Raw genomic sequence first — 56,874 nt, 5'->3', positions numbered from 1 at the left:
GTGTTGCCTTGTATAGTATCTCCGTGGCTCATTTGGATTTTCTTCCCCAGAAACTTCACCCTCCTCCTCTTCTTCATCCTTCTTTTCCTTGCCTTCTTTTTCATTAATTCTTTCCAAAAAATGTTGTGCTTTAAAAATGGAATGATCCTATATCTGGTCTCCTGATATGCAAAAAATAGGCCCTGTGGCATTAACCACATACAGGGTATTTCTCTTCTCAAAAAATCTGTTAGCTCTTGGTATTCTCTCCTCTTTGCCTCACAGGCCAGGGAACCTCTCTCAAGATTTTCACCATATTTCCAGCTATCATCATTGGTCTATCTCTTACTTGTTTTAAAATGTCATCTTTAATCCTCTTCCTTGTAAATTTCAAATGTACTTCACTGGGCAGCTTGTTTTGCCTTGTGTAGCTCAAAGGTACCCGTCTAACTTGATCAAATTCCTCTTCCATCCTCTCAGGAGTCAACTGTAAAATTTCAGACAAAGCCTCACTCAAAATTTTCCGTAAATCTTCATTTTTTTCTTCTGGTATGTTTTGGAACCTCAACATATAAGCAGCTCTGTCTACTTCCAGTTGTAAAAGTCTAGAATCTTGTATACACTATATTTTTTCCATGTGCTCTGCCTTCTGGGTGTTCTCTGTCACTTGGCTCTCCAATATTTTTAAGGCCTTGTTAGTCTCAGTTGTCTGTCTAGTATTCTCTGCAAGCTCTTTTTTAATCTCTGTCATCTGCTCGCCTATATTGTCTACGTTACTAGTTAGTTGTACTATAGCAGTCATTAGAGCAGCTTGCATCTCTTTCATATCTCCTTGCATGGGTGTAAATTTACCTGGCCCAGGTGGTGGATTAGGTGAAGGAAACGTTTGTTTTCCTTCTTTGTTGTCTTTTTTTTTTACAGAGTCCTTAGGCCCACTCATTTTTGCTGAAAGTACAAACACGTACTGACAAAAAAAACCCCAATAACACTTCTTCCACTTTTTTTTTTGAACTCCTTGTTCTTGTTTACATCAGATAAACTAAACTGCGTCCTAGAATATGCTTGCTATCAAACAGCTCAAAAATGAAAACAACTTTTTGGTCTCTATCAACAATTTGTGTCAGTCAAAACAATACTAAAAAAAACCCTTTTCAGTTCAGCACAACAGATAGTTAGTAAGATAAACAATTCAGTTCAATTCTCTGAAGATGTAGCCATTGCCTGCTGTGAAAAGCTAGATTAATTCAATTGTAATCCAAGACACCAACCAATCTTCCAGCTAGGTTTCAGGTATAAAAGGTGCAAGATATAAATCTGTAATCCAAGGGCTGAATACCCTATTTCTAATCCAAAGGAGAGACCCAAATTGAACTGTAATAAACCAAACCACATTAAAGAAGAACCAACACCCCCACAAAAAAGGCAAAAAAAGCAGATATATCCAATAGAGATTAGAACATAAGAACATAAGAGAAGCCATGTTGGATTAGGCCAATGGCCCATCCAGTCCAACACTCTGTGTCACACAGTGGCAAAAATTTTTATATATACACACACACTGTGGCTAATAGCCACTGATGGACCTCTGCTCCATATTTTTATCTAAACCCCTCTTGAAGGTGGCTATGCTTGTGGCCGCCACCACCTCCTGTGGCAGTGAATTCCACATGTTAATCACCCTTTGTGTACCCTTTGGGTAATCCAAATACAGAAATCATAAAACTGTAATCCAGGGTTTATTATTCTGCAATATATTATATTAATACTTATTTATTATTAAAAATTCAGTACCAGTACATTGCATTTTCCACCTCCCTCCCCCTTTTTTGTGACCTCCACCAGAACATTTTAATTAAAATACTAAAAAGAAATAAAAGGTAATTTTAACATTTTAAGAATCTTCATAAAAATTTGTGTGGAGGTTGGGTGGGCTGGGAGCTCCTCCCATTTTATGCTTCTTATGAGTCTCCGTTGGGCCGGGAGCCTCATTGACTGCACAGGGTTTGGGCAGGCTGCACTCTACCACCACCAAGTAGGGCTTGGGTGGACTGAGTGCAACCTAATTTCTTCCTCATTCTGGGACCACCTCTCTCACTTTGGGTCATGAGATGCCAGATGTGTGTTCCATTGTCTGCCCACATGGGACCAGGTTCCATCATGCCTCATGTGGGGCCATGCCAAGTGCTACCTCTCTTGCCTGCCTCACACAGGCCTTGGCTGGGCTTATCCCTTCTGTCACAGGTCTGGGAGGTCATTAGCACATTGGGAAGTATTCTGGTGCTCTTAATGGCCATTTGCCTCTGTCTGGGAGGTAAAGTAGGCTGAGAATGTATAACTGACCCAAAGTCATGCAGTGAGTTTCCACAGTGGAACAAGGATTCCAGATTGTAACTAACTGATACACCACATTGGCTTTACTGGAGTAGTTCCTTTTGAACAGTAGCAAGCAGCCAGTCTAGGTAATTCATGCAGGTAACATGCAGGGCCAGTGTGTAGGAGTAGGCCAAGTAGGCAGCCGCCTCAGACGCCACTTGGCCTAGGGGCGCCACGAGGCGCCCCCTCTCCCCATGCCCTGCTGCTGTCCTGATTTTGCGGAGGCTTCCAGAGACTTGGGCAGCCTCCGCAAAGTCGGGAATCATAGGATCACAGAGTTGGAAGGGACCTCTAGGGTCATCTAGTCCAATCCCCTGCACAATGCAGGTGTAATGTACTGAGTTGCGAGATGGGTTGAAGGAAACATGCTTTATTCAGTGGTACATTACAAGAGAGAGAGAGAACACGCAGGCCGGGTCCCACTTATATACATTTCCCGGAACTGCCCCCCCAGTCTGACCAGTCCAATCCTGGTCAGTCAAACTTCCCGCCACAGATCTTGATGGGCGGGGCGTCTGGCGAGCTACATCCGGGGACCCTAGGGGTCGCCTCTGTAGCGATCGCCATGCGGTGCATCAGCTTATGTTTCAAGATATAACACTCCTCCCCCCCCTAGTTCAGGACACATAGTCTTGTAAGTAAGCGGGGGCCTTGCGTTCCCTGGTTGACCTCCTTGGGGTTACTTGTGAAATAGGCGCAGTCACCGGGGCTGCTGGGGCCACGGCTGCCGCAGTGGACGGGGCGGCGGTTTCCCCGCGTGGGAGTAGCACCGGCCTATGGTTGTCTGCGCCCTGATGCTCTTCTGTTGTCCCTACTCTTGGGGTTTCGCTCCCGCTCCGGTGTGGCCCTTCTGCCTGAAGGGCGGTCAGCCGGGGCGGGGTAGCTCTCAACGGAGGTGTGGCTGCTGGTTCCTCCTCGTTCTGTACTGCAGCCGGCTCTTCCGGCAAGGTGCGGCGGCGCATCTGATCTATATGCCTCTGCAGAATTTGGCCCCCCTCTGTTGAGACGTCGTAGTGGCGGGACCCCGTCACGCGCAGCACCCGACCAGCTACCCACTCGGGGCCACTAGCGTAGTTCCTTGCGTATACCGGATCCCCCGGAAAGAACCCCCTAGCCACTTCCCTGATCTCTGGAGAGCTGTGGAGAACGGTGGCCCAGTCAGGATGCAACCGGTCCAACCTTGTGATCAGCTTCCTTCCCATTAACAACTCTGCTGGGCTCACCCCTGTGACTGGGTTGGAGGTGATTCTATTGTCAAATAGGAAGGCAGCCAGGCGGTGGTCCCAGTCCCCCTGTACTATGTGTCCCAGGGCCTCTTTAGTGGTGCGTACCATCCGCTATGCTTGGCCATTGATGGCCGGATGGAATGGGGCAGACCGTATGTGTTTTATTAGGTATCTCTGCAAGAACTCCCAAAATTCCCGGGAGGTGAACGCGGTTCCATTATCTGAGATGATGGTGTCAAGAATCCCGTGTGTGCATAGGACCCTGAGCAACGCTCAGACCACCGCCGCCATTGAGGTGGAGGCTACCGGAATAACTTCCAACCACTTGGTGTAAGCGTCCACCAGAATGAAGAATGTTTGGCCTTGAAATGGCCCCGAAAAGTCAATATGTAACCTAGACCACAGCCTCCTATTGGCTTCCCAGTGGTGGACCGGGGCACTGGGCGGTTTGGGCCGGGACTCCTGGCAGGCTTGGCACCTTCAAACCCACCCCTCGATCTCTTCGTCCATTCCCGGCCACCATACATAACTGCGCGCTAGCGCCTTCATCTGTACAATCCCGGGATGAGTCTCGTGTAGGGCCTCCAGCACTTGTTTCTGCAATGGGTGGGGGGGAACTACCACCCTGCTTCCCCAGAAAAGACACCCCTTGTGCGAGGAGAGTTCTTCCCTGCGAGATGTGAATGCCCTGAATTCTTCGGCCTGTTTTCCCTCAGGCCATCCCCTCCCCACCCAGTCAAGAACCCGCACGAGTATTTTTTCCCGCCCTGTGACCTTCGCTACCTTGGCGATGAGTAGGGGTCTTTCCAGTAGTGTTTCAATGAGCATCACATGGTGGGCTGGGGCCGGATCCATGGCAGGCAGCGGAAGGCGACTGAGGGGTCCGCGTGACCCATCGTCTTGCCCGGGCGGTGGACCAGGGCATATGAGTAAGAATTCAGGAACTGATTCCACCGCAGGACGCGCTGTGACAGAATCTGTGGCGTCTGGCGGTCTGGGGCGAGGAGTCCCAGGAGCGGCTTGTGATCTGTGGCAATCATAAAACGTCTACCGTACAGGTAGTCATTAAATTTATGCACCCCGCCACGATTGCCAAGGCCTCATCAATCTGGGCATAGTTGTGCTCTGCGGGGGTCAGGGTTCTGGAGTAATATGCTATCAGGACCTCCCTCCTGTCCGGGAGTTGGTGGCCCAGGACGGTGCCCACCCCATATGGTGACGCATCGCACACTAAGACCACCGGCAGGGCTTCGTCAAAATGGTGGAGCACGTTATTGGCTACGAGGAGCTCCTTAACCGCCTGAAAAGCGGCTGCCTGTTTCTTTCCCCAGACCCACTGGGCGTTTTTATCTAAGAGCCTATGAAGGGGTTCTGCTAAGGCCGCTTTGTGGGGCAAGAACGAATAATAAAAATTTAATAACCCCAAGAAACTTTGTAGCTCCGGCCTGCATGTGGGGCCGGGGCCTCCACAATGGCCTTGGTTTTGTCCGCCGTCGGGTGGATCCCTGCAGCGTCCTTTCCCGCTTGACTTTCAGTCCGGCCGTCTGGAACCTGCGGAGGACCTCTCGCAGATGGTTGCTGAACTCCTCCGTGTCTGGTGCGGTGATCAGAACGTCGTCGAAAAACGGTTGCACCCCGGGGATCCCTTTGAGGAGAGAATCCATCAGGCTCTGAAAGACCCCCGGAGCCACACTCACCCCAAATTGCAACCGCCGCACCCTGAAAGCCCCGCTGTGGGTCACTATGGTCTGGGCTTCTGCTGTATCGGCATCCACTGGGAGCTGCTGGTACGCCTGGGCCAAGTCCAGCTTCCCAAAATTTTTTGACCCCACTAGTGCTGCCAAAACATGACTGACTACTGGGACGGGGTAGGGGTTATCTTGTAGTGCCTTGTTTATGGTGCACTTGTAGTCGGCGAATATCCGCACGTCCCCATTTGGCTTCACCGGGGTTACTATCGGGGTTTCCCATGTGGCGTAGGAAACCGGTTCTAGCACTCCCTGGGCTGTGAGGCGGTCCTGCTCTGCTTCGATTTTGGGCTTCAGAGTGAACGGAACCCGCCTGGCCTTTAGCTGTATCTGCCGCACGTGGGGGTTGAGGGGAAAGGATATGGAAGGACCCTTGTAGCACCCTAGGGCCCCATCAAACACCTCCGGAATTTCCCTGCACACATGCTCAAACCCTTGCGACCCCAGCTGCTGCACCCCCACGATCTGAATTCCCAACGGTCGAAACCAGGATAGGCCCAGCAGTGTGGTGAGCTGGCGTTTGACCACGAGTATATCCAGTTTCCCCCTAAAGCTCTTAAACTCCACCCCCACCGTGGCCCATCCCAGAATCTGTACGGGGTTCTTTTGGAAGTCCCGCAATATGAAGCCAGCCGATCGCAGCCTGGGCCGACCACGTGGGCACAGTTTTCTTAGGGATTCCTCCTAAATTATGGAGATGGAGGAGCCCAAGTCCAGTTCCATCAGGCAGGGGCTGCCCTCTATCCTGATCGATACCTTGACCTTGTCGGGGGTATTGTTGGGCAAGTTCATTACCTGCAGGCTGGTTGAGGCGGTCGAGTAGTCCTCGGTCAAGTCTTGGTTGGTGGACTGGCGTCTGCGGGCGGCCTTGGCCCGGCAAGCCCGTGCAATGTGGCCCATTTTCCCACAGTTCCTGCAGTCCACGTTGTGATAGGGGCAGTCCTGACGCTCGTGCGGGTCCCCGCAGCTTGTGAACTTGGTTCTGGTTGGTTTCTCCATCGCTCGTGGCCACTGGGTTGCTCTCGGTCCCGTCCCTGGTGGGCGGCGTAGCTGGTGTGTCTCCTCCTCCTCTGGGTGGCTCTGCGCCGTCTCCTCCTGGTGGATGGCTTCTGCCCTCGAGTTGTGGAAAGCCTTAGTGGCTCTCTTGAATGCTGTGGTCTCGTTGAAGGCGCCCTGGAGGGTGAGCTCTTCTTTTGCGAAGAGCTTCTGCTGTAGTCTTTCGTCCCTCAAGCCCCAGGCGAAACGGTCCCTCAAGGCCTCCTCTAGCTTGTCGAAGCTACAGTTTCCCGTTATTTGGCGGAGAGCGGCCAGGTATTCGGCTGCCGTCTCTCCTGTCTCTTGGTCCCTTTTGTGGAAAAAGAATTGGCGGGCGATGATTGAGGGCTGGGGCAAGAAGTGCCCCGTGAGGAGTCGAACTATCTCCTCATACGTCTTCTCCGTGAGTCTTGCAGGGGCCGAGAGACCCTTGGCGATCTCGAATGTGGCCTCTCCACAGACGCTCAGGAGCACATCTCTTTTCCGGCTGTCGCCCATTATCATGTTTGCTTGAAGGTAGCAATTGACCCGCTCCATGTAGGTCTCCCACCCCTCCGGTTTAGCAAGGTTGAACTCTTCGAGGCGACCCATCGCTCCGCTCGGGTTACCCATGGTGGCTGCGGCGGCTGGTGCTTCTGTTTCCCTGGACAGCGTGCCTTCTCCATCTCCAGCCAGCTCCGCGAAGGTCCTCTTCAGGAGTTACCTGGCTAGGATCCCACCTTCGTCGCCACTGTAATGTACTGAGTTGCGAGACGGGTTGAAGGCAACATGCTTTATTCAGTGGTACATTACAAGAGAGAGAGAGCACGTGGTCCGGGTTCCGCTTATATACATTTCCCGGAACTGCCCCCCAGTCTGACCAGTCCAATCCTGGTCAGTCAAACTTCCCGCCACAGATCTTGATGGGCGGGGCGTCTGGCGAGCTACATCCGGGGACCCTAGGGGTCGCCTCTGTAGCGATTGCCATGCGGTGCATCAGCTTATGTTTCAAGACATAACAGCAGGAAACTCACAAATACCTCCCCCTAAATTCACAGGATCTTCATTGCTGTTAGATGACCACCTAGCCTCTGTTTAAAAACCTCCAAGAAAGGAGAGTCCACCACCTCCTGAGAAAGCCTGTTCCACTGAGGATTTGCTCTAATGGTCAGGAAGTTCTTCCTAATGTTGAGCTGGAAACTCTTTTGATTTAATTTCAACCCATTGGTTCTGGTCTTACCTTCCGGGGCCACAGAAAACAATTCCACACCATTCTCTATATGACAGCCCTTCAAGTACTTGAAGATGGTGATCATATCACCTCTCAGCCGCCTCCTCTCTGAGCTAAACACCTCCAGCTCCTTCAACCTTTCCTCATAGGACTCGGTCTCCAGACCCCTCACCATCTTCGTCACCCTCCTCTGGATCTGTTCCAGCTTGTCTATATCCTTCTTAAAATGTGGTGCCCAAAACTGAACACAATACTCCAGATGAGGTCTTACCCGAGCAGAATAAAGCGATACAATCACATCACGTGATCTGGACACTATACTTCTATTGATATAGCCCCAAACTGTATTTGTCTTTTTAGCCACGGCATCACACTGTTGACTCATGTTCAACCTATGATCCACTAAGACCCCTAGATCCTTTTCGCACATACTACTGCTAAGAAAAGTCTCCCCCATTCTATAACCATGCATTGGATTTTTCCAACCTAAATGCAGAACTTTACTACCTAAAATGCACAACTTTCCTACCAAAACACAGAACTTCCCTACCTAAATGCAGAATGGAGACAGCGCCGGCGCTCTAAGTGTGCCTGCTGCCTTCAGGACTTTGCAGAGGCTTCCCGAGACTCCGGCAGCCTTCGCAAGGTCGAGGCGGGGGGGGGGGGGGGAGAGAAGCACTTTGTGGAGGCTTCCCGAGACTCAGGCAGCCTTCGCGAAGTTTGGGGGGGGGGAGTGCTTTGCGGAGGCTTCCTGAGACTCAGGCAGCCTTCGCATAGTGGGGGGAGAGAGCACTTTGCGGAGGCTTCCCAAGACTCGGACAGCCTTCGCAAAGTCGGGAACGGGGGCAACGCCGCCTGCTGTCTTCAGGACTTGTGAAGGCTTCCTGAGGCTCCGGCGGCCTTCGCAAAGTCGGGCGGGGGAGAGCGCTTTACGGAGGCTTCCCGGGGGGTGACAGTGACGTCATCATGTCATTAGTGTGCGCGCGTGCTTTGCTTGTGCAAATCAAGCGGGAGGGGGGTGGAGAGGAGAAACATCTATCCTGGGGCGCTGGAAACTAGCACCAGACCTGGTAACATGGTAACAAATTGCTCAGCTATTGCTGCCAGGTCTGGCACTAATGAAAGGGCAAAGGGCAAAATACCCCTGAAATGGCCCTGACCCTTCCCCTTGCATTTTTCTGAAAAGAACCAAGCCTGGCAATAGAGCTGTGTTTACCTAGCAATGGCCAGTAAAGTCATCTGCTTCTTAAAACTGGAAAAACTATGGCCTAATGTATTTATTTTAGGTTTTTCTGAAACCTAGGGCATTTTTCAGGTTTGTAGAAATCACCACTTCAGTCTCTGGTTTTAAGTATCCTAAGATTTGATTGGGTTGAGATCAGAATGATTTCAATATGGGGAGTCTTCAAAATTTGCAGAAAAATCTGTTTTCTTTCTCAATGGCCCCAATCCACAGAGTTAAGTATCCTCAAATGCGGCATAGTTTACTATTAGAATATATTATATACTCTCCAAAGGATTTGAAGGGAACTATGAAAACTTTCGTTGAAATACATTTTGCTAGTCTTTAAGGTGCTACTGTACTCCTGTTTTACTAGGTGGCAAGTCTACGTCATAAACCGGTAAGATGAAGTACAGCCAAAAATGGCACATCAACACCTAAATATCAGTGATTCATTAAAAGAAACAGAAAAATATTGAGAAGGGAACACACTAAACAAATAGCACCTTCTGCTGACTATCTCATACTGGTGCAACAGTTGGTACAGCAACAGTCCCATGAAGCACCAGACTCCCATTTCATTGCTGCCACACTTATGAGCTGATATATCGATTATTAGAATTGTGAGACCTAGGCTAGTTTAAATCTTATGAAAGCACTTTAATGGTTTTTGATGAGCAATTATTCTTTACTCTGAACTGTTCTGAGCCTTGTTTTAGGTTGCTCAAAGTTTTGCTTTTACGTTCTGAATGAGTTTTAAGGCTAGGTTTTTAGAATTGTTAGCTTTTATGGCATTATATGATTTTATTATGTTTTGCTTATAAGCTGCCTTGAACAGATTCTCTGAATAGACAGTAGAGAAGTTTTTAAAATATTCTCTTAGACCATGCCTACAATATAGTTATAATTAGAAATTGTGTGGCAACCATTACTGAGTGTAAGATGTTTTGAACACCTAAAAGTACACCTCATAAACTGTATTACTTCCTGCTACAAAGTGTACATTTTATTAAACTATTATATAACATAACACTCAAAATGTTGTTAAATAAAATTATGACATGGAATATATGCCATGTTTATACCTTCTTCCATATCTAATGTATTTTATGAAAGGGAAAAACCTAAATCCATGCCAAACCCATCCTCTTAATATGGATACCTACTCCCACCTAAATTAAAATGACTTCAAATAGTTTACCCAGATTTATTTTTGAGAAGAAAATCAGAATTTGTAGTCTGGTATATATACCATTTAAAAAGAAAAAACGTGGGGGAACATTCTTGTGGTCTTGTGACTCCTATCAGAAAAAGTCAGCTTCTTCTTTCATGTTTCAGGTAAGTATATTCACTTAAATAATTTGCTGTTTAGGGAAAAACTAGAATAATCAACATTAGAAGTTAAAACTATCTAGTGAAACATACAAATATTGATCATGTATTGTGTCTTCCATCAAAAATGGTAAATCAGCGGACTGGATGCCATTGGTTACTAGTAGATACATGGATATCATTCTCAGATTTTGACCTGGAAATCCTTAGCTCCTTCACCGGCAACAACACATCACTAGAGGTACTCTGGCCTTGGTTTTTACATGAATGACAAACCACAGAAACTGGTGTCTTTTCTTTTTGGTTGGTGTTGGACCTGGGTTGGTTTGAGAACTCATGTTCCATGATGATTTCCTCTGATGAGGAATGCTGTGTAGAGGAAGCATCACACACATCATCATCACATAGGGATCCCATACTCTCATTGGACCAAGATGGAAATAAGTAAGCTTTGGATCTTACAGTAAAACTTCTTTGTGACCCATTTGAACTGCGGTCTGCATCGGAGCTGGCATACAGTTCTTTTACAGTAACATCAGGTCCCTCTTTGGAACAAGTTTCAGTAGCTGTAAAAAAAAAAAAATTGCTACTGTTCATTACATGTGCATAAATTAACTACAGTCATATATAGCATGTGCACATTTCAAAGCATATAATTAGCAGTGCAATCCTAAACAGTTATATCCTTCTAAAGCTATTTGATTTCAATGGATTTAGAAGGGTGTAACTCTGTTTAGGGTTGGAACAAAGCAGGAGTCAAGTTGCACCTTTAAGATCAACAAAGTTTTATTCAGAATGTAAGCTTTCTGAATAAAACTTTGTTGGTTTTAAAGGTGAAACTTGACTCCTGGTTTGTTCTACTGCTTCAGACCAACATGGCTGCCCACCTGATCTATCTGTTTAGGGTTGACTGTGAAGAACATATTTTAAAATTTCATACATACATCCTGTGATGCAACAACTATATCAGTAAAATATTGGGTTATCAACTGGTGGGTTGTGCCCCAGTCTAAATTGGGCCAAATTAGTAGTATCACAATTTATTTTATTATGCTAAAGAGAAATGGGAGGGATAAAGTAAGAGAAAAGGGGCAAAAAAATGCATAGGATTCAATTTTAAGTTGGTTCCACTGTGCAAGCTTTGATTAAACGTGAAGCTATTGAAGACTGTTGCATTGAACTATTGTGCTTGAGGGTGAGCTTTTTAAAAATCCTACAAAGCATAGGGAGAGGCTGTGGCTCAATGGTAGGGGCAATCTGCTTAGCATGTAAAATATCTCGGGTTCAGTCCCTGACATCAGGTGTCAGGTGATGTGAAAGACCTCTTCCTAAGATCCTGAAGAACTGCTGCTAGTCAGAGTAGATAATACTGACTTTGATGGACCAAGGATATGATTCAGCATAAAGCAGCTTTATCCGTGTGATTGGAAAACCCAGCTGGAAGTTTTCAGAAGACCTAGAATTACAAATATTTCAACTAGTGTAGAATTACAAGTGTTTCAACTTAATGTTTCACTGGCAGGGAGGAATTAGGGAAGATCCTGATAACTAGTGGGCTAGTAACAGCTGAATAATATCTTAAATTTGTTCTTCCCTACTTGAGGGCTGGACAAGGTCCTTTGGCTGTTGTATTTTAGACTGTAGCCTGGACCTTGGTGTAAGATCAGCTAGCAAAAAGTTTGGACACTTAGAAGACTTCCCTCCCCTTCCCTGTTTGCTTCTGCTTTTTTTTCTTCTTCTATATCATTAGGTTACAGCATTACAATATAGTATGCTTATCCAATACTTATATACTGTCCCACACCACAGGTTTGTGAATATTTCAGCTATAAACATTTTATAAACAGAATATAGCAGTAGAGGAGGTTCTTTATGTGAATGAGCTGAATACTAGAGGTTCACCCTGTACTTTTTCATGAGAAGGGGATATTTTATTCCTTTATACACATAAAGATTCTGTGAAGAGATCCAAATGAGCATCTCCTCATTAGGAAGTCCTTGCAACACTATGGTCTCTGTGGCAATAGTCCCTTCTTACAGAGGTCTGAGAGGGGCAGAACAGAGCGGAGCAGCTCTGATAGCTGAGACAGCTGGAGAACTTGCTGAGAATTTCTGAGTTTTGAAAGACTTCATTCTGAGGTTTGTGGGGCTGCCTAAAATTCTGAGTTGTGAAAGCTGGGGAACTGCTCTTTGTTTGTGGGCTAAAGGTGAAAGAGATTGAGAGTGATTGCTGCTGATTGCTTAGGAGTGCCTCTGCTCCACCCTCTTTGCATTTTAAGCTACCACCTTGCCAAAGGCTGAGGACATCTCACAGAGGTCTGAGAGGAGCAGAACAGAGCAGAGCAGCTCTGATAGCTGAGACAGCTGGAGAAGTTGCTCTCTAAGGACCAGGAACCCAGATCCCTGATTTCCTTGTTCTCCCAATAAGGTAAGTTGACCCTCCAGAAGGGGAGCCACTTAAATAAACAGCATTTAAAGAGGACTGTATATTTTTTAAAAAATATTATATATCATGAAGATAGAATGGCAGCAGGGGGTTGGGGGCTTTCCAGTGTTTTGCACTAAGTGTCACATGTACAACTATCTGCCCAAAGGACAGAAGTCTTGGGTGTGTGCTTGATGCAAGGAGCTCCTGGTCCTCAGGGAACGACTTCGTACCCTTGAGGCTGAGGTGACTGCCCTGGAGAAGCAGAGACAGTCAGTTAGGCACTTGGGGAAGACTCTCAGGGGCGTATTAGATGAGCCCCGCTCTGAACATAGCAGCCCCGTTGCTGCCAGAGAGCGTGAGGGTTGAGAGGGAACGGCACTGTGCTGAGGATAAGGGGAATGCGCCCTCAGAAGGGACCTCTTCTTCGGTTGGTGAGAGGGAATCCTTTCGCGCCAAGGAACCATCCCTGGGCAGGGGGAGAGGGGGGGTTTTGGTTGGTGATTTGGTTGGTGATTCGATCCTTAGGCAAGTAAATAGCTGGGTGGCGAAACCATGTATTGATCGTATGGTGACTTGCCTGCCTGGTGCGAAGGTAGCGGACATTACGCGTGTAGTAGATAGGCTGATAGACAGTGCTGGTGAGGAGCCTGTGGTCGTAGTGCATGTTGGCACCAACAATGTGGTCGTGAGGTCCTGGAGGAAAAATTTAGGCTTCTAGGTGGGAGACTTAAGGCCAGGACCTCTAAGGTAGCCTTCTCAGAAGTGCTACCTGTTCCATGTGCAGGGCAGGAGAGACAGGCACAAATTAGAAGTCTCAATGTGTGGATGAGACGATGGTGTAAGGATGGTGTAAGGAGGAAGGGTTTAAGTTTGTTAGGCACTGGGATGCTTTCTGGAACAAGCGGGAGCTGTACAAAAGAGACAGTCTCCACTTGTCCCTGGATAAAACCAGGCTGCTGGCGCTTAAAATCAAAAAGGTGGCAGAGCAGTTTTTAAACTAAATCTTGGGGGAAAGCCGACAGGAGATGAAATGTCTCTGGTTCGGGAGGACTCATCTCAAAGAGATGAAGGGTTAGCTGTTACTTTTCTACTGGGTAATGCATCAGAGTTGTCCACTGAGATGGTGACAAACAGTATGGACTGTCTGCCAAAGTCTTGAGGCAGCAGGAGGAAGGTTGCGGGCCTAACTTGCCTGGGAAATTATAGATGTTTGTATACAAATGCTAGAAGTGTTCGAAGTAAAAATTGGAGACTTGGAATGTTTAGTGTTGGGTGAAAACATAGACATTGTGGGAATTTCAGAAACTTGGTGGAATGAGGAGAATCAGTGGGACACGGTGATTCCTGGATATGTTATATCGGAAGGATAGGGAGGGAAGGGTTGGAGGTGGGGTGGCTCTCTATGTCAGAGAGGGTATACAGTCCAGTATGACTGAGGTCAGAGAATTAGATTCCCTTCTAGAAATGCTTTCGTCAAAATAAAGGACCCAAAAGGAAATTTAACTATAGGAATTTGTTCTTGCCCACCAAATCAAAACATAGAGGACTATTATAATATGATGGAAGGATTAAAGATAGCGGCTAAACGTAAAAACTGTGTCATAATAGGTGATTTTAACTACCCGCAGATTGATTGGGTCAATATGTGTTCTGGTCGAGAGAAAGAGATTGAGTTTCTTGATGCTCTCAATTACTGTGCTATGGAGCAGATGGTCTCAGAACCTACCAGGGGTGGGGCGATCCTGGATTTGGTCCTAAGTAATGCCCAAGACTTGGTGAGAGATGTAAAAGTGATTGAGCCACTTGGGAGCAGTGACCATAATGTTATTGATTTCACCGTTTGTATAAATAGGGAGTTGCCCCAAAAGACCACCACAACCACGTTTAACTTTAAAAGGGGTAAATTCACTGAGATGAGGAGGCATGTGAGGAGGAAACTGAAAGGAAAGGTAAATACGGTCAAAACCCCTGGGGAAGCTTGGAAACTATTTAAAACTATAATCCTAGAAGCTCAGATAAAATACATACCACAAGTTAGGAAAGGCACAAACAGGCATAAGAAAAGGCCTGCATGGTTAACAAACAAAGTAATGGAAGCTGTAAAAGGTAAGAAGGACTCCTTTAAGCGGTGGAAAACCAGTCCAAGTGAGATTAGTAAAAGGGAACACAGGCTGTGGCAAATCAAATGCAAGACTGTAATCAGGCAGGCAAAAAGGGACTATGAGGAGCATATTGCAAAAAACATAAAGACCAACAATAAAAATTTCTTCAAATATATTAGAAGTAGGAAACCAGCCAGGGAGGCAGTGGGGCCCTTGGATGACCATGGGATAAAAGGATTACTGAAGGAAGATAGGGAAATGGCTGAGAAGCTGAATGAATTTTTTGCCCCCGTCTTCACTGTGGAAGATGAGAACTTTTTGCCCGCCCCAGAACCACTAATTTTGGAAGGGGTGTTGAAAAACCTGAGTCAGATTGAGGTGACAAAAGACGAAGTCCTACAACTGATAGACAAATTAAAAACTAACAAGTCATCGGGTCCGGATGGCATACATCCGAGAGTTCTGAAAGAACTCAAAGTTGAACTTGTGGATCTTCTAACAAAAATCTGTAATCTTTCATTGAAATCTGCCTCCGTTCCTGAGGACTGGAAGGTAGCAAATGTCACCCCCATCTTTAAAAAGGGTTCCAGAGGAGATCCGGGAAATTACAGGCCAGTCAGTCTAACTTCAATACTGGGAAAGTTGGTAGAAACCATTATCAAGGACAGAATGAGTAGGCACATTGATGGACACGGGTTATTGAGGAAGACTCAGCATGGGTTCTGTAAGGGAAGATCTTGCCTCACTAACCTGTTACATTTCTTTGAGGGGGTGAACAAACATGTGGACATAGAAGACCCGAAAGATGTTGTTTACCTTGACTTTCAGAAAGCTTCTGATAAAGTTCCTCATCAAAGGCTCCTTAGAAAGCTTGAGAGTCATGGAGTAAAAGAACAGGTCCTCTTGTGGATCAAAAACTGGCTGAGAGTGAGTATAAATGGGCAGTCTTCACAGTGGAGGACGGTAAGCAGTGGGGTGCCGCAGGGCTCGGTACTGGGTCCCATGCTCTTTAACTTGTTCATAAATGATTTAGAGTTGGGAGTGAGCAGTGAAGTGGCCAAGTTTGCGGGTGACACTAAATTGTTCAGGGTGGTGAGAACCAGAGAGGATTGTGAGGAACTTCAAAGGGATCTGTTGAGGCTGGGTGAGTGGGCGTCAACGTGGCAGATGCGGTTCAATGTGGCCAAGTGCAAAGTAATGCACATTGGGGCCAAGAATCCCAGCTACAAATACAAGTTGATGGGGTGTGAACTGGCAGAAACTGACCAAGAGAGAGATCTTGGGGTCGTGGTAGATAACTCACTGAAAATGTCAAGACAGTGTGCGTTTGCAATAAAAAAGGCCAACGCCATGCTGGGAATTATTAGGAAGGGAATTGAAAACAAATTAGCCAGTATCATAATGCCCCTGTATAAATCGATGGTGCAGTCTCATTTGGAGTACTGTGCGAAGTTCTGGTCGCCGCACCTCAAAAAGGATATTATAGCATTGGAGAAAGTCCAGAAAAGGGCAACTAGAATGATTAAAGGGCTGGAACACTTTCCCTATGAAGAAAGGTTGAAACACTTGGGACTCTTTAGCTTGGAGAAACGTCAACTGCGAGGTTTACAAGATAATGCATGGGATGGAGAAAGTAGAGAAAGAAGTACTTTTCTCCCTTTCTCACAATACAAGAACTCGTTATGAAATTGATGAGCAGACAGGTTAAAACGGATAAAAGGAAGTACTTCTTCACCCAAAGGGTGATTAACATGTGGAATTCACTGCCACAGGAGGTGGTGGCGGCCACAAGCATAGCCACCTTCAAGAGGGGTTTAAATAAAAATATGGAGCAGAGATCTATCAGTGGGTATGAGCCACAGTGTGTATATATATGCCAACAAAAAAAAATTATATATATATATAAATTTTGCCACTGTGTGACACAGAGTGTTGGACCGGATGGGCCATTGGCCTGATCTAACATGGCTTCTATTATGTTCTTATGGACAGACACTGTCTGAACTCAAGGAATCTGTGAGTACACTTCCTGCACCTTTAGGGAAAAAGAACCTAGATTCATTTAGAAAATTCTAAAGTGACACAGGTGGCCTTTACAAATTGTTCAAAAAAGTAGTAATAATATACAGATACACAAAATGTATACAGCAGAATGTACTAGAAACAGAAACAAAATGTACGTTTTTTTGATCCAAAAAATACATCCTCTATACAAAACCACTTTTAAAAGGAATATTAAGGACAGAAAGGTCCTTAATTATGGGCTCTCTGATGCAAAAATTGTAAAATATTTGAAAGGATCTCTGAAATAAGCTCTGAGGTGATATAAAAGCTGGCTCAGGCCCTGTACCAGTACTGAATCTAGATACCTCGGGGTAACATATGTAAATCTGCAATACAAAGGACATAATATAAAGATGTGGAGATCTGTGAATGGGGGGGAAATGCATGCTTTTATGCCAACTAAAAAAACAAGCACTATCCCTCGCACCAGCAAACAATATTGAAAAGAACAGACTGTGGGTATTCTGAAAGAGTTCAACTCAAACAAGATACCCAATGCCTTTTTAGTACACATCTTTTCAAAAATGGGAAATAATACCCCCTACATTATGAGCTGAACAGTGCATGCAGATGTTTTGCTTGTGCCTGATCCAGCAGGCAAAGTGTGCATGGAAATTTGTTCCCATGCATGAATCACCCTTGTTCAATCAGCGCAAGATTAGACAGAATTTTGTCATGCTGTATTATTATTTTATGTTATCTGTTATCTGCCTTTCTCACTTGGACTCAAGATGGATTGCAGAGTGAGTTAATACAATCAACAGGATGCAACATTCAATTAACAATATAATAGAAAATAGGATTGTAGGGCCAGCCAGAAATCTATAAACAGAACTGATGCAAAACTTAAATATTAACATGATACATTAAATGATACAAAAAGTACATAGTAAAATCCTAGTTTCAGCAAGATATATGCAGTAGTATTGACTAAATCCCTAAGTTATCCAAGTAATTCTGTGAAACATTTAGTACAGTGCAACTTTATAGCCTGTGTAGAAAAGCCCTCTTGAATAATTCAGTTTTGCATACTTTTGTGGAAAGCCAGGAGGGTAGGAGCCTTCCAAACCTCCTCAGGCAGGATATTCCATAAAGTGAGGGCCACAATAAAGAAACCACACTTACTGGCAGTTGTTGATTCTGCCTATTTGCACCTTGTAGAAAACCCTACTCTGTGAGTGAAGTCTGCTATTTGGTCCACCAGAAACCATCAGTCTTAAAAGTATAATTGTACATAGAAAGTTATTCTATTCCTAGTAATAGACTTTTCAATAAAATGTGCATATCTGTCTCTGACCTTTCTAGTTTTCAAAAATGATATTAGGTTGTATCAGATTCAATTATTTGAAGAAATATATCCTAAATTTCGTTATGTTTACATAAATTAAGAATATGACTGAAATGTTTAGTTTAACAACACAACAATACTGTGGAAATAATCACAGTTACATATACTGTAGAAAAATATAAGCTGAATTTACTCAAAAATACAACGTATATATAGTAAAGACTAATAAACACTCATATAGTGAAAAGTATACATCTCAAAATGGAATGAACATAAGCCTGTCCTCGATGAAAAAATCAAAAGGGAATCCTATCCAGAATCTACAATCCATGAGTTAGAGGTCCACTGAAGTGAAATTCTTCAGAGTATAAAGGATGACTCCCAAGGAACTCCCTGCAAGTAGTAGTTACAGAAGGATTAGAAACCCAACAAGCAATCGAGAATAGCTGTTTCGAACTCTTTGTTAAGAGCTGAAGATCCTTTTAAATGTGGTCCTATATACAATGATGTTTCAAAAGCTAGCTAAACATGCAGAATCCCCGAAAGTACAATGAATGAAATATAGAAATACTTACTTTACACCAAAGTAGGAATAAATATAGACCAAATGCTCAGCCTCCAGAAATTTTTGATCAGATGAGTAGTAGTCAATTATTATCATGCTTATGCAAGATCACCCTTTACACTTTGAAAAGTTTCCTTGTGGTAGACCTCTAACTCATGGATTGTAGACTCCGGACTTTCAATTTTTTCATCAGAATACACTTACATTCACTTGGTTTTGTGATTCTATACTTTACACTATATGCTCGCTGTTCATTAGTCTGTACGTTGTATTTTGAGTAAATTCAACTTGGATTTTTCTACAGAATATGTAATTATGATTATTTCCATGGTATTGTTTTGTTGTTAAGCTTGTTATTTACCATGGTCCCAGTTGTTGTATAGCTGAGATGTTTAGTTGGAAACATTTTCTCTTTATCCCTTAAAATTTAATCACAGTGAAATATGTTTTCTTATTTCTACATTTTTATAATTATATTTTCCACAGGATCGACATTATACTTCTCTTTATCTTGCAGGGGTTGTCAACAGTGTAAGTTCTTTTTTGTTCCCTGGGAAAAGTTTTAGAATCTGTTGCCATTGCTGTCTGATTCTTCCTTGATTCCTACCAGCATAAACAAAATAGTATTAAAATGTTACACTTATACTATAAAAAATTTGTACTGGGAATTTTACTAATCCTAGCTACCGAATTGGCTTGTCCCATATAAAAATTACACTGAGTTGGCCATACCTACCATTCAGTTCAGTGTTGTAGTCACCCTCCCTGGCCCCCCAGCAGAGCTGGTCCAAAGATCCAAGACAGGAACAATGGACATCCAGGGAGCCTTCTTAAGCAGTGTATGGGAGGCCCAAATGGAACTGGCACAGCATCCTAGGAGAGACTTCTATGGGTCTCCATGAGGCTAAGAGTGCCTAGTAAGGAAGGGAGTGCAGCCAGTCCTCTACAAATCCAAGAAAGACCCTCGATAATTAGTATAACATTGTGGTGGAAAGTTGCAGCCAGTTTATGACAACCTGACTGCTCAGCAATTTCATTGAGTGTCCACGAGTTCTTGTATTGTGAGAAAGGGAGAAAAGTACTTCTTTCTCTACCTTCTCTATCCCATGCAGAATCTTGTAACCCCTATCATATCACCCCTCAATTGACATCTCTCCAAGCTAAAGAACCTCAAGCGTTTTAATCTTTCTTCATAGGGAAAGTGTTCCAACCCTTTACATTCTAGTTGTCCTTTTCTGCACTTTTCCAATGCTATAATATTTTTTTTTGAGGTGTGGTGACCAGAATTGTACACAATACTCCAAATGAGGCTGCACCACTGATTTATACAGGGGGCATTATGATACTGGCGGATTTGTTTTCAATTCCCTTCCTAATAATTCCCAGCATAGCATTGGCCTTTTTTATTGCAGTCGCACACTGTCTTGACATTTTAAGTGAGTTATCTACCACAACTTCAAGATCTCTCTCTTGGTCAGTCTCCGTCAGTTCATACCCCATCAACTTGTATTTATAGTTAGGATTTTTGGCCCCAATGTGCATTACTTTGCACTTGGCCACACTGAACCTCATTTGCCACGTTGATGCCCACTCTCCCAGCCTTGACAGATCCCTTTGAAATGTCTCTCTGGTTCTTACCACCTGGCTGGTTTCCTGCTTCTAATGTATTTGAAGAAATTTTTATTGTTTATTTACATTTTTTGCAATATGCTCCTCATAGTCCCTTTTTGCCTGCTTGATCACAGACTTGCATTTTATTTGCCACAGCCTGTGTTCCTTTTTATTAACCTCACTTGGAATAGCTTTCCACCACTTAAAAAAATCCTTCTTACCCTTTACAGGTTCCATTACTTTGTTTGTTAACCATTGAGGTATTTTTCTATACCTAGATAGATCCAAGAGGGCAGCCGTGTTGGTCTGAAGCAGTTGAACAAAGCAGGAGTCAAGTCATACCTTTAAGACCAACCAAGTTTTATTGAGAACGTAAGCTTTCGTGTGCTCTCTAAGCACACTTCATCTTTCATACTTCATATTTCAGCCCACAATACCTGATCCCCTTGTCTGATGAAGTGTGCTTTGAGAGCACACGAAAGCTTACGTTCTCAAAAAAGTTTGGTTGGTCTTAAAGATGCCACTTGACCCCTGCTTTTTCTATACCTATTTGTGCCTTTCCTGGCTTGCGGTATATAAGTTATCTGACCTTCTAGGATCGTAATTTTAAATAGCCTCCAAACTTCCCCAAGGGTTTTGACCCTATTTACCTTTCCTTTCAGTTTTCTCCTCACATGCCTCCTCATCTCAGAGAAGTTACCCCTATTAAAGTTAAAAGTGGTTGTGTTGTTTTTTTTGGACAACTCTCTATTTATACAAATGGTGAACTCAATAACATGGTCACTGCTCCCAAGCGGTGCAATCACTTTTACATCTCTCACCAGATCTTGGGCATTACTTAGAACCAAGTCCAGGATTGCCTCTCCCCTGGTAAATTCCACAATCATCTGCTCCATAGCACAGTTATTGAGAGTTTCTAGAAACTCAATCTCTTTCTCCCGACCTGAACGCATATTGACCCAATCAATGTTGCGGATAGTTAAAATCACCTGTTATGACAGTTTTTATGTCTAGCCACAATCTTAAATTTTTTCATCATTTTATAATCATCTTTTGATCTGGTGGGCAATAACAAACTCCTTGAGCTTCCTTTTGGGCCCATTATTTCGACCCAAAGCATTTCTAGAAGCGAATCTAATTCTCTGACCTTTTCAATCTTACTGTACTGTATACCCTCTCTGACATACAGAGTTACCTCCAACTCTTCCTTCTCTATCCATCCAATATAATTTATATCCAGGAATCACCGTGTCCCACTTATTTTCCTCATTCCACCAAGTTTCTGAAATACCCATGATGTCTATATTTCCCCCCAACACTAAGCATTTCAGCTCCCCAATTTTACCTTGGACATTTCTAGCATTTACATATAATTTGTTACAATTTATTACTAAAATATAGTGCCGAAAGAACTGTACAGTTTATGTTCTGGATAAAATTAAAGTACATTAGTCACCTAATCCAAAAACTAATCCATAATCTTAAACATATTCAACAGTACCAATGCATATGAGTTTAGACTAATTCATTCCTTGTTTTTCTTGCAACAAAATTCAAGAACACTCAGTTGAACCGAACAACTGCTCCATTACTGAAACACTGATACTGCTGCTTTCCAAAACTTTAGCAAAATTTTTGGGCCTGATGTTGTAGAGTTTTACATTTTGATAGACACTCACTGGAAGTAACCTTTAGCACTGTGATACTAAATACATTTATTTTATTTTATCAAATGTATATCTCACCCTCCCCTGACGGGCTCAGGGGAGCTAACAACAACAAATTAAACCACATACCAAGGGTCTGATTCAGTATAAGGCAGCTTCATATGTTCATATGTTCACATAAACATTAAAAACAAAATACACAATAAAATCATTCATACAATTCACAGTCCTAAAACCAAGTTGTGCATTTCTAATTTCTCTGATGTTCTTGTTTCAGTTACAATAATTCAGTTTAAATAATTTGGTCTTACAGGCCCTGTGGAATTGTGGCAGGTCCCGCAGGGCCCTGATGTTTTTGGAGAGGACTTCCACAAAGCAGGGGCTGTTACTGAAAACGCTCTGGCTCTGGTGCTGGACAGTTGAGCCTCTTTTGGTCTGGGGATTTTAAGGAGGTTTTGAGACCCTGAACGGAGTTCTCTCTGGGGCACATAGGGGAGAGGCGGTCCCAAAGGATGGAGGATGCACATTAAAAGGATGGAGTTTGCACATCATGCATTTTCCCCAGCCAGGCTCCAAAGCTAGATGTTCGCCCTGCTGAGATGGAATATGCAGAAATGAGAATGATTGAGTGCAGTCCTAAATAGATACACCCTTACAGGAGAGATGGTTCTGTGGGGGTGGGGAGCCTATCTGGATATTCACTGGGATCTGCATCTGCTTGTCATCTTTACCAATACTGTATTAGTTTATTCCTAATCCAGCTATAGAAATTACATGCCACATATACCAAAGTTCATTTTTTCTCATCACAAAAATACTATAATTTACCTGTGATTGTCCAAAGTGAAAAGCCTGAGAAAGAGAAATAGGAGTACAACAATTTGGATCACTGGATTTAGATCTGTGTAGGGATTCTCCACCTTTCAATACAACATCAAGAAAGGGTTTAAGTTGCCTGAAACACATTTTAACATATAGATAAGATTATGTAAGTGGAAAGAATGATAAATTCTGATCATTTATGATAAATTCTGAATCCAAAAAACTTATCTATGTAATATTAAAGCAAGTAGCTGGTTTTCTGTTTTTTGCTGATTATTATGGATAAAAGCACTTAGTATATTTTTAGATGATGTTAATGCATTGGTTAAAAGCAAGTTTAGACTTCACACAATGATTATATCCATTTAAATTACTATTTTTTGAAATAATGATAGACAAAAATAACTGAAGAAATAAGGTTTTGCTCTGTGGGATTTATATACTCTGACATCATTGAAATTAGTTTAAGCGTAAATAATTTTAAAAATTAATTAAATTCTAATATCTTGTGTACCACACTTGGAAGTACAAGGATTTCAATGGGTCTTCTTTCTATATAAGATTTTTAGTCCTCATGTACTAGTACCATGCAACCCAAGCTAAAATCCTAAACACATTTGTTTAAAGGGAATTCCTACTGGAAGAAAAGGAGTTACCAGCATCCAAACAAGATGTAGTGGCACTACTTCTAGATGGCTAAACATAAAACCCAGTCATAGAAAGGGGGGTTGAAGAGGTCCCACCTTAACACCTGAAGAAGCTTCTGGGAGAGGGATACTAAATGCTTCCTGTGCCCACCAATTACCTGTCTTTAGCCCTTCTATTCAATCACTTTTGGAATAATAGTTCATTTGCAGAGGAAGCCCTTGGAAGAGAGAAGCTTTCATCACAGCTACAGGAATTGCTGTGGTCATACCTATGTAAAAACCCAGTTTAAAAAAATTTCTCTGCATGATTATGGGCAAAACCAAAAGAGGCCATGTCTATTTAAGTGTAGGTATAACTGCTACATAAGCTGGACATGATGTATCTGTTTCCTATCTTGAAAACAACCAAATCCTGATTTTTAAAGAAAGCATTCAACAATTCAGGGTACTTGATATCACTGCTGTTGTTCTGTGTGCTGGAGATTTTAGCGCTGAAAATGACTTCAAGTAGTACACTGTATCTCAGCTTGCCTATTTTAGCTGGTTGTCCTTCATAATTTTTGTATAACCCCTTTAAAATTTGTATACCACTACCACTACCTTTCCATATATAGCACATTTGATTATGAATTTGAATATGAATTCAAACTGCTGTTTATATTAAAGGGAAACATGCAAATAATTGTATGGATAGATGAGTAACTTCCAAAGTGATAAAGCAGGGTTGTATTTACCTATAGCAAATGTTCATTGAGCATCTTCCATGCAGGCACACATTGGAAGTGTGCATGCACAGGCAGGCCATGGAGAAAGAACTTTGTTGCTCTGTAGGTCAGAAAGGTGCCATCCCCTCAGGCATGCAATGTGGCTTTTCCCTCCGAAATCAGCATGCCAAAGAGAAAGGTACTATTTCCCCTCAGTTCCTCATGAGCTGCTTTCCCCTCAGTTTCTCCACCAAGTAAGTGAAGATGATTGAAGCAACAAGCTCACAATGGGGCAAGAGGGAGGGAACATGTGCCTGCATGGAAGATATTCAACAAACAACAGTTACAGGTAACTGCAATCCTGTTTTCGTTGTCAGTCTTCCGTGCAGTCACACACTGGGAGAATAAGAAACACTTACCTGGAAGCAGGAGTGAGCTCCGTAACTGAAGAGGGAATGTAAGACTCCACATCCCATGGTGGCATCTCTCTTCACGTTTATGTCTACAGTATAATAATGGACAAATGTCTCTAAGGACCACATGGCTGCCTTAAAGATGTCCTGCTGGGAGATTCTATGGAGAAAAGCCAATGAGGATACCTGTGACTGAATCAAATGCACTCAAAATGATAATGGGCATGGAACATGAGCATGCAGATAGCAAATTTTAATTGTACTCACAGTCCACTGAGATATAATCTGTGATGAGGATGATCTACCTCTGCATGGGCCAGCATAGCAAAGAGGTTTGAATCTTTATGGAAAGGTTATGCAAATAATACAGTAAAACTCTATGTACATTTATTTATTTATTTAGTCTTATATCCTGCCCTCTCCACAGTGTGTAGGGCTTTTTCAGCTTCTGTGGAAAGGTTGTGTTTTTTTTTTGGGGGGGGGAGGAAATGGGTAGGTTGAGTGTTTGGGATAAGTGAAAATCTGAAACAATCTTTGGGAGGAAACAACACCAGGTCTTAGAAAGACCCTGTTCCCCCAAAATTGGATAAATGGCTTGTCCGATCGAAGTGTAACCAGTTCACTAATCCTCCTTGTAGATGTTATCACAACCAAGAAACAAGCCTGCAACCATGCAGGAGAGCAGGGCTTCAAAGGGAGGGAACATGTTGGGCCAGGACTAACAATAGACTCCACTATGGGACTATGATGGGATGTCATGGGAAAAGGTTAGCCAAGCCTTTGAGGAACTGCTTAGACAAATGTTGAGAGAAAACTGAACAACCATCCACTGGCTCACAGGAGGTAGAAACAGCTGATAGATGAACATTCACAGAGGACAAAGCCAATCCTGACTTGGCAAAAAAAAAAAAAGTAAATAATTGAGAATGAGATGCAGGGGACAATCATATGCTAAGTGACCCCTTTGTAAACACCATATTGTAAACCTCTCCCACTTATTGTGGTAATATTTCTAGGTGGAAGGCTTTTGAACATTTAGTACCACAATAAGAGCATCTTCAGAAAGGCTCATGGGGGGGGGGGGGTTCAGGAGCCACACAGCAGCTAAGTGGAGTCTTGGAACATTATGGCACAGCACAAGCTCTCTGTGTAACAGGTCAAGAGCCAGTGGCAGGGCAAATGGATGCTATACTGTGGATGCATATTGTGCCCTGATTCTTTGGAATGTCCTGAGTAAGAAAGGTGTAGAAAAAGGCATTTTCCCATGGAATTTGGGGTTGTGACCTGCCCTGTTGCAATATAATGAAGCTCTGGCATTGGACCTTGTGGGGAAAAGGTCTATCTGGGGACACCCCTACAGCCAGAAAATAGGTAGAAGATACATGTCCTATTCATGATGAAGGGAATCTATCCTGCTAAGTGTGTCTGCTGTTGTGTTCCAAGCATCAGCAATATAGATGGATTGAAGATGGACATTGTTGTTCACTGCCAGATCTCAAATAGCTGTGGCCTTTGAACAGAAGGAAAGAGACATGGCTCCCCTCATTTGTTGATATATTACATGGCTATGGTGTTGTCTTTTTGAACCTGGACAACCTCATCATGAATATCTGCAAAAGAGGTAAGTACAAAGTGGATTGCTCTCAATTCTAAAATATTAATGTGTGGTGATTGTGCAGGAGGGCGACAGTATGCCGAAAGGAAAACCTCTGAATAAGTTATCATCTGAGATCTACCAGTGTAAGGAATGTACTACAGATCCTGGAATAGTCAAATGCATTACCTGAGAAAGAAGAAGAAGATATTGGATTTATATCCTGCCCTATACACTGAATCTCAGAGCAGTCACAATCTCCTTTACTTCCCCCCCCCCCAACAGACACCCTGTGAAGTAGGTGGGGCTAAGAGAGCTCTTACAACAGCTGCTCTTTCAAGGACAACTCCTACAAAAGCTATGGCTGACCCAAGGCCATTCCAGCAGGTGTGTCACGCTCTGGGTACCTCTCCCGGTCTCCCGGCGCCGCCGGCGCCCCTCCAGGGCACTCTGGGGCATTCCCCGGAGGTCTCAGAAACAGGGGTGGGAGCCAGGTTACTTCACCGCAGGCCCCCGTTCCCCTCCTGGCTGTGCTGCAGCTCCTGTCCCTCTTGCGAGGCAGCCTCAATAAGCACCGGCCAGCTTCCTCCCCGACCTCCTCCTTCCCTCCCTTTATCCCCCCCGTCTCAGTCCTCCCCCCTCCTGGGTTCTGCCCCTCTCTGGCTCCTCCCCCCCTTCAAAGCCCCAGACGCCCGGGAGAGGCGCGCCGGGGCTGGGCTGCCTGGGCGTGCCTCGGGCGTCTCGGACTTCTGCAGCGTGCTGGGGTGTGGCGTCTCTCGCGACCACGGGTCAGGCGGCTCTCCTCCTCTCTGCCCAGCGCTGGGCTCAGCTTCTCCCTCCTGCTCCCCGACGTCTCGCTCTGGCCAGGCTCCTCGGACCCGGAGACGGGCGCGGTGGCTGAGAGGCGCCGTTCGGGCGGCTGTTGGCACTCCGTCAGCCCAGGTGAGGGGTGGGGGCGCCGCGGGGGCTTGGGAAGGTGTGGGAGGCTCTCGGGGCAGTGGTGGGGGCCGGGAGTGGCTGGCAGGCACCGGGGGGTCCCCCTTGCGTAGTCCTCGCCCGGGCTGGGCGGGACAAGGTGCAAGTGGAAGAGTGGGGAATCAAACCCGGTTCTCCCAGATAAGAGTCCGCACACTTAACCACTACACCAAACTGGCTTTTTGGATATATAGCTGATAGGTGAACATTCACAGAGGACAAAGCCAATCCTGATTTGGCAAAAAAAAAAATGTAAATAATTGAGAATGAGATGCAGGGGACAATCATATGCTAAGTTACCCCTTTGTAAACACTGTATTGTAAACCTCTCCCACTGGCTTTCAATATATTCAAGAAGGGCAGATGATTAAACTGCCCCAAATCTAGTCCAGAACATAGATCTGCTGAGGGTCCTTTGAAGACTGTGGCTAGGATGGCCTGTGTGGCCTAAACTGTCTAAGAAACCAGTTTTGCAGTGGTTTCGTATGCAACCTCACTACAGCAGTGGAAGCCATAAGGCCAAGGAGGCTTTGTATTAGCCAGGCAGAACAGAATTGGATGGCCTGAAACCTGGCGACCAGAACCTTTACTGTGATAATCCACCGACAAGGTGCGAAGAACTTGCCCTTTATGGAGTCAAGTACAGAGCCAATAAATTCTGCACATTGGGCAAGAATGAGGTTTGATTTCTCATATGAGTCTAGATAAAGAAATATTGTATAGCCTCTAGAGTGTAGGTTAGCCACCACTACCACCATAGGAAAAAAATCCAAGGTGTCCAAGCGTATGAGAAGGATGTATAGCCACATGAAAGTAAGCATCTTTCAGGTCTAAAACAGCAAACCATAACTTTAATGGGAGAGACTGATGAATAACAGGGAGGGAAACCATCTAAAAAATTTTTAACGTGTAGGAACTAATTTAACTTTTTCACATCCAAGACTGATCTAACATAAACCTTCCTGTGTTATTAGTGATGTTGCATCATTCAGCACAGAAGAGAGTCAATATATCCAAGAAGAAGGGCAGATGATTAGACTGCCCCAAATCTAGTCCAGAACATAGATCTGCTGAGGGTCCTTTGGAGATTGGGACTAGGATGGCCTGGTCTTAAACTTGGAGACTCTGTGCCAAGGCGGTGCTTGAGTCTGAAAAGAACGCTGGACAGCTTAGTGTGATGTAGCTGTGTCACACCCATGTTGAGGGACTTGGCCATGTAGAGTATTTGCTCTGACTAGAGGCACAAGATTTTGTTGGATGTCCCCCACAACCTCATCTGGAGAGAGAACAGATGGGAACTCAAACTTGAGCTCAGATGGAGAAGTCCTGCCATCCCCTGTGTCCAAGGAATATTGATTGGGAATGTCCTAAACAAGTGTGTGGAGTGGAAGGGAGCTGGGGGGATGTTTGGAACCCCAAGGAAGGTATTGCTCACCACAAACAGAGCCATAGGCTGGAGATGGAGCATAGGGATAAGTCTGCCATGGAACCAGTGGGTATGGAACTGTCCATGGCTTGGTCTGCAATGGCTGTGCTGGAACTGTGTGGGGTCTTTTCAGAACCAGGAGAGGGTCAGACTGAGCAGAGGGTATCTCTCCTTCAGAGCAATAGTCCTCTAGTTCTGAAGGGGAGGGGAGAACATGTAAGGCTCAGGTAAGGGAGCAGGGTCCTCCTTCTCTTCAAACATGGTCAGAAGAAGCTGCTGGAACTGAAGGACCAGATTCCAGAACTGTCCTTAGGCATATTTGAAGATTTGTGTGAATGTTTTGATTTGGATTTGGCCTCTTTTGGAGGCAGTTCCAATGCACTCTGTTGGATCAAATACAGAACCAGTGATTAGAACTGACACCAAGGTGGATCAGAAAATGGAACCAATGTTAAAGATGAAACTGATTCCTGCCATGATGACCACTCCTGCATGGTAGACTGCTTCACTGTTGGGGTGTCAGAGACTGTCAAGGGCTGGCTTGAGATGAAAAACCCTGACATTTGGAGATAAAGCACTGGCAATGACAGCAAGACCCCATATTGAGAGAAATTCCCAAGGCACAGAAAACACAATGTGTGTTCATTGGTTGGTGTCATTTTTGTGCCACACTGTGCATATTTTTTAGAGAGAGAGAGAGAGAGGTGGGATGTTTGGGGGGGGGGGGGGAACCCACCAGTAGGCAATCCAACTAATGACAAGTGAATGAAATGAAAGAGCTTTACAGAAAGACATCTCTTCCTGTCAGCGGCTAAAAAGAAACTGAGGGGGAAATGGCACCTCTCTCCCTGATGTGCCAATTTTAGAAGGAAAAGCCAAGTTGTACACCTGAGCGGAGTAGTGCCTTTCCAGACCTATAGAGCTAGAAAGCTCTTTCTCCGTGGCCAGCCAGCACATGTGCAGTTTCATTGTAGGACTGCACAGAAGACCGAAAATGAATACTATCTTTTTGTGATAGCATATGGCAATGACATATATTTGTTCTGCAGAGTTCCTATGGTGGTATACAGCACCAATAGTTACAGACGTTTTTAAAATTATTATTATTTAAAGTTCACACTGTTTAAAAATAAATGGATTTCCAGGATATAAAAACATTACTTTCCCTTAATACTGTATTCATACCAGGAGAAAACTGTTAATTTATTGCCAAGAAAACCACATGCATCACACTAATCATATATGGTGGCACACTAAAGCATGGTAAACATCTATGTACCTGTGACTGCAGACAGCAGTTTGTCAACCAACTGGCTAGCCACAATATATGGACAGTGAAAAGTCTCTAGTAGCGTAATTAATGGATGGTAGCATATTAACTGGCTTCCTTTAAAGCCCTACATGGCTTGTGTAACGTACTCGAAACGGAGACGAGAGTAGGGCAACATGGTTTATTGGGAGCACGTAGCTAGAGAGAGAACACGCGGGCCGGGTCCCGCTTATATACAATCCCGGGTACAGCCTACTGGGTTGGTCGGGCCAATCCTGCCCCGTTGAACTTCCCGCCACAGCTGGAGATAGGCGGGGAACTGGCTCCCGGCGCTGGGGCTCCTGGGACTGCCCAGTTGCCCCCCCCCGTCTGGTCGCATGACATTTCTTGATACACTACACCCCTCCCCCCCTGGTTAATGTACAAAGTCCTGTAAATATGCGGGGGGCTGGCGCTCCCGGGTGGACCGTCTGGGGGTTTCGGGTGGAGGCGGCGCGGCCGCCGGGGATGGTGCTTCGGGGGGTCCTGGAGTGGACGGGGGCGGCCCGTTCGGTTCTGCGGATCCCTCGGGCTCGGTCGGCCCCGGTACCTCTGGCGCCCGCATCCCGGATGTTGGGATCGCGTCTTCTAGGCGGTCTCCGTTTGGCTCCTCGCGGGATATAGCCTCGTCTGTGTCTGCGGGTGCCTCCGGGAGAGTGCGGCGCCTCAACTGGTCAATGTGCCGCCGTAGCACCTGGCCCCCCTCAGTCGATATGTCGTAGTGGCGGGACCCGGTTACCCTCAGTACCCGCCCCGCCACCCAATCGGGGCCCCTTGCATAGTTTCGGGCGTAGACTGGGTCGCCCGCGAAGAAGCCCCGGACGGTGTCTCGGACTTCGGGACTCCCGCGGGTGTCTGAAGCTCGGTCGGGATGCAGCCGGTCCAGCCTGGTTATGAGTTTGCGTCCCATGAGGAGCTCAGCCGGGCTGACTCCTGTGACCGGGTTGGGTGTGATCCGATTATCGAAGAGGAACGCGGCCAGCCTGTGGTCCCAGTCCCCCTGTACAATTCGGCCGAGGGCCTCCTTTGTTGTGCGGACCATCCGCTCTGCCTGGCCGTTGGTGGCCGGGTGGAAGGGAGCCGACCTTATGTGCCTGATCAGATATCTTTGCAGGAACACCTGGAAGTCGGCTGAGGTGAAGGCGGCCCCGTTATCAGAGACTATGGTGTCCGGGATGCCGTGTGTGCATAGGACCCTGCGCAGAGCTCTGACCGCGGCTGTGGACGAGGGGGACCCTACGGGGATGACCTCCAGCCATTTGGTGTAGGAGTCCACTATTATGATGAAGGTTTGCCCCTGGAAGGGGCCCGCAAAGTCGATGTGGAGTCTCGACCATGGTTTCCGGGTGGACTCCCACCTAGTGGCGGGGGCGCTGGGCGGCTCGGGCCGCGATTCCTGGCAGGTCTGGCATCTGCGGACCCAGCCCTCGATCTCCCCGTCCATTCCCGGCCACCAGACGTAGCTCCTGGCCAGAGCCTTCATTCGCACTATGCCGGGGTGAGTCTCGTGTAGGGATTCTAAAACACGCCTTTGGAGCGGGGGCGGAATCACTACCCTACTGCCCCATAGTATGCAGCCCTTGTGTGCGGCTAATTCCTCCCTCCTCGCCTTGTAAGGCCTGAATTCCTCACCCATGTTTCCCTCTGGCCACCCCCTCACCACCCAGTCGAGCACCCGTGCCAGTGTCTTGTGTTTCTGAGTGGCCTTGGCCACCTCCGCGGCGTGGAGTGGCGGCTCCGGGAGGCTCTCTATCATCATGACTTGGTGTGCGGGTGCGGGGTCCGGACCCGTCTCCGGGAGCGGCAAGCGGCTGAGCGCATCCACGTGACCCATAGCCTTGCCGGCCCTATGAACCAGTGTGTACGTGTATGAGTTGAGGAATTGGTTCCACCTCAACACGCGCTGTGAGAGTATTTGGGGGGTCTGTCTGTCTGGGGCTAGTAGACCTAAAAGGGGCTTGTGGTCCGTGGCAATTGTGAATCGTCTCCCATATAGGTACTCATGGAACTTGCGGACCCCCGCTACGATTGCCAAGGCCTCTTTGTCGATCTGCGCGTAGTTGCGCTCGGCTGGGGTGAGCGTGCGGGAGTAGTATGCGACCGGTACCTCCCTCCCATCTGGCAGCTGATGCCCCAGGACTGCCCCCACCCCATACGGCGACGCATCGCATGCCAGGATGACGGGGAGGGCCTCGTCAAAATGGTGGAGCACCGCATTGGACACCAGGACGTCCTTGACCGCCTGAAACGCGGCGGCCTGTCGTTTGCCCCAAACCCAAGGGGCATTCTTGTCCAGCAGCCGGTGAAGGGGCTCCGCGAGGGCAGCCTTGTGGGGGAGGAAGGAATGGTAAAAGTTGAGCACCCCCAAGAAGCTTTGTAGCTCCGCTTTGCTCGTGGGGGCCGGGGCTTGTACGATGGCTCGGGTCTTTTCTTCCGTGGGGTGGATTCCAGTTGCGTCTACGGCGAACCCTAGGAACTCCACCCGTGGAACCCCCAGCAAACATTTCTCCCTCTTGACCTTGAGCCCCGCGGTCTGGAACCGGCGGAGCACCTCTCGGAGGCGGTTGCCAAATTCTTCGGGGTCCGGGGCGGCGACTAAAACGTCATCGAAGAACGGCTGGACTCCGGGAATTCCTTTAAGGAGAGAGTCCATTATGCTCTGGAAAATCCCCGGAGCGACGCTCACCCCGAACTGCAGCCTCTTTACGCGGAAGGCCCCTCTGTGTGTCACGATCGTTTGGGCCTCTGCCGTCTTGCTGTCTACTGGGAGCTGCTGGTAGGCTTGGGCTAGGTCTAGCTTCCCGAATATCCTAGCCCCGCTAGGGCGGCTAGGACGTGGCTCACTACCGGCACCGGATAGGGGTTGTCCTGTAGAGCCTTATTTATGGTGCATTTATAATCGGCACATATCCGCACCTCCCCGGTTGGTTTGATGGGGGTAACGATGGGGGTTTCCCAAGTGGCGTAGTCCACCGGCTCAAGGACGCCTTGTGCCGTGAGGCGGTCTAGCTCTGCCTCAATCTTAGGTTTCAAGGCGAACGGGACCCTCCTGGCCTTGAGCCGAATCGGCCTGACTGTGGGGTCTAGGGGCAGGGAGATGGCCGGCCCCTGGTAGCTTCCTAGGGACCCATCGAATACCTCGGGGAATTCCTTGCAAATCTCCCCGAACCCACGGGGCGTTAAGGTCTGCCCCACCCCCTCCACGCGGATTCCCATGGGTTTGAACCAGGCCAGACCTAGCAGGGTAGCCAGCTGGCGCTTTACCACCAGGATGTCCAGCGGGCCGTGGAAGGGCCCCCGCTCGACTTGTACCCGCGCCCACCCTGCAATTTGCACCGGGTTCTTCTGGAAGTCCCGGAGTATGAAGTCTGCCGGCCGAAGTTGCAGCCGCTGGCGGGGACACAGTTCTCTTAGGGTTTCCTCCGCTATGAGGGAAATGGAGGACCCTGAGTCCACCTCCATTTGGCAGGGGTTCCCCTCGATAAGGACCGTCACTTTGATTTTATCGGGGGAATCGTGGGGCAAGTTCAGTACCTGTAGGGACGTAGAGTCTATCGCGTGGGACTCCGCGGACTCGTGGTACGTGGTCGGCTTCCTGCGGTTGGGCTTGGCTCGGCAAGCCCTGGCGATGTGGCCGGTCTTCCCGCAGCTCCTGCAGTCCCAGGTCCGGTACTGGCAGTCTCTCCTCTCGTGGGGGCCGCCGCAGCTGGCGCACTTGGTGGCCGGGGCTCGCTCCGACGCTGGTGGTCGGTCGGTCGCTCGGGGGCGTTGGGTCGCTCTGTTGGGTGGCCCGGCTGGGCGGCGTAGCTGATGGGCTTCCTCCTCCTCGGGGCCGTCGTGGTCCAGCTCTTCGTGGTGGGCGGCTTCCATCTTGGCCCGGGGAAACGTTCGGGCGGTTCGTTCCCACGCCACCGCCTCGCTGAAGGCGGCCTGGAGGGTAAGCTCTTCTTTGGCGAAGAGCTTTTGCTGGAGCCTTTCGTCGCGGAGGCCCCACGTGAATCTGTCCGCCAGGGCTTCCTCCAGTTGGGGGAGGTTGCAGTTCCCGGCGAGTTTGCGGAGGGCCGCCAGGTAGTCCGCGGCGGACTCGCCCGCGATCTGGTCCCGTTTGTGGAACAGGAACCTGCGAGCCACCCGCGAGGGCTGTGGTGAGAAGTGTCCCGTGAGGAGTCGGATGATCTCGTCATAGGATTTCTCCGCCAGACGGGCGGGTGCCGAGAGACCCTTGGCGATCTCGAACGTGGCAGGCCCGCAGACGCTCATGAGAACGTCCCTCTTTGCTCCGGCGTCAGTGATCTTGTTGGCCCGGAGGTAGAACTCGACCCGCTCCGCGTAGGACTCCCATCCCTCTGGATTTGTAGGGTCGAAGGGCTCGAGGTAGCCGGTGATTCCTCCTTGGTTGGCCATGATGGCGGCGGCGGTCGCTTGTTGCCCAGATCTCCGTCGTAGCCGCTGAGGCTAGTATCCCATCCTCGTCGCCAGTGTAACGTACTCGAAACGGAGACGAGAGTAGGGCAACATGGTTTATTGGGAGCACGTAGCTAGAGAGAGAACACGCGGGCCGGGTCCCGCTTATATACAATCCCGGGTACAGCCTACTGGGTTGGTCGGGCCAATCCTGCCCCGTTGAACTTCCCGCCACAGCTGGAGATAGGCGGGGAACTGGCTCCCGGCGCTGGGGCTCCTGGGACTGCCCAGTTGCCCCCCCCCGTCTGGTCGCATGACATTTCTTGATACACTACAGCTTGGGACTGGGGTATTTGAAGAACTGTTTTCTTGCACATGTTCCTGCCCTGGATTGATTGAAGGGAGATGCCCTCCTGACTTTTCCAACAATTACATACACTCATTTGGTGGGTACATGAGAGAGGGCCTTTTCTATGACAACCCCACAATTATGGGACCTCCTTCCCAGGGATGGGTGCCCAGTCCCCTTGAAAAAGAATGGATCATAGGCTTGTAAAGATGAAGCGGGATGAAATAAGAAGTCTTAAAATTTGAAAGTTTTGTAAAGCAGATATCTGAAGATGCAAAGCAAATTAAAGAGAAAGTGGAAATTTTTAAAGAATAAGACAGAAGTCATAAATAGAGAGATGGAAAAATAATTAGATCATTTGGTGTCCCAACTGTTCCTGGTCGGAACTTGAAAGATCTGCCCCTCCCACCTCCGAGGCTAGTGAGCCCACCTCCCGAGCCCTAGCCAAGGAACTCGGCATCCCAGCTTCTCCCCTCCCCGCCCCCCACCCCATGATCAGAGGGAAGCCACAAGGCCCTACCCACTTCAACAGGGACCAGCCTGATTCGATGTTCTCGGAAGAGCAGGCTGGAGCAGGAGGAATTTTGCCCCTCTCTCCCTTCTGGAAGGGGAGAAGCCTCCTTCAGCATGCTAGAATCCGCCCGGTCCTGCTGAAGCAGCCCTAGCCTCCACGTGGCTTCCCTCTGATCAGGCACGGGATGAGGGACGGGGGGAGAGGCTGGCTTTGGGGCTCGGCTCTACCCTCTGCAGCAGCAGCACCCTTTTGGGATGGGATTGATTCCTGCGCCACTTTCCTCTCCGATCAGGTGATCGAAGGGGGGGAGGGGGGTTGCCTTGACACAGCCCAGAGTGGAGCCCTTCCAGACATTGAAATTGACCTGGGGTGGGGAAGGGAGGGAGGGGGGGGCAAGCTAGGCAGGACACCGTGGGGGGAGGCAATGCCTAGTTTCCTTCTCCTCCCTCCCTTCCCCACCCCAGGTCAATTTAAATGTCCGGAAGGGCCCCAGAAAACAACCCTATTTGCTTTATTATCCCCCCTTCTGTCAAGCAGTCTTTTCCTATTGTCATTCCTTCTTTTTGTCTGTCAGGCTGTCTTTTCCTCTGTCTTCTTTCCTTCTCTCTCTCTCTCTTTCTCTCTCTGTCAGGCAGTCTTTTTCTCTGTCTTCCTTCCTTCCTTCTCTCTCTTTCTCTCTCTCTCTCTCTCTGTCAGGCAGTCTTTTCCCCATCTTCCTTCCTTCCTTTCTTCTCTGTCTTTCTCTCTCTCTTTCAGGCAGTCTTTTCCCCATCTTCCTTCCTTCTCTCTCTCTCTGTCATTCTCCCCCCCCAACTTCTTCCCCTGTGACCCTTGTGTTTTTTCTTGATTTTTATTTTTAAAATTGCATTGCAAAATCCCCCTATTCTCCTACCTTTCCTAAACAAAATATTGCAAGAGTTTTAAGCATGTTTGTACATCATTTCTTGTCTCCTGGCTCTACCCCCAAATTTTAGTAGGCCACAAAAGAGAAGTGTCAAAATAACCGGGCCACCGGGGGGGGGGGGGAGTTTGGGGAAACCCTGGTGTAGAGGGTGATGCAACCTGACCCCCTCCCATACTGAGACATCTGGCCTGGCAGGAGGGGCCTGTCAAGAGTCATTATATTTCTGTGGTTAACAACTGTATTCCTCTTGCCATGAATTCTGTGTAGCTACAATTGCTGTGATTGCCTGTTTGCGTGGCTTCTTTCCTCCCCGCCCCCCCCCCCCTTCTTGTGCATTGTTTATCTATGGAACTTATTATCCAAGCCGCCTCTGAAAGAAGAAAAGACTGTGCACCTAGACTTCCAAGATTTTTGGTGGGTGGGGGACCTGCCGAAAAATCCCCACGCTTTACATCCCCGTGCTTGCTTGAAATATAACAGTTGGGGCGAGGGGTTAAAAGGGAGTCACTGAGCTAAGACATCAGTCTTAGCAAAGATGGTGTCCTGCCTTAAGATGCTCTTGGAATAAATGGCTGAATTATCAGACTGTGTGGTTCCTTGGCTCAAGGTCCTGACAAATTGCAAAGACTCACAATTAACCTTAACTGCCTATCCATCCCTGAACATGTCAGGAGAAGAGAAGGACAAAGCTAAGGAAGAACCACTCAACCCAGTGGAAGAGCAATCGAAACCAGAGGGGCCAGTGCTAGTATCCCCTTCAGTGGTGGTCAGGAAAAAGGAGTGGGGGTCCAGAGGTCTCTGGGAGAGTATTATCAGAGATCTCCAAGAGGCCCCTTCCTGCTCCTGATCAACAGGAGCCTTCCGCACTTGGGGTCTGATGATGAGGCTGAGGATGCCAAGCACACCCACCAGAGCGGACCAAACGAGGGACCCGGCGGATGGGTCCAAGAAGCACTGATGCTGCAAAGCTGACAGTTGAGAGAGGATATGCTGGCGATGAAAGATTTCTTGGTGCAGGAGATGAGAGGCCTCATCCATCAGCTACAGGATGTAGCTGCTCAGGTCGCTGGGGTGCCCCCTGCCCGAGACCTACTGGCCACACTGCCCAGAGTACCAGACTGGGAAGTTCCCAGAGGGGGGGGGGTGCCTGGAGGCCCGGTGGGAGGTGAGCAACCCCCCCTCCTCAACTGCAGAACCCGTCCCAATTCCGCGAGATCCAAAGGTTCATGAGGCAAAATGGGCACCCCGCGAAGTTGGGTTACTTCCTAGTACTGGTAAGGGGGACCTATGCGTATGTGTGCGTAACTTCCCGACAGAAGAGTTGAAAGTGATTTACACTGGGAGATGCCTTGAAGCAGCGGCAGACTGGTTTGTGACTCTGTAAGAGGCCCAATCCCCTGCCCTTAATTCAGCCAGGGAGCTGCTCCAGGCGCTGCACACCCAGTTCAAAGACCCCCAACAAGAGACCAACGCAATCTCCGCCCTACAAGAGCTCCAACAAGGGCCTAAATCTGTGAGGGAGTACATGGTCGAATTCTGTCTACTTGATATGAAGGTGCACCATTGGGATGATGGGGCCCGAAATGAACAGTTTAAGAGAGGCCTCAATTCCAACATTTTCAGGGAAGCCCTCAAAGGGGGGGGACCCCTAGTCATTGGTTGATTGGATTCAGCTGGCCTGCGAAATCAAGGACCAACAGAAGATCATAGCTCTCCTTGTTGTAAGCAACAAGGGGGGGGGGACCCTGGGATCAGAAGGAGAAGGGACCTAAACCCATCCCAACGAAGTGGAGTCAGGGGACCCCCCTCACCCTGGCTGAAAGGGATCGCTGGGCCAAGGCAAGACTGTGCTTTTAGTGTGGAGGGAAGAACCACATGGCCAGTGCCCAAGCCGACCACACAAACAACCAGCACCCTCCCCAACGAAGGGAGAAGCTAAGAAGAAGCCAGGACCCGGGTGGGGGTCCTGCCCACCAAGGAGAAGGCGGCATTGCTCCACTACAGGGATCTGACCCCTGAGGTTTCTGGAGAGGAGGAGAAAGAAGAGCTGTCAGGAAACGACAGTGACCTGCTGTGAAGAGCACACAACAGCAGGTCAACCTGACAGCCGCGCCAGTACGGGTGAGAATCTCCGGAACGTTATATTTTGTCCCAAGGAGTAAACGATTTTCATGTGTTAGAGCCCTGCTAGATTCAGGATGTTCGAAAGACTTGCTATCCCCCAGCTTGGTAGAGGCGCTGGGACTCAAGTGGAAACCGCTCCCTGTTCCCTTACTCTTTGAGCAAATGGATGAAGAGCCAATGAGGGGGGAGCCATGCACTGAGGGAACAGAGACATGTGCTCTGGGGGTGGAGGAACATTGGGAGCACAGGACTTTTGTGATCGCCCCCTCCACTAAATTCCAGGCTGTCCTTAGCTTCGAGTGGCTGGTGGACCACGACCCCTTTGTCCAGTGGAGTGGAAATGCAATCTATTTCCAAGACAGGGGGTGCAACAAGCACAGATGGGATTCGAAGTGGGGTCCCCAACCTCCACCCCAGGTTGAAAAACTATGTTTAACGAAGATAGAGGTCTCCTCCATCCCTCCCGAGTACCAGGACTTGAAAGGGGTGTTTGACACGACAGCAGCGGACAAGCTCCCCCCACACTGCTCCACTGATTGTGCAATTGAATTGGTGGAGGGGGAATGCTCCCCAAAATGAAACTGTATTCCATGAGTAGAACCGAGAGGGAGGAGTTGAAGAATTTACTGGATGTGAATTTGCAATGGGGCTTTATCTGGCCAGCCAAGTCCCCACATGCAGCCCCCGTCTTATTTCGAAAGAAAAAGAATGGTAGTTTGAGAGTCTGTACAGACTTTCAGGGCTTGAATGCAATTTCTATGAAGAATGCGTACCCCTTCCCCTTATTAGAGACCGTATCGGTGAAGTCTCCCAGGGGAAGATCTTTACTAAGCTGGATCTCAGAGATGCATACTTCCAGGTTCATATCCGAGAAGGGGATGAATGGAAAACCGCCTTCCCCTTGGTTTGAATATCTAGTATGAATTTGAACAGTTTGAATATCTAGTATGCCCTTCAGGTTGAAGGGGGCCCCAGGGTCTTCATGAACTTAATCAATGAGGTCTTACACAAGTTCCTCTACAAGTGGGTGGTCTGTTAGCTGGATGATATGTTAATATATTCGCAGGACCTCCCCTCACATGTGCAGTTGGTCCGGTAAGTACTGCAGACCCTATACGAGAATAAACTGTTTGCCAAACTATCAAAATACGAATTTTACAAAACAGAACTTGACTTCCTGGGCTCCCGAGTTTCAGGAAGGGGGGCTTGGGATGGACCTCGCCAAAGTACAAATGGTGGCAGAGTGGGCGGCACCCAAAACACAGAAGCAATTACAAAGCTTCCTCGGATCTGCGAACTTTTACAGAGGATTCATAAACAATTTTGCCACCATCACCATGCCCCTAACAGACTTGCTAAAAACGAGGGGGAAGGGTGCAGCCGACACGAAAGCCAGTGCTAAACTAGAGTGGTCCCTGGAATGCCAACAGGCATTTGAGGACCAAACAACGCTTCATTTCTGAGCCTTGCCTCACCCACCCAGATGAGAATAAAAAAATCGTGGTACAATGTGACACAAGCAATGTAGCCCGAGCAGCCGTGTTGTCTCAAAAATTCTCCCCCTCAGAGCAAAACTGGTCTGTATGGGATAAAGAGGCTTCTGCCATCAAGCTAGCCTTAGAGAAATGGTGTCACTATTTGGAAGGTGTGAGGGAACCATTTGAATTATGGACAGAACATAAAAACCTCGCTGCCCTGATAGCGACTCACAAACAAACAAGTCCTATGGGTGGGATTCTTCCACAGATTCAGTTTCACACTTGGGCACATCCCAGGGAGGCTGAACTTTCTAGCTGACACATTGTCCCACCTACTACAACACAAAAGCAAGAGGGAGGTGGATACAGACTCAGTTTACCTCCACCCAACTCAGTGCTCTGGTCACAACCCGAGCACAGGGGAAAAAAGGGCCCTTCGGACTCATTCCTAACTTCCCTGAAGGACGTTTTAAGAACATAACCACCAGACATAGACTTGAATCTCACCCCCTCCCATGATGGCCTTTGGTATAAAGACAACAAACTTTTCATCCGTGTTCCGCTACGAGCGGACATCATGCAGCGTGCTTATGATTCAAAGTTGGGGAGGCATTTTGGTTTTGTCAAAACTATCCATTTGATACAACGGCAATTTTGGTGGCTGGGGTTGAGAAAAGACGTTTTGCAGTATGTTTCAAGCTACCCAACTTGTGTTATGACAAAGAAAAGAGGGTGAGTTGCAACCCTCCGGGTGAGTTGCAATCCCTTGCCCCAGCTTCCCAGTCCTGGGAATGCATTTCCATAGACTTTATTACCGACTTACTCCCCTCCCAGGGTGGTAGAGGACACGTTTTCCAAGCAAGCCCATTTTGTCCTGTGTAGGCAGTTGCCTACCGCCAAAAAGTTGGCCCAATTATTCATTCAACATGTCTTTCGGCTACACGCTTTTTTGAGTAAGATAATTTCCAATGGCAGGCCATAGTTCGTTGCCAATTTCTGGGTGCACCTTTGCAAATTGGCAGGGATTGAACAGGGGCTTAGCTCAGCGTACCACCACGGGCGGACAGACAGAATGCGCGAACACGGTGTTAGAACAGTTTCTGAGGTACTTTACTTCTTATCAACAAGACAATTGGGCTTCCCTTTTGTCTTTTGCAGAATATGCATACAACAAGTGTCCACAGCGCAACCAACGCTAGACCATTCCTAATTGTTAATGGCTAACAATTAGGAACCATTTCCAGAACTCCCTTCACCATCTACAGCCCCTGTGGATTTCATGGACTGGTGGTCACAGATCTCACAAGGGTGGGAAGCTATTCAAAAATAATTGACTAAACCTAAAGCGGACTATAAAAAACATTATGATAGAAATCATTCTAAACTATGGGACCTCAAAGTGGGGGACATGGTGTACATCTCCTCCCAAACACCCATAACTGCAAGAAACTGGGGATGAAATATCTGGGGCTGTTTGCTATTAAAAGGATTATAAATAATGTGACTGTGGAACTTGAATTGCCTAAAAATCTAAAACATGTTCACTCTTGTTTCCATGCCAGCTACCTGAAGAAAGATCCTGGTCCTTCAACATGGCACCCGCAACATCAGCCCCCAGATCTGACTCTGGTTCGTGGTCAGATCCATCATGAAGTGCAGGAAATTCTAGATTCCAAAAGCAAGCGGGGGGGGATTGTTTTATCTCATTAAATGGACTCACTTTCCCCTTAGCCGGGCAAAATGGTTCCGAGCAACCGATACGAACTGTCGGAAACTAATTAAAGACTTTCACCTCAAATATCCAGACAAACCTGGGGGAAGGGGACCTTAAGGGGGGCAGAACATGTTCACCCTTGTTTCCATGCCAGCTACCTGAAGAAAGATCCTGGTCCTTCACCATGGCACCCACAACATCAGCCCCCAAATCTGACTCTGGTTCGTCGTCAGATTCATCATGAGGTGTAGGAAATTCTAGATTCCAAAATCAAGCAGGGGGAATTGTTTTATCTCATTAAATGGACTCACTTTCCCCTTAGCCAGGCAGATTGGGTCCAAACAACTGATACAAACTGTCGGAAACTAATTAAAGACTTTCACCTCAAATAACCAGACAAGCCTGGGGAAGGGGACCTCAAGAGTTGTTATATTTCTGTGGTTAACAACTGTATTCCTCTTGCCATGAATTCTGTGTAGCTACAATTACTGTGATTGCCTGCTTGCTTGGCTTCTTTCCTCCCCCCCCCCCTGCCCCTTGCACATTGCTTATCTATGGAACTTATTATCCAAGCCACCTCTGCCAGCCTTCAAGGTCAGATGCTGAAAAAAGAAAAGATTGTGTATGTGGACTTCCAAGACTTTTGGTGGGTGTGGGACCCGCCAAAAAATCCCCATGCTTTACATCCACACGCTTGCTTGAAATGTAACAGGGGTTAAAAGAGAGTCACTGAGCTAAGAAGTGAGTCTTAGCAAAGATGGTGTCCTGCCTTAAGATGCTCTTGGAAAACTGCTGAATTATCAGACTGTATGGTTCCTTGGCTCGAGGTCCTGACAGGGCCAGCAGGAGTTTCCAATGGCTACCGAGGGAGGGCCCCCTGGGGAGCCGAGGGACCCCAACATTTGGCTTTATTTAAGCCGAGAGAAAAATAATTCTATTTGAGATTTAAAGCTATTCCAGATATTTCTGATGAAGACATTAGAGAAAGGATTATTAAAATCTTGGCAATATTTTTGGAAAAGGAAGAGAAAGATATGGAGACAGAAATTGATAAGGTTTATAGAATAAATTCCAGATCTGCCAGGTCAAGAAATGTCCCAAAGGATATTTTGGTGCATTTTGTAAGGAAGAAGATAAGGGATCAAGTTCTTTAACAGCATTTGAATACGACTGAAAATGGATAATACAGATATTATTTTGAAATAAATTCCTATTAGAATTTTATGTAAGAAAAAAGAATATGCCTTTTTGGCTGAAAAATTAAAACAGAAAAATATCCCATTTTGTTAGGATATGCTGGAAAGTGTGTAGAGATTTACACTGAATTTATTCAAAAGGCAAGAGAGTTCTTAGAAAGATTTAAAAGAGAACTGGAAGAGGTGCAAATAGAAAGTTCAGTAAAGTCCACACAAAAACTGCGAAAGGAATTGGGCAATGATGATATTGAATTAGGTGCGAAAGGTATTGAACTTTTTAAATATTATTTTTCTTTTAAAATCTTTGGTTTGGTGATGGATTACAAATGTTTAACAAGGAATATAAATTAAGCAAACACCCTTCAAAAGAGAAAAGTATTTCATTATTTGAATTTTAAAAAAGGAATTATTCACTTACAGGCACAGGATCCATCCATCCCAACAGTGTGAAGCTCAGAGACCACAAGGAGGATTTTGGCTTATAAAAACATACAGCTCTCAGCTCAAAACAGTTCAACACATCATCAGTGGCATACAACCTCTACCGGATAATGACAGTTCCCTTTCACAAGTACTGGGGAGGGACCTTTTTTTTTTTCATAGACAGCCCCCCCCCCCAATCTCAAAACAACTCCTCACTCACAATAATGCAATGTCTAATCTGGACCTGGACACTGGTGCCAGAATTTGCAATAAACTCAGATACCAACTTTGCGCCACATAAACCCAGACAACAGTATCACTGGACCTAACAACATCAGCTACACTATCTCAGGCTCATTCACACACTCATCTTCTAAAACTGTACATGCCATTAAATGCCAACAGTGCCCTTCGGTTCTCTACATAGAGCAAACAGGTCAAACTCTATGCCAGGGGTGGCCAACGGTAGCTCTCCAGATGATTTTGCCTACAACTCCCATCAGCCCCAGCCATTAGCCATGCTGGCTGGGGCTGACAGGAGTTGTAGGCAAAAAACATTTGGAGAGCTACCGTTGGCCACCCCTGCCCTATGCCAAAGGATAAATGGACACAAATCTGCCACCAGGAATCATAAAGACTGAGAAACATGTAGAACACTTCAACCTTACAGGACACTCAATGGGTGACCTCAAAGTAGCTGTTTTATTGCAAAGGAACTTCAGGAACAGACTAGAAAGGGAAATCACTGAGTTGCAAGTTATTACAATACTCAGAACAGTGAAAACCCCTAGGACTTAATAGGGATGTTGGTTTCTTATCTCACTATATATGCTAAATTCATTTAGTCCTTACTTCTGCATTCTCACCAAGAAGGGCTATACATCCTCTTTATTTTAGCATATTTCTTATTTGGAATAGTAGATTAGAATAGTAATATAATGCAATGAATACTAAAACTCATTCCTCTGGTCTGGTAACAGAGGAGACAGAACACTGCACTACAAAGTAACCCACCTCAAAGAAAAAGATGCTATTAGTTACCTCCAGGCTTGAGGGGAGACAGATGGAACATAACAGCAAGGTCTCAGTTAATTTCTCTTAGTACTCCACAATTAAGGATACATTTACACATAAATCTCCAATTTTGACATATTTATTTGTTTCCCCCCAGAATTAAATCCAAACAATGGTGAATTATATACTTGCATCTGTTAAATCATCTTCATCATGTTGTATGCTAATTTGCTGTTCAACTTCTGCCTTATATGCATGGACGGGTAAATTCCATTTCATTTTATCTAAGGAAGTGTGTGTGCACATGAAATCTCATACTTTGAATGAATAAAAAAAGTTGATCTTAAAGGTGCCACTAGACTCAAACTTTGTTCTGCTGCTTCAGACCAACACAGCTACCCAGTTGGTTTACATATTGTACTTTAAAATCTTGCAGATTTAATTTACTTTGGCATTTATATCCTGCTTTTCAACCATTTGCTTTCATGGCTAAAAATACACATAGAAATTGTTATCTCTATTGGGTATTGTAGTTGGATAAGTAGGAGCCACACAGCATATTAACATTCAAAAGTAACATATTAAAAGATAGCATTAAAAGTATTTTTATCAAAAAGAAATATTAATAAACTTTTAAGCCTACCTTCTTTTATAGTATAAGTAACATGCTGCCAATGACAAAAGTGAGAGAGCCATTCCAAAAATAGTAGCAGATACTACAAGGGCAGAGGTTAAATGCTTCAAAAAAGCTATAAAACAAGTATTTTAAAAGTTAATATTAAATTATCAAGTAACAGCATTTCCATTATTATTTTACTATCATTAGTTATTTAAAAAAATAAGTTTTGGAAATATCTACATTCTCTGACCCAGACTTCACACAGGATTCTTTAGTTATGACAGATCCTCATTAGACCTGAGAACAATAAACTCACATATCAGAATGCAGTTTGTGTCAAATCAAAGCACTAAAGGACCAGAGGTCAAAAGAGGCATGTTGAACACTTCCTCCACTTGCCACTTTTGTCCCCCCCCCCCGCCCCAATTCCAGCTGAATGTTCCATGTCTAGACTCTGATACTGAAAGATACAAGTACTGCTATTTTTTACCTAGATGTAAAACAGACTGGAGGGGCTGAGAGAGGTTCAGTGGGAGAGTGCATATATTTTGCATATAGAAGTTTAAAAGAGTTCAGGTAACTAGTGTTAAGAAAAACTTCTCACAGTCTAAAAGCCCAGAGAGCCACGTAGGTTGCTTCCACACTGGAGATTTCCTCCAGGTTGGATACTATTAGGAAAACGGGGGTTTCCCCTGCTTCTCCACAGTATTGTGGTGCTTCTGTGTACCACTTGGCTTTTTCTGTGATCTTTTCCAAATCTGCTATACCACAATGTTTTGAGAAAGATTTCCCTGGTCCCACCCACATAGCAGCCAATGTTCCTGCTTCTGTGGAGCCATTTCTTTCCCCTACCTGTTTTTTTCGAAGTTTTTGTTTTAACTGGCAATAGGCATATTGTCATAATGGTATATTGATATGTCAAGAATTATTTTTAAAATACTTGGAAGATCTCCCCCCCCCCCAGTAGTATGTATGGGGGGAAATGGCCACCATGGGGAGTGGGACAACAAAAATATGGAGAAACCCATTACCTGGAAGCCTTGCAGTAATAAAGAGGATTGGATTGCATTGGCAGGTGCAGCAACAAGGGGGACTCCAAAGGAAATCATTGGCATGCTGAAAAGTCCCTATTCATAGAAGAATAAGCTCAACAGACTCTTATTCAGTAAAGACAGTTTAGTATGTTCCTGTATTTTCAACACGTGACTTTCAGTAAAAATGCCAGTCTTGCAGCTTCATAGAATCATAGAGTTGGAAGGGACCTCCAGGTTCATCTAGTCCAACCCCCTGCACAATGCAGGAAACCCACAAATACCTACCCCAAATTCACAGGATCTTCATCACTGTCAGAAGGCCATCCAGCCTCTGTTTAAATACCTCCAAGGAAGGAGAGCCCACCACCTCCTAAGGAAGCCTGTTCCACTGAGGAATCATTCTAATTGTCAGGAAGTTCTTCCTAATGTTGAGCCGGAAACTCTTTTGATTTAATTTCAACCCATTGGTTCTGGTCCTACCTTCTGGGGCCATAGAAAACAGCTCTACACCATCCTCCATATGACAGCCCTTCAAGTACTTGAAGATGGTGATCATATCACCTCTCAGCTGCCTCCTCTCCAGACTAAACATTCCCTGCTCCTTCAACCTTTCCTCATACGACTTGGTCTCCAGACCCCTCACCATCTTCGTCGCCCTCCTCTGGACTCGTTTCAGCTTGTCTATATCGTTCTTAAAATGTGGTGCCCAAAACTGAACACAATACTCCAGGTGCGGTCTTACCAGAGCAAAGCAATACTATCACATCACGTGATCTGGACACTATACTTCTGTTGATGCAGCCCAAAATTGCTTCAATGATGTGTTGCAATGCATTAAAAATACCAGAAAAATTAATAATGAAGCTACATATAAAACTTTCAGTGCAATCTAACCCTTTTAGGTCCACTGACCGTGAAGTTTAGAAGACTGTAACTCTGTTTAGTATTACAATATGAAGTACGTACAGCTGATCATAAATATGCTGGAACTAAGGTCCTCTGGGTTCAGTGGACATGTACCTGGAACTTCTGCTGCAGCCATTCTTAACTATGATTACAACATGTTCTTACTAAAATGTTAGTATATTACACATAAAATGTCTTTGCTTTGTTGCTACTTACTGTTTGTTACTACTACTTGCATAGAACATTTAATGTAATAGTAAATAAAGCAACTTTTATTCTGAGCGGTTGTCAACACCACCTTAGTCCACAAAAAGCAATCCAAATTAAATTAAATTAAAACGAAGTACATTACAGCTAAGATCACTCTTACCAGCCTGAAGAATAATCTTTTTGCAAATATCTTTGGCAAAATGTTTAATTGGCCATTTTTTAACCTGACAGTTGAAACACATAATAGGTCCTACGCTTACTAAAGTTACAAATTCTGTGACTAGAGAAAATAGAACCTACTTAATGATTAAGTGTTCCAACTCCTGCCAGATTGTAGGACCAGCCAGAAAATCTTAAATTCTTAATATGAAAACCCCACCAGATTGTGGTAATCTCCAAAACCACTGAAATTAATATCATATCACTAAAGACCCCTTCATTCCTTTTTTTTTTTTCACAAGTGGAAACATTGGTTGGATCCAGCCCTGTGTCTATACTGTCCCTCAGCTAATAAGTCCTTATTTGCTATTACAGGAAAGGCAAATTTATTTTGGAAACTTCTGTGTAGTTAAATACTCTAGTTCTAACATCACATGTGAAAAATTGTAAATATTGGCATACTTAGAAAACAGTCATTTTCAACATTATGTGTAGCAGAAATATACCAATCAATAAAACCTACCTACAGATATTTGTACATTTTCTCCTTTTGTTGATCGTTTAGTCCTTTCAACAACTGATGGACCTTGACAAATGTATTTACGAAGATGTGACATGCTTAGTAAACTTTCTGTACCAAGATGCTTTTTTCCCACAAGTGCTTTCAGAGCTGAAGTTCTAAATCCCTTTCGAGCAACACTAAAATATCTGTTTACCATCTGAAAGGGTTGAATGAGGTGTTTCAAAAATTCTACTGTGCAGATGGATGACTTCATTTGGTTCATTTCTGAAATGAATACCTCATCCTTTAACCTTTTATCAGATATAATGGCTAGAAAGTTATTATTTATATAGTCAAGTTCTGACGAATTTTCAATTTCAACCTCTCTTTTAATTTCTCTTATAGCTCTGAGTACCATGGACTGTTTTTTTCTCATTGTTTTCTTTTTTCTCATTTTTTTTTTAAATGTAGGGTGTTGGGTTTTTTTAATGTGAGCCAGTATAGTTTTATATGCCAAGACTATCTTCTGTGTATTGTAATTACATCTATGTTGTGTAAATGTATGTATAAGTGGAAATTTGTTTGGAACGCATTTTTTAGTTGTTTTGCATTTTTGCACCTTCATCTTTTTTCTGACAAGAAAATTCAGTTTCTGCTGAAAACTCAGAGATAACTGATCATATTTCTTAAATCCATTATGTCGGCCTTTCCTTCCATCATTTAATATTTGCTTTACTTCCATAAACATTTTGTACTGATCTTTACTATAAGCATTTGCATTCTCTCTAAAAAAAATTCTTTCTTTGGCAGAAACTAATACTCTGTTACTGTTGTCTTTACATTTTTTCTTTGTCATCATCCTAATTACTGTATGTTTTCTTGACTGCTGTTGTTTTACTGTCCTTAACACCAAAACACTTCCCAAGTCTTCCTGATGTTTTTTTAAATGTACTTCTTCAGCTTTTAACATTGTTTTTGTTTGAAGTATCTGAGGTGTTATAGCCAGTGGTAGCCAAATTCCTTTGTATTTGTAACTATTTTTGAAATATATTGATTTTAATTGTCCCACGTTTTTATTTTCTGATTTCTTTTTCACATCATGAAATACAATCATTTTCATTGCAAAAACATCAAGTTTTCCATCCTCCAGAATATTCTTGGATACTTTTGTTAATTCCTTTTTTCCTGTAAAAATTAGTTTACTTGGTCCTAAATGCATTCCTAAAACTTTTACCGTGGTGCTTTCATCTGTAATAAGATATAGATTTCTTTGATATAAGAGTATAAGTTTTAGCCTATTTGTTTTTTGATGGTTCCTCTCTGCATTTTTTCGAGGTGTTTCTAAATTTGTTCTGAATTTTTTATAACTTTTGCTGTCCTTTTGCAATGTTGACTGCTCTAAAATCATATGCAGCGTTGCTTTATACAAATATTTTTTCATGGCTGCTAGTGATGTCTGCTGATACTCCACTATGTGCTCTGCAATAAAGCAAACAGTAAAAGTGATCCTTAAAAGCATATTAAACAACTTTAATTTTCCCCCCTAAATGCTGCTTATTATAAAACCCTCAGCCCAATAACAAGCTAATCAACATCCCCTCCCCCCAAAAAATAACCCTTTTAAAATGGGGGTGGAATTCATGGATTGGACTTCAAGTGTTTAGTACTAGAACTATTATAATCATAAGAGCTACTTAAGCTTCTGTCTCTCTGTCAAACTCTAGCACTGCACATGGAGACATGAACCATTAATGCATGAATCATGCAAGGAAAGGGGCTTCTCCTTCTCAGCCATTTAACCTAGCAATGGAAGCATCGCTTTCACCAAAAACACTATCAGCTATACTGTTGGCCAGAGGTAGGCAATGCTTGGGGATCCTACTGACACTGGCACACCAGATATATCTGCTTTCCACCCAAGGCCATATTTCCAAAGCAACCAAGGCACTGGCAGCACTGCTGGGGCCACTGGTGTAGGAGAAGGTAACAGGCATGGCTAATGCCCATCATTGTCTCTCAAACCTGCAACCACCAGCCAAGTCCAAGGTGAACTGCTGTAACGTCAGCACTTGAGCAGATGCAGACTTGCTACAAATGTGTCTGGCTACATACAACCATACTCTCCCCCATTTTGCTTGCTGGCACACCAATGTCTTCACAGGTAGTTGTATGGGGATGGGGGGGGAGACTAGGGTCAAAAAGATGCCTACCCTTGCTATAGGCAATGCATCTCATAAATAAAGTATATAGATAAAAAATATGTCTGCGTGAAAAAATAATCATCACTAATTAAATGTGTACTACTCCTATAGCTTCCTCCAACAGTTGCTTAACAAATGTGAAATTAACAATGCATTCACACTGATTCTATTCCCCATTCTACTCCTCTATGAACGATATAATACTTCAAAAAGCATAGTTCTATACCAATTTAACTGTGGTCTTCCTTGGTATGTACTACAAGGACAGCACATTCATCAGATACACGACTGCTTTGTTTTCAACAGAATATATTTTGCCTACAAACTTGCAGCTTTGAGAATTCTATTCCCATTGCTGTGCTGGATTCTAATAAAAGTTAAGGATTAATTGTATAAATAATGCTAGAAAAGTGATTATTTTTCTTCTCTTACTGTATGAATTCCTTGTGAAGCTAAAGCTACCAGTGTCCTTCCTATTTCCTAAAAGTTACATCTGAGGACAAGCCCTTCAAAATGGTTATCATATCACCTCTTAGTCATCTAGGAAGATAGGACAGCGTTTCCATTATTGTACATAATTTATGGCAAAAAAATCCCTTTTAGCAATAATGGCATGCTGCAGATAGTAAAACAGCAAAGAAGTTTCAGGGTGGGGTGTCGTAAGTACACTGATGACACCCACTTATATCTGTTGATGGGTGGCCAGCCAGCCGGATACTGCCTCATCAGTTTTTGTTGAGGGGTTGGGGGCTTTGGTCAGATGGTTAAAGTAGAGCCAGCTGAGACTGAATCCCTCTAAGATGGAGGTTCTGTGGCTGGGCAGGGAGGATTCAGGGTTGGGGTGCCAACTCCTAGATCTTGAGGCCATGCTCTGAACACCAGCACCAACTGTCAAGAGCTTGGGAGAGATTCTAGATGCCTCCTTATCAATGGAGGCCCAGATCATTAGGCCATTCAGGTTTGACCTTGATCATATCCCTTATGAATATACAGTGGAGGTGAAGAATAGGTTTAAGGAACTAGAGTTGATAGACAGAGTGCCTAAAGAACTATGGACGGAGGTTCGTGACATTGTACAGAAGGCAGCAATCAGCACCATCCAAAAGAAAAAGAAATGCAAGAAAGCAAAGTGGCTGTCTGATGAGGCTTTACAAACAGCTGAGAAAGAAGGAAAGGGACAGGCAAAGGTGAAAAGGAAAAATTCACCCAACTGAATGCAGATTTCCAGAGAACAGCAAGGAGAGATAAGGAGGCCTTCCTGAAGGAACAATGCAAAGCAATAGAGGAAAATAATAGAATGGGAAGGACAAGAGATCTATTCAAGAAAATTGGAGAAATCAAAGGAACATTTTGTGCAAAGATGGCCATGATAAAGGACAAAAACGGTAGAGACCTAACAGAAGCAGAATAGATTAGGAAGAGATGGCAAGAATACACAGAAGAATTATACAAGAAAGATCTCAATGTCCTTGACAACCATGACAGTGAAATTGCTGATCTTGAGCCAGACATCCTGGAGTGTGAAGTCAAATGGCCTTAGAAAGCATTACTAACAACAAAGTGAGCAGAGATGACAGTATCCCAGTTGAGCTATTCAAAGTCCTAAAAGACAATGCTGTTAAAGTGATGCACACATTATGTCAACAAATTTGGAAAACGCAACAGTGGCCACAGGATTGGAAAAGGTCAGTTTATATTCCAATCCCAAAGAAGAGTAATGCCAAGGAATGTTCAAGCTATCACACCATTACACTCATTTCACATGTCAGCAAGGTCATGTTAAAGATCCTACAAGCTAGACTTCAGCAGTATGTCGATCGGGAACTACCAGAAGTTCAAGCTGGGTTTTGGAGAGGTAGAGGAACTAGAGATCAAATTGCCAACATTCGCTGGATTATGGAGAAAGCATGGGAGTTCCAGAAAAATGTCTATTTCTGCTTCATTGACTACATTAAAGCCTTTGATTGTGCGGATCACAACAAACTGTGGCAAGTTCTTAAAGAGATGGGAGTACCAGATCACCTTGCATGTCTCATAAGAAACCTGTATAAGGGTCAAGAAGCAACTGTCAGAATGGGATATGGAGCAACTGATTGGTTTAGAATAGGAAAAGGAGTTCAACAAGGATTTATATTGTCACCCTTATTTAATTTATATGCAGAGTACATCATGCGGAATGCCAGCCTGGATGCAGCACAAGCTGGAATTAAGATTGCTGGGGGAAAATCAACAACCTCAGATATACAGATGACACGACTCTAATGGCAGAAAGTGAAGAGGACCTAAAAAACCTCTTGTTGAGGGTGAAAGAGGAGAGCACGAAAGTAGGCTTGAGACTCAACATCAAAAAAACTAAGATCATGGCATCCAGCCCCATCCCTCCTTGACAAATAGAAGGAAAAGAGATGGAAGTAGTGACAGATTTCACATTTCTGGGATCCAAGATCACTGCAGATGGTGACTGTAGCCATGAAATTAAAAAAAATTGCTCTTTGGGAGGACAGCTATGGTGAACCAAGGCAGTATAATAAAAAGTAGAGACATCACCCTGCCAACAAAAGTCTGTATAGTCAAAGTTATGGTATTCCCAGTAGTAATGTATGGCTGTGAGAACTGGATCATAAGGAAGGCCAAGTGCAGAAGAATAGATGTTTTCGAGCTGTGGTGCTGGAGAAGAATCTTGAGAGTCCCTTGGACTGCAAGAAGATCAAATCAGTCAGTCCTAAGAGAAATCAACCCTGACTGTTCCCTGGAAGGTCAGATACTGAAACTGAAGCTTAAATACCTTGGCCACCAAATAAGAAGGGAGCACTCACTGGAAAAGATGCTGACGCTGGGAAAGACAGAAGGCAAAAGAAGAAGGGGATGGAAAAAGATGAGATCGCTGGACAGAATTACTGATGTAACTAACATAAATTTGAGCAGACTTTGGAGGATGGTGGAAGAAAGGAGGGCCTGGTGTGACTTGGTCCATGGGGTCGCAAAGAGTTGGAATCGACTGTGCGACTGAACAACAACAAAAAACTTGCTCTACATGGGCCTATGCTTGAGACTCCATCTGGTACTGAGACCCCATCAACAGCACACATTCAACTTGTGTTCCGTGAACTGCACTGGTTACCAGTTGAGCATCAGATCAAGTCCAAGGATCTGGTGCTTACCTTCAAGGCCCTTATTGGTCTGGGATCCATGTATCTTTGGAGCCACCTCTACTGGTATATCCCTCGAAGGATATTACACTCTGCTGATAAGAACTTGCTTGTGGTCCGCAGCCTGAGAGATATCTGGCTGTTCTCAGCCAGTGCCAGGGCTTTTAGTGCCCTGACCCTAGCATGGTGGGACTCTCTGCTGAGTAACATCCAGGGCTTTTTCTGAGCAGGAACGCAGTTCCGGCTGGCTCGCCATCAGGAGATGTGGCCTAATATGCAAATGAGTTCCTGCTGGGCTTTTTCTACAAAAATGCCCTATGTTAAACATTGGTGATGTCAGGATGTGTGGCCTAATATGAAAATGAGTTCCTGCTGGGCTTTTTCTACAAAGAAGGCCTGGTAACATCTGTGCCCTGTGGGACTTGATGCAGTCCCGCAGGGCTTGTAAGGCATTTGGTTGAGGACAGTGACAGCATTCATCTGGTAGCGTAACTGGAAATTTAGACTGCCATCTGAGCCAATGTGATATTTTATTGTAATGTTGTAACCTATATAATACGTTGGTTTTTTATTGTTTACACCACTCCAGCCCTGTTTACAGAGAATGGGCAGTATAAAAATAAAATTTAATAAATAATAAAACATTTAAAATCATACATAAAATAACCATTATAAGAACAAAACATTACTCTAAGGTAAGACTTATCTTTGCTTTTACTTTATCTTTGCATTTTTTTGCTGAAACAAGTAGTTATTAATGAACTTTTCCATTTCTCAGCAGTTTTCTGCACTGCATCTGTCAGCATTTTTTTCTTGCTCTCTTCTTCCCCCCATAATGCAATTACAAAAAAACCCCACAAATCACATTCACAAAAACAAAGAAATACCAGCGTTACTGACCAATTTTTTAAAAACTGAAAAATTACTGACCAAGATGAAAAAACTGACTTTTACTGAATTAACTGACCGTTTTCCACCCCTGTTTAATATATACCCAAATCAAGGAGGTAAATCTACAAGAATATTGAAAATAGTAAATTAACACCTTGGGTCTGACAGTAAATAGAAAAGCTAAAAGTGCTGCCAGTTTAATTAAGATTCCTTTGGAGTGTGTCAGAATTATCATGGATTTTGCTACTAGTTTCACTGATGAGAACCTATATGCTAATTCCACTCAGCCCCCCCCCCCTCCATTGCTGAGTAAATTCCAGCTTGGTAAATTCCAGCTGTGACAAAAAATTTAAAAATCATATGATGCATATAAACATAGTAAAATGTAGTAAATGTCAAAAACTAACAAGTGACTAAATTGAATGTCCCTTTTGAACTTGCAGGTAGGGATGCCAGCTTCCAGCTGGGACCTGGGGATCCCTGGGAATTACAGTTTATCACCAAAACTACAGAAACCAGTTCCTTTGGAGAAAATGCATGTTTTGAAAGTGTAACTTTATAGCATTGTTCCCCATACTAAGATTTCTGTCCTTCCCAAATCTCCAGTTTTCCTACCTAGATCTGGGAACCATCCCCCTCAGTCATCCGCCACCAATGGCCGGAGTGGGGCTGGCAACCCAACTTGCAGTAGGATTGCCAAGTCCAACTCAAGAAATATCTGGGGATTCTGAGGATGGAGCTGGGAGACTTTGGGGGTGGGGCTAGGAGCAAGGGTGTAGCAAGCACAGTTGAACTCTGAAGGAAGTTCTGGCCATCACATTTAAAGGGACCACACTCTTAAATGCCGTCCCTCCATTTGGAATAATGAAGGCTAGGGGCACCTTCTTTTGTGGCTCATAGAATTGGACACCCCCCCAGTCCAATCTTGGGAGGGGTATTTTGAGGAGAGTCACCAGATGCTATGCTGAAAATTCAGTGCATCTACCTCAAAAAACAGCCCCCCCCCCCTAGAGACCCATGGATCAATTTTCCATTATGGGGTGGCCAATGGTAGCTCTCCAGATGTTTTTTGCCTACAACTCCCATCATACCCAGCCATTGGCCATGTTGGCTGGGACTAATGGGAATTGTAGGCAAAAAACATCTGGATAAATACCGTTGGCCACCCCTGTCCAGCAGACATTTCCTCCCCCCCCCCCGTCTTTCTCATGACCCTAAAGCAGGGGAGACCTCCCTCCAAACCAGGGGATCCCCTGTCCCCACCTGGGGAGTGGCAGCCCTAACTTGCAGGCCAGGCCCAATGGTTCCTACCACCCCAGCCCAGCATCATCCCTAATTACACCCTGGGCTGGGCAGTTTTCTTTCCTCTCTGTGAGAATAAACACTCGGAGTGATCCTAAACCAATACGACTCTCATACAGCCCAAAATGGAAAGCTCCCTTCTGGTTTTAAAGCCGTCCTATCGGCTGTAAAAGATACCTTAAAATTGTTTTTAATGTTTGGGACTGACAGTACGCATTATATTTAGAGAGAAATTTAAAGTATAAGAACCCCGCCCCCATTAATATCTGCAGCGGAGGGGAGCCTCCCTAAAACCCACAGCGCAAGTCTTGCCCACTTTTCTTTTCAGATCTAAGAGGCAAGAAAAGCGAAGAATAAGTTAACTCACGACTTTCCACAAGTCCATTCCCCACTAGCCACGGGCTATCCTCACCCGGCCACAGTTCCCCCGGGACTAGTTGGCGGTCCAGAATGGGGAACCCCCTGACCGGCACCAGCACGAGCACCATGGCTGCGAGGGCTAGAGCTCTTAGCATAGTTTCTCCTGGGGCACAGCTTTCTCCTAGCCCGCCATGGGCGGTGGCTCTAACGGTCCTCCGAGCTAAAGGAGAGAGAACCCAGCGAACTCCATAGAAAATGGCGGGAGGGAGTGTGCCTATTCAGGCGTTGTGCGCCAAGAAATTGGCGGGCTGGCAACTCTTGTCGTTAACAGAGAGTGCGAACGGAGAGGAAGATGGGAGTGTAGTTTTCGATTGCCCATCAGAGGCACCACAATTAGGAAAGGGTGCGGAATTTCGGAGGTTTAAAAGATTTTTTTGGTTTTGTGCCTTTTTTCTTTGGAAGCACCACACAGAACACACGTTATTTATTATTAACGTAAAATAATTGCTCCTACTGTGTATCGCTCCTACTGTGTAGATTTTCTGTAGGACTTTGGTATGATTCCTAGGTTAGAACAAAGTGTTTGATAGAAACCCCTGATAGATCAAGGAACTAGAAGTTGGGGGCTCTCTCCTCCACCTAGGTAAACTGTCCGCCAGTCTCATGACTCCTCAGAACATCTGCTTCTGTTCGTGACACTGTCCGCACCTACTGATCTCCAATAGAAAATAGTTAAGGGTATCTCATAAAATAAGTTTATTTGACCATATTCCGTTGCTGTTTAGTTGTGCAGAGTTTCATAATGAGAGGGAGATAACTTAAGCAGTTCTGCTGAGCTATATCACATGTTACTCACAGTGCTTTCTCCCGAAGTATCTTTGAAATAACCTGTGTTGAGTTCACTTCAGTGGTCGGTAGGCAAAAATCGCAGAACTGAATAAGCGCAGCTGTGTTGCAAAGAATCGGGCTGTAAAGTAATGAAGAGGGAACCAAGGGGTGGAGGGAAACTAATTGGGGGGGGGGGGGGGTTGATGGCCCTGCGAACAGCTCTGGTTATTGTACCTAAATCTGGAAAGTATTGTGTGGTTCCTTAGTAGCATGGTGGACCCTATTTAATGCGTTGCCATTTGGTAGAGGAAATAGAGGCACAGTGCAAACCTATGTGAAGAGAACCAAGTTCTTCCCTGCTCCACAAAGGTGTAACATTGTCACAACAAAACCAAGTTACTGAAAAATAAGAGCACTGGACCTATCAGCCAGCAAGTACAAGATACACCTGTGTTCACACAACACTAAATAATATGTTTTGCAACTGAATTTTTACTGTGTAAAAATAGCAAAAAAAAACCCCAAAACCCACTTGCAAAACCCACTTGCATTATTTAGTGTTGTGTGAACACACGCATTTGTCCTTTCTTTATGGTCTTTTTATAATACCAGTCTGTGGGAATGATTTTTTTAACATATCCATTTCACTGAGATGCTTTACAAATAATAATATTTTTTAAACTGGCAGCTTCTTTTCACAGGTACTCATTATTCATAATAAATGTATTTAAAATGTCATAGGAGATAGGGGCAATTTCATAGAAAAAGAGTTGCCAGAGCTCATTAGCACAACTTATTTGCACAATTCATTTGCATATGTCACACAAACCTGACATCACTGGAAGGTGGACAA

At 45.3% G+C, this 56,874-nt stretch overlaps 1 protein-coding gene across 1 annotated transcript; it reads right to left on the bottom strand.

Moving 5' to 3' along the window:
- Window positions 1–9,986: 9,986 nt before the first annotated feature.
- LOC132566611 (uncharacterized) lies at window positions 9,987–55,494 on the bottom strand. Its single transcript, XM_060231804.1, has 6 exons — window positions 55,201–55,494; window positions 47,312–48,769; window positions 44,504–44,609; window positions 22,679–22,805; window positions 19,073–19,175; window positions 9,987–10,691 (listed from the first exon to the last, which is right to left on the bottom strand). The coding sequence occupies exons 1-6, from the start codon at window positions 55,346–55,348 to the stop codon at window positions 10,261–10,263; spliced, it is 2,373 nt and encodes a 790-aa protein (XP_060087787.1). The 5' UTR covers window positions 55,349–55,494; the 3' UTR covers window positions 9,987–10,260.
- Between the last annotated feature and the right edge of the window lie 1,380 nt (window positions 55,495–56,874).

Source organism: Heteronotia binoei, chromosome 2 (assembly GCF_032191835.1).
Source record: "Heteronotia binoei isolate CCM8104 ecotype False Entrance Well chromosome 2, APGP_CSIRO_Hbin_v1, whole genome shotgun sequence".
In the NCBI taxonomy this organism is placed as follows: Eukaryota; Metazoa; Chordata; class Lepidosauria; order Squamata; family Gekkonidae; genus Heteronotia; species Heteronotia binoei.
This window is presented reverse-complemented; position numbering and strand designations above follow the sequence as displayed.

Coding starts and splice junctions, on each gene's coding strand:
- LOC132566611 (XM_060231804.1), bottom strand. CDS start 55,348: ATGCTAAGAGCTCTAGCCCTCGCAGCCATGGTGCTCGTGCTGGTGCCG. Junction 48,770..55,200: donor GAATGGACTTGTGGAAAGTC/GTGAGTTAACTT, acceptor GCTTTATTGCAG/AGCACATAGTGGAGTATCAG. Junction 19,176..22,678: donor TTCACTTTGGACAATCACAG/GTAAATTATAGT, acceptor TTATGCTGGTAG/GAATCAAGGAAGAATCAGAC.